This window comes from Rhea americana, unplaced genomic scaffold, assembly GCF_003343005.1.
Source record: "Rhea americana isolate MKP2758 unplaced genomic scaffold, rheAme1 scaffold_59, whole genome shotgun sequence".
Classification (NCBI taxonomy): domain Eukaryota; kingdom Metazoa; phylum Chordata; class Aves; order Rheiformes; family Rheidae; genus Rhea; species Rhea americana.
In genome coordinates this window covers 993,411-1,051,386 of record NW_028186745.1, presented here as the reverse complement: position 1 = coordinate 1,051,386, position 57,976 = coordinate 993,411, and the positions used below count along the sequence as shown (strand labels likewise).

The 57,976-nt window shown below is 41.3% G+C and overlaps 2 protein-coding genes across 2 annotated transcripts in view; both read left to right on the top strand.

Moving 5' to 3' along the window:
* Positions 1-14,657: 14,657 nt before the first annotated feature.
* On the top strand, positions 14,658-46,273 carry LANCL3 (LanC like family member 3). Its single transcript, XM_085319449.1, has 5 exons — positions 14,658-15,203; positions 40,802-40,925; positions 42,432-42,629; positions 44,608-44,815; positions 45,941-46,273. Exons 1-5 carry the CDS (start codon positions 14,658-14,660, stop codon positions 46,098-46,100), a joined length of 1,236 nt encoding a protein of 411 aa, XP_085175575.1. The 3' UTR covers positions 46,101-46,273.
* Positions 46,274-55,112: 8,839 nt separating this feature from the next.
* XK (X-linked Kx blood group antigen, Kell and VPS13A binding protein) overlaps positions 55,113-57,976 on the top strand; it is an 18,548-nt gene continuing 15,684 nt past the window's right edge. Inside the window, exon 1 of the mRNA XM_085319432.1 lies at positions 55,113-55,407. Within this exon, the coding sequence (XP_085175558.1) occupies positions 55,133-55,407 (275 nt within the window). The 5' untranslated portion in view covers positions 55,113-55,132. The remainder of the gene's footprint in view (positions 55,408-57,976) is intronic.

Genomic DNA, 57,976 nt, shown 5'->3' with positions numbered 1-57,976 from the left:
TGCTGGGAGTACCTTCCCATCCCATGTGTGCCACCTTACTCTTTGGGACAAGCAAAACCCGAACTTTCTCAGCCTGCAATGCAACCACCGAAGAGTACAAACACATTTATTAAAGTAAAGCAGATCTAGTTTTGAGTGGCGGAAGAAACTGCAGCCTAACAAAGTGCATTCCACAGAACTTGTCCCCTCTTCTCTCTGCCACATGCCAAAGAGGGAGCTGGCTCTGCAGCTCTACAGGAATCTTCATTTTCAGCAAAAGGTTAGAGTGGGACCTAGAACCAATTAAATAATAATTTTGCTGCCAATACACATAAATGTCTATTCCTAACCTCACATATTTAACAATCAYACCCGTGGGCTGTGAGGTTAGGAACACACTTCCAAGGACACGATGTGTTGGCAGCAAAATGCAGCCTGTGTGCCACAGAGCTCCTTTCACGCTCTGCTTGCTCCCTGCCAGTCAGCTGGGGATGTCCTCACTCCCCCAGACATGTGTCTAGGGATAAGTGGATGGCAGAGTAGGAGGCTCTTACCTTGTTCCAAAAGCTAATGGCCTTTAGATGGTATTTTAGGAAGAGGTCATCACTGGGGCATAAAAATGCTTGGAACATGTCCTCCCTCCTCAGAAACTCCTTCTGTGGCAACGGTGAGGAGGCCGCCAGTGGAAAATTCCTGTGCACAGCAAGAACGCCTGTGGGTCACATATACTGTTTTTAGATCTTTCTTAACTGTCCAGGCAGTGAAAAGCAACTAGAGTGACAGCCCAGATTGATCCAGACTATGCTCCAGGAAACAGTCTAGAAGAACAGGACCTTAACACAAATGGGAGTGAAGCCCACTGAAAAAATCAGTCTGATTTCTTGCTGGGATAGGGATGATCTAATCAGAGGAGATATTTTAAACTTAAATCCATTTCTTGAARAAAAGAACAGCTAAATCCAAAGGGAGCTATGGAAAATGTCACTAAGTACCCCAGTGTGTGCCTCTGAGTCCTCCTACTTTGGAAGGTGAAATGATGTTAAAAAGAGGGAACAGTCTGTACACTGGCTAACATACAGAAGTCTAATTTCTCTACAGGAGGTAACAAGCACCGACATCTGTGAAAGTCAGTCTTATACTGAAGAACAAGAATCCAAATGCAGGTCATCCAGAAAGACAGCAGTCTAGTCCAGCCCAGTCAGCAGCAGTAGCTACACTTACAGACACAAAGGCAAACAGTTTGTACTGCAGTAATTTCTTACAGCTGAGCCCAGCACCCTTTTCAAAGAGGAGGTACCTCAATAAGCCTCTGTTAATGCCCRATTTCAGGCAGCCCATAGCGTTGTTCTGTAATTTGAACCTGCCTGGGGAGGGGGGCAAAGAAGGAGAGGAGACAGAAAGGAAAGTCAGGCAAAATACAGGCAGGCAGATTCYTTTAAATCAGTTGTGATTTTTAAAAAGGAGTATCAAGATTGTTCTTCTTTGCACAAGCGCTGAAAGTAATGAAGTAAAACAGGGAAGACTGACTTCAACAACAGTGTGAAAAACAGTAAACAAACCAAGGAGGAAATAGTTAGTTTTTATTTTGTTTTGATAAGGTGTAAAAATCAAGGTAATAATCAGAGGAAGGAATTGATTCCATTTTTAAATGCAGTACATTTTTAAGTGCAGACTCACTAGAACAGGTTTTATTTTCAAACTTGAAACATGAGCTCTCTGTAAATAGTTTATATGTATTATATATATCATTTCTTTTTTCTACATTGCATTTTTTATTTAAGAACTTAAATTACCTGGCTTACAGAGAGAACTAATAACAACATTGTTTGTGTGGAAATGAGTGAGTTACTTTCTGTCACTCACCAGTGTCACTTTGTGAAGTGTAAATAGTTTAAAGTGCCATTTAAACAGCCTTAATTCTGCCCACTTTAGAAAATTCTCATTTTGCAGAAAGCTGGAAGTGGCTATACCCTGTACCAGCCATTCCCCCCATCCACAGTGTTAGAAGAACGTCATAGGTAGGGTAGGAGGAGATATGATATCAAAAATACTACTGTTTGATCTGTGCTTGATCCTATGCTGACACAGGGGCAAGTTATCCAGCTACCATTAGCCACACGGCCCTGTAAGCCACCAGAAGCAGGCTGCTGAGGATAAAGGCACAGCAGCCAGCTCCCTTGATTTCCCGCTACATTGGAGCTATCTGGGGAATTTGTATTTTATTATTTGTTCAATCTAAATGCTGTTTTGGTGAAAGGGATTTTGGTTTCATCATATCATTTTCCAGAGACTTTAAAAGTCAACAGAATTACTCTCCTGTGACTAACTAACATAAGTTGGGTATCTACGATTTTCTTAGGTGCCTGGAATAGTAACACCAAGTGATGTATTAGCAGTCTGAACAAAATGTAAACAAAATGCCAGAGCAGTATAGGTCTGATCCACAACATTGTTGAGCATGTGCTTTACATTAAGTACATGAACCATACTTCTAACCCAAATAGTTTACTGAATTAGAGCCTAATTTTTTAATAGCCCATCCAAATTTATATCTCAGTACCTGAATATTTTGCCTTATCAGCAGGGAACTAGAATGTCTTCCTGCATAATTCATGATGCTGTGAATTATTTTTATAACTTCTGACTCCTTTTTTTTTTAGGAAAAAAAAAGAATAGCAAACTAAATAGCAGAAAAAACAAAAATGCTTAATAGCATTCTGGAATGATCTTATATCATGATCTTGCAAACAGTATTTATCAAGGACAATGAGGTACTATTCATATATATAAGGCAAGCTCCACATGTGAAATAGTTTGCTGGATCACAGTTTACACATTTGTGGGTAAAAAATAAAGCAAAACATATATGTTTAAAGTCCAATAGCAATACTTCCTATTATTTCAGTTTACAATTTCAAACCACTCACAGAGTTTGCTCCTACTAAAAAGACAGAGCATAAAGTTGCTCACATTTATGTTACCCCACTTAGATGCTGAACAAGCAGAATGGCACAAAATGCCAAATAAATCTTCATACAGTCTAGCACAGCTTCTATGCATCACATCAGACTAACATAGCAATGAAATGAAGACAGACAATGCACTAAGTGCAACAGCAGTAAATGAATGTGAACAGCAATTGATTTTGAAATGTTCTTGGCACTTTCCCAAGAAAATGTTATCACTGATTTAAGAGAAAAGTGGTCTGTGCATTGTTTCAGGATTCTTAAGAGCTGAAAACTCTGACCTCCTTAGTTGATGAAGCATTATTTTTTCTTATGAGACCAATTTTCAGTTCAGCTGTGAAATCTAAATAAAAAAGACTTTTCTGGTAGATTAAAGTTTAGTGGTCAAGAACACATCAAGAATTGTGCTTTAAAATGTGTCAAATTTTCTGTAGTTCTCTTGAATAAGAAATTCATTTACTTTCAAGGTCATAAATTAAGCCATCTGTTTCATTTTTTTGAGTGGACAGTAACTATACATGCTAAGCCAGGTCATTTTATGTTTTCCTAGGTCTGCATTCATAAGGGATAATTTGTCACGATCCTGTGGAGAGATGTCAGCATTCTGCTGGCTCATGAGAGCATCTAGACCAGGCTGCACTCATTTGCACAAACCCAGGCAATTTTGTTTGACTCCGTATTTCCTAATCGAGGCTACTTTATTTTGTAAGTTCTGCTAGAAATACCTGGGATAAAAAGTTCTCAGAAACAATCTCATATGAAGATTTTCATTTTGGAAAACCCAGGGTTGCCTTATGGTTTTCTTAGTTTGAAAAGAGAACTCACTCAGAGGAGGTTTTGTTTCTTGACAATGTGTGTGAATGTGCACGTGCATGTATCTCATAATAGACATCATATCTCCTGGTATGATGAACCTCTCATTTTTGTCAAGCTAAGAGATGTTAGACCTGGTCAGTATGAATGGCCAAGATGGAGGTTTTTTCTTTTTTAGAAAAGGAAAAGGTCAATACCACACTAGTTTTGATGATTCAGGACTTGAAAATATTCCATTCACATTAGCATGTATTCAACTTCCTGGCATATCATTAAAGGGTAGTTTATTTCTGGAGGTGCTATCTGTGCTCTAGGACATAAAACCAACTTCATCATTTATGGTATTTAAGATCCCAGAGCATTTTTTTTAATCAGACTTAATCTCATCACCTGAAATGCCACCACATATATTACTATCCAGGAGCTTCTTAAGCTGTTGCTTTTTACTGTGAAATCTTACTTTGAGATAGCGTCAGTTCAGTGGTTGACCAAATATGTAAGTATCAACTTGTATCTGAGGCATATCTATACAAAACTGGATTTTTATTTGTTCTTCCATTTTTACTTTATCCTTTTTGTCTCGGTAACCTCATATATTGCTTAAACATCTGTGACTGACATCTCTAGTTCCTAAACTCACAAGAARCTGCAGTGAGCAAGTAAGAGGTGGAGCTTTATGTGTGGAACAGAAGGGTCTGTAAGGTTGTGGGAAGTATCTGAGAGTAAGTCATTCACAACAGAAAATGGAAAAATAGGATGCAAATCAATAAGGTAAGCAAAAATTAGGGAAAAATAATCAACCTGCAGGGTGGGAAATGACCAGATAGAAGTCTTGGAGGAAAGATTTGGGTTTATGACAGATCACAAAATGGCTATGATGTCTTGAGGGAAAAAAAAAAAAGGTAACCAGTACAGAGGCATATATCAATAGAAAGATACCTTAAGGCTATGTACTGTATGAGCTATGAAGTTATCTTTCAGCTTTGCTTAGCACCAGCAATGTTTTGGCTGGGGTATTGTCCATTTTGGACACTGCTCTTCAAAAAGGATGGGATAAACTGCAAGGAGGCCAGAAGGGAAATAACTAAAGGAAATGAAGCTCTTCAGGCTAGAGGAGACTGAGATGTCAGAAGTATATTGTCACAAGGGATAACAAAAGACTAGATCCATGGTGAAAAGGAAAAAAAGAAGCAGGGAGGAGAGTTCATTATAGCAAAGATGACTGAAGTTAAACTTTAGAAAGCTTTGTAACAGTAAGCACAAGGCGCAGCTTGTCTAGGTAAATTGTGAAATCTACGTCATCAGAAGGTTTTAAGGACGGCTTACAGAAATACCTGCCAGGAATGGCACAGTTATGGATGATCCTGCCTTTGGGCCTAGGGAACAGGCTAGACAAACTCTTCAGACACCTTTCTACCATTCTCTCCCACAAGTCTYCTATCACTTACAGACAGGGGAAGGTGCCAGCCCTGGGGCACTCCAGGGCTCCACGACCCCTCTGGGGCCAGCTCTGATATGGCGCCATGGGGGCCGTGCCCAGCCTCAGGAGCAGGAGCCATGGGAACCTCATCAACAGCCTCCACTCATGCCAGTTTGCACMCTGCTGCCTCCTCACCCACTGGAGTCCCCAGTTTGGCCTCAGCACCGCCCCTGCCCCATGGTGGGCCCGGTCATCACTCCTTGCCTGACTCTGCTCCCTGCCTCCAGGTGCTGTGGGTGGACCTGGGGTGGGGGAGGCCCTGACCAAGGTGATCCCACTGTGCCCCACTCCTATCCTGGCCTCTCAGCTGACTCACCCTTGCCATTCCCTGAGGGCTAGCAGGAAGGGGCAGAGAACAGAGTTCTTCTGTAAAATTCTTGGCCCTTACAACAGTCTTGATGACTACCAGAGCTTTCAGTAACATTTATTCTTAAGACCCACTTTTTAATCTAGGTGTTTTTTCCTTGGGATGACATCTTGGTAGTAGGAGTTTCTGTATGGCGTTCAGTGAGCTCCAGCATTTTGGCAATCTTTCCAACATTCCTCAGGAATAAAGAGCTCAGCTACCTGAGCTTGACCCTCTGAAGGAAAGGGCACCTGCATATTAACCCCTGATGTCAGGCCACTCCAACTGTATCTACAGGCAAGAAGCATCCAAACACCTTGTATTAGAGGATGTTTAGAGAGAAACAATCAGGATTAATGCATCTGAATAGTGGTACATTAATATCAGACCCATTAGCAGGCCAGAATCTACCCAGTGATGTGTCGTAAGTGCTAGTTTATCTCAGCAATTGCTGTGATGGAAATGTCAGACTTTTGTTAACAAATTATACTTTCAAAAATAGTATATATATAGCCATATACAACTTAAATATATGGCAGCCTATAATGACATATCACTGGGTAAAGCTAGCACAAGATAGCAACAAAACACACAGACAAGAAAACTGAAATAAAACATCACACAAAAAAATTTGCTGTCTTCAAGTAAAAACATTAGTTGATTTCAGATATTGATTTTTGTTCTTGTACTTTGAAATGGTTCCAAATTCCAACTCCAAAGAAAATTTACAATTAAAATCTTGGATCTCACACTGACATCAATTGTAAAATACATGCACTTAAGCAAATTTAGAATTGACAAGGTATGTTGTACTGACAAACTAATTAGTAAGACAAAAGTAACTACTTTGCTATAATATCAACAATGGAGTACACAGCAAGATTTTTATTTTCCTTAATCTGTTAACCAATGTTCGAACCACACACAAAACTGCAAATTAACTACTGCTCTCTGATCATATAAGAGTACTTGTGGTTCATTAGAAATCACCTTCAACATAAAAAAATGGACATAACCTGCTGGATAAAGAAGCTACAGACTGTGACAGACATTTCTGCAGGGAAAAAACTCCGTCATCCTGCTGGTTTGAGGAGTAGGTTCAAGCTGAAAGAAGAAATGCTAAGAATAACCCTATCTATGGAAAAAGCTAAGGATAGGGTTCAGGTAACACTGCCTGGAGTTACTGTTTTGCCATTTAAGCCAAAGGCAGAACGTCAAACTTCCTGCTCTGCAGAGAGCCTTGGCATTTGTCAATAGTCAAGTGGGAATTTACCAGTTTATAATAAACAGGCAAACAAGTCTACATAGACCTACTGCAAAAATTTAATACTTTTCTCTCAATGAAAAGTCCTCAGGCACTAAAGGCTACTTAGCTTTTATCTACATAGAAACGCTTACTAAAATTATTCTGTCTTTTCAAATAGAAAATGTGAAAATCTGTAAGCAGAAGTAATTCTGAAAGCACTGAATACTTCTGTCCACATTTTCAGTATCTTGTTACAGGTTTTTTAAGTTGTTCACTGTATAACCTAACACACACAGAGAGAGAGAGAGAGAGAGAGAGAGAGAACACATACATCCACCTTTCTAGCCTTGTTTCCCAAGGAGGCAAGGCAGAGGTGACCATGCATGACTGTTCATCTGCCAATCAGTCATCTCCCACCATCCTCATTATTTTGTATCCATTGGCCAATTTCAACAAAATGTAGGAAGAAAGAGCCTCAAGGTAAGGGAGGGAAACCTATTAGAATTTGAATTATATAGGATAATTKAAATATTTGACAAAATATTTAACCTAATCTCTATGAAATAACATTCTTTATCTTCTGATATGTAATTTTCCTTGTGATGAAATAGTGCTACATGCACTGAAGCTTGTATCACTTCTGTCACATAGAGAAATAGGTGATCAAGGGTCTGGGAGCCCAGGTGATCTCAATCCTACCAATGAGGGGGAAGGATAGGAGAAGGGACAGACAGATTTTCCAAGTTAATAGCTGGCTGCACCAGTGGTGTTGGGAAGAGGGTTTTGGTTTCTATGAGCATGGGACTCTGAAGACCAGCAACTGATGGGGAGAGACGGGATCCACMTCACTAAGCAAGGCATGCATGTCTTTGCTGACAGGTTGGCCAGCCTGGTAAAGAGGGCTTTAAACTAGGAAAGATGGGGAAAGGGGAGAGTTATAAAGACAGAGCAGTCAACAAAACACAGCTCAAGTTGAGAGGCCATGCAGGCCTATGCAGCTGGGGATGAGCATATGAGACCCAGCTATGGGAGATCCCCTTGCACCCCTCCTGGGAAATCTGCATGCATAACTACCTCTATGAAATGCCTGTACACCAATGCATGCAGCATGGGGAATGAACAGGAGGAGCTGGAGATCTGTGAGCAGTGGCAGGGCCATGATCTCATTGCARTCACGGACACATGGTGGGATAGCTCCCATGACTGGAATGTCATCATGGACAGCTATGTGTTTTTTAGGAAAGACAGGCCAGGAAGGTGAGGTGGTGGAGTTGCTCTTTACAYGAGAGAACAACTGGAATGTATTGAGCTCTGCCTTGGAGTAGATGAAGAGTGAGTCAAGAGCTTAYGGGTAAGGATCAAAAGGCAGGCTAACATGGGTGACACTGTTGTGGGTGTTTACTATAGGCCACCTGATCATGAGGAGGAAGTAGCTGAGGCCTTCTATAGACAGCTGGAAGTAGCCTCAGGATTACAGGCCCTGGTTTTTATGAGGGACTTCAACCACCCTGGTATCTGCTGGAAGGACAAGACAGCAAGGCACAAACAGAAGGTTCCTATAGTGCATCAATGATAATTTCTTGACACAGGTGGTTGATGAACCAATGAGAAGGGGTGTCCCGCTGGACCTTCTACTAACAAACAAAGACTGGTTGGAGACATGACGGTTGGGGGCAGCCTCGGCTGCAGTGACCATGGGATGGTGAGTTCAGGATCCTGGGTGGAGGAAGCAAGCCAATAAGGAGGATCACAACCCTGGAATTCAGGAAAGCAAACTCTGGCCTCTTCAGGGACTTACTTGGAGGAATCCCATGGCTTAGGGCCTTAGAAGGAAGGGGGGGGGGGTCCAAGAGACATGGCTAGTATTCAAGCATCACTTCCTCCAAGCTCAAGAGCAGTGCATCCTTATGAGTAAGAAGTCAAGCAAAGGGGGCAGGAGACCTGCACAGATGAGCAAGGAGCTCCAGGCAAAACTCAGACAGAAGAAGAAAATACAGAGAATGTGGAAAGGGGGATAGGCCACTTGGGAGGAATATAAGAATGTGGTCAGAGTATGCAGAGATGCAACAAGGAAGGCTAAGACCCATTTGGAATTAAATCTGTCAAGGGATGTCAAGGACCACAAGAAGAGCTTCTTCAAATACACTGTTAGCAAGAAGAACACTAGGGAAAATGCAGGCCCCTGCTGAATGGGGTGAGTGCCTTGGTAACGAAGGATACAGAGAAGGCAGAGTTACCGAATGCCTTCTTTGCTTCAGTCTTTSCTGCTAAGGGCAGCCCTCAGGAATCCCAGAGCCTGGAGATGAGAGAGAAAGACTGAAGAAGGGAAGACTTTCCTTTGCTCAAGAAGGATCAGATTAAGAGATCTTCTAGGCAAACCTGACATTCACAAATCCATGGGCCCTGATGGGATGCACCCACCAGTACTGGTGGCAGATGTTGTTGCTAGGCCGCTCTCCATCATCTTTGAAAGGTCATGGAAAACAGGGGAGGTGCCTGAGGTCTGGAAGAAAGCTAATGTCACTCCAGTCTTCAGGAAGGGCAAGGAGGAGGACCCAGGAAACTATGGTTGATCAGTAGTAGTCAGCATGGATTCACCAAGGAGAAATCATGCTTAACCAACCCGATAGCCTTCTATGATGGAATGACTGGCTGGGTAGATGAGGGGAGAGCAGTGGATGTTGTGTACCTTGACTTCAGCAAGGCTTTTGATATTGTCTTCCATAACATCCTCCAAGACAAGCTCAGGAAGTGTGGGCTAGATGAGCGGACAGTGAGGTGGATTGAAAACTAGCTGAAAGGCAGAGCTCAGAGGGTTGTGATCRGTGGTGTAGAGTCTAATTGCAGGCCTGTAGCTAGCAGCATCCCCCAGCAGTCAGTACTGGGGCCAGTCTTGTTCAACTTATTTATCAATGACCTGCATGAAGGGACAGAGTGCCTCCTCAGCAAGTTTGCTGACAATACCAAACTGGGAGGAGTGGCTGATACACCAGACGGCTGTGCTGCCATTCAAAGAGATCTGGACAGGCTGCAGAATTGGGCAGAGAGGAACCTCATGAAGTTCAGCAAGGACAAGTGCAGGGTCCTGCACCTAGGGAGGAATAATCCCATGCACCAGTACAGGCTTGGGGTCTGACCTTCTGGAGAGCAGCTCTGCRAGAAAGGACCTGGGAGTTTTGGTGGACGACAAGTTGACCATGAGCCAGCAATGTGCCCTTGTGGCCAAGAATGCCAATGGTATCCTGGGGYGCATTAAGAAAAGTGTTGCCAGCAGGTCAAGGCAGGTGATCCTGCCCCTCTACGCAGCCCTGGTGAAGCCACATCTGGAGTACTGTGTCCAGTGCTGGGCTCCCATGGAGCTCCTGGAGAGAGTCCAGCGTAGGGCTACRAAGATGATCAGAGGACTGGAGCAGGAATGGCTGCGAGAGCTGGGCCTGTTTAGCYTGGAGAAGACTGAGAGGGGATCTTATCAATGTCTAAGGGAGGATGTCAACAAGATGGGGCCAGACTCTTTTCGGTGGTGTCAAGTGACAGGACACGAGGCAATGGACACAAACTGAAACACAGGAATTTCCACTTGAATATGAGGAAGAACTTCTTTACTGTGAGAGTGACAGAGCACTGGAAGAGATTTCCTAGAGAGGTTGTGGAGTCTCCTTCTGTGGAGATATTTAAAACTTGCCTGGAAGTGATCCTGTCTAACATGCTCTAGGTGACTCTGCTTGAGCAGGGCAGGTGAAGTAGATGATCTCCAGAGGTCCCTTACAACCTCAATTATTCAGTGATTCTGTCAGTAAAAAGTGTATAAAACAAATGATATACTAATATATACAGCATTCATTAGGAGATGCCTTCAGTCCCAAATCTACAGCTGAGTACAGATTACTCTGCTTTTTTGGAAATATCTGATGATACTGATTCCCTACAGGAATATGTAAATAAACAAGTGAACAGGCATACATGAACAAATATACCAATTAGTTAGTCCTACTTTGATCAGGATTTGGACTAGATGACCTCCTAAAGTCCCTTCCAACATACACCAGTCTATGTTTATATACTTTATCAACATGAAAAAAACATACCATCAGTGTACATGTTGTACCAAGTTGGATTTCCTAGAATGGATGCAGGAGTTCGGTGGCTTTTGCTGCCTCCTTCATTATCTCTATTAAATACACTGGTACCATACCTATTGTGTGAGCAAACCCTTGTATGATCTGTAACTTGTCTCTAGCTCCTTGGTTCCCTTCATGAGATCTGTAGAGCCAAAGAGAAGGTGCATCATGCTCAGGGAGCACAAAACAGTACAGAGTTGTGACAGAGGAGTGGAAATTCACATTTTTCTCAAGCTGAAGCTATGCACTGTAGGCCCACACTCACCTCGGGACCAAGGGAAAGGCAAACCTCAAATTGTGATCTGATGAGAAACACACGTGACCTACATCTGAGGATCACCCCTCCTTCTTTCCCTTTCATATCACAACTGCATTCACGCTTGGTTAAAGTAAAAAAGAATACATACTATATAAAAGCAGTAAACTTTTAAACACAAAAACATGAGCAGCTTAAGACTTTATCTTTTTTTGTTAATTATATACCTATAAAAAATGTTTCTGGAGTTTTTTCTGATTTTSTTTTTGGCTTTGGTGGTTCAATACCCTTACACAAAGGAGGTACAGCAGAAACAGTCATTCTCATTTCTTACTTGATTGCTATATCTCAGCTGCAAATCCTAGAGTGGCAAAGCACTCTTTATTTTGTCAAAAGACTCTGAAGAGCACTGAAGACGTTCCTTTTCTGCATGTGATTACTGACTCATTTTCAAAAAATATTGTAGCATTCTTATTCAGCACTTGTGAAGGACAGTGTTGCTAACCCAGCTGGTTTTCATAGAATCACAGAATCAGTAAGGTTGGAAGGGACCTCTGGAGATCATCTAGTCCAACCTCCCTGCTCAGCAGGGTCACCTACAGCATGGTAGACAGGGTTGCATCCAGGCGGGCCTTGAAGATCTCCAGAGAAGGAGACTCCACAAMCTCYCTGGGCAACCTGTGCCAGTGCTCTGTCACTCTCACAGTGAAGAAATTCMCCCTCACGGTCAGGCAGAACTTCCTGTGCTTCAATTTCTGCCCATTGCCTCTTGTCCTGTCACATGGGACAACTGAAAAGMGTTTGTCCTCGTGCCCTTGACACCMTCCCTTCAGGTACTTGTACACATTGATAAGATCCCCCCTTAGGCTTCTCTTCCGCAGGCTGAAGAGGCCCAGCTCTCACAGCTGTTCCTCCTAGGGCAGGTGCTCCAGCCTTGTGATCATCTTTGTAGCCCTAAGCTGGACTCTCTCCAGTAGCTCCATGTCTCTCTCAAAATTTCTTTTTGATTTGCTGAAAACTCAGATATTTATCTTTTTGAGAAATATTTGGCACTTTATCAATAAACTTGCATGAGAGAAAAAACAGACAAAGAAAAGGAAAACAATCCTATTGTGCCTATTCTTATTTTTGCCAGCAAAAAATGTCAAGCATAACCTGTTGAAGTCAAAGGCATCCAATGTCAAGAGACTGGTGCTTGAAGTGTTTGCTAATAAGTGGCTTGATTCAAAGCCTACTGCAGACAATAGGATTCTTTGATCTAAAACATATTATTTGTCCTACTATTGTGTACCAGGAACTGAAAGAAGAAAGGTAGTATGTGCAAAGGAACTGTGCAAGGGAAAAAAGGAAAAACTATTTGTATGTAACTGTTACATTCCTAGGTTGCTAAATTCTGACTTAGTATGAACTGACTACCAATGGGAAACAGACAGAACATTGCATAAGGTCTGGAGAGCACTTAAGGAAGGTATTTCTCTTCAACCAACAGAAATTATGCTGGAAAAAAACTGTGTTCATACTTTGAATAGTAATAGCTTAACTACACACTCTAAACTCAGAACTCAGGATCTCACTTTCATGGCTCTGGACTCAGAGATGCTGGAATAAAGAGAAATCCCAGCTGTGTCCAGAGTTATTCTCAAGCCTCTTTGCCACCTTAGATGCATAAGAAAACTGCTCTTATTAATACTGATGGACAGATAGGTACGGTGGCACTTTGACTCCCAACTCTCACCATGTTCAGCGATCAGRGAGGGCCAGGACCCATTCCTGCTTCCTTTTCATCCCATGTTTTTGATGTTATGCTTCTTGCACTTACTACTCCAGGCATTTTGTTCCACCTTCTTTGCTGCCATCAGCTTTGTCTGGAAACATTTTCCTCCTGCGCTGCACACATAGCTACTTTGACAGTTTCTCCTTGCATCTTCTAGTGTGGAGACTGAACCTTCATTTACCACCAGTCCCACCTCCAGAACTGGTACCAGAGGTGGTAGCTGGTGACATGTCATGGATCTTTGATGGCAAATTCATTTATGTTGTGCTAGTTCACATAATCAGAGGTAGGTAGGGCCATAGTATACTTGTATCTTGTAAGAGTTGGTCTTAAAAATCTGCTTCAGGCTTTCTCTTCATTTTTTTAAATAGAAATGAAGGCAGTGGCCTAAATGATCAGTTCCTCCCAACCTCTGCTTGGCTCGCAAATGGAGGAAAGGGGCCAAAGATGGCCTTGTGCCATTGTCGGTCTGTGGAGGACCTGCTCAGCTTTCCATGCAAATCAGCCTCAGCCTACTCTTGTACAGATTTGGCTACATCATTCAGATTTGGCTGCAGCACCTCCTCAGGGGCTGTCCCACAGCCAACARTAACTCAGCAACCCTCTGGCCACCTTTCCCTTCCCTACATGTCTCCTGCAGGCCTGCCACATATCCCTGAACAAAATCTTCCAGCCCCACGGAGGTGAGGGAGGATGAAAAACCCAATAACCCCTTTTCCTCAGGGATCTGCCTGGCAGCAGAGCCTGCTGACAGTGAGCTTTTCTCAGCTGCTGGACAGCTCGGAAGAAAGTAGAGCTGAGCAGCCTGTCCTGTAGGGGGCTACAGCAAACGCAGCAAGGAGAGGCTGCCTCTGCCTTTGGCGTGCAAAAGGCAGCAAAGTGAGGCAGGACGAGCCAAAAGCCATGCGCTGCGAGTGGGAAATCACAAATGAGGCAGCATTCTCCTGGCCGCATGGGGCTTTTGGCTTGGAAATCCCGGTTGGTCGCGCCTATGCTTCCACCTCTATGCTTAATTCAGCAAAACTACCGTTTAGGAACCGCCGACTGAGAGCAGCTGGAAAGGCGCCTCCGGGGGGAGAGGCGGGGGTGAGGGGGAAGAAAGGCGGGGAGGGGGGAGCCGACAGGGGCTGGGCCGAGGGGCGGCTGCTGTGCGGTAGACCCGTCCCCCACAGACCCGTCCTCCCGCGGCCGCGGGAGCAGCGCGGCTGGGGGCGGAGGCGGCGGCGAGCCGGTCTCCCCCCACCCTCCCCCGTCGCTGGTTTCGGTGATTCAGCAGCCGCCGCTTCACAAGGCCACGGCTGTCCTCGCCAACGGCCGCTGGCCCCAACGGCCGCCCTCGCCAACGGCTGCCTCCGCCAACGGCTACTGGCCCCAACGGCTGCTCGCGCCAACGGCTACTGGCCGCAACGGCTGCCCCCGCCAACGGCTACTGGCCGCAACGGCTGCCGCTGCCAACAGCTACTGCCCCGACGGCTGCCCGCGCCAACGGCTGCCGGAGGCGGCGCGAGGCGCCCCCTTGCCGCCGCCCGCGCGCTCCCTCCCTCCCTCCCTGCTTCTCTCCTTCCCTCCCTCCCTGCTTCTCTCCCTCCTCCTCCTCCCGCTCCCTCCCTCCGCAGACCCCGCTGCCTCCGTGCCGCCGCCGCCCGCTGCGCAGAGCGCCGCGCCGCGCCGGCGGGGGCATGGCGAGCCAGCGCTGCTTCGCCAACCGCTTCGATGACTACCAGGGCAGCCTGGCGGCTGCGCCGGGCAAGGAGGCGGCGGTGCCGCTGGTGACGGCCACCATCGAGCGGATCCTGCGGGAGCTGCCGCCGCTCGGCGGCGCCCGCGGCTGCCAGGGCGGGCTGTACGGCGGCGTGGCCGGCGTGGCCTACATGCTGTACCACGTCTCGCAGTGCCCGCTCTTCGCGTCGTCGCGGGAGGCCTACCTGCGGGCGGCCCGCCGCGTCGTGGACGCCTGCGTGCGCTACCAGGAGGGCGGCGGCGAGGCGGACGCCGACACCCGCGCCGCCTTCCTGCTGGGCGGCGCCGGGGTGTACGCGGTGGCGGCGCTGGTCTACCGCGCCCTGGGGCTGCCCGACTTCGCGCGGCCGCTGGGCAAGTTCCGGGAGCTGTGCGAGGTCTGCGCCCCGCTCTCCTTCCTCGAGTGCGGCTCCGACGAGCTCTTCGTGGGCCGCGCCGGCTACCTGTGCGCCGCGCTGGTGCTCAAGCAGCGCCTGGGCATGGAGGTGAGGGCGGCCGCGGAGCGAGGGGCGGAGGGAGGGAGCMCCGCGGCCGCCTGTCACCGCGGCGTCGCGCCGGCCTCTGTGGGAGGGAAGCGCCCTTGCCCGCGCTCGGTGTCAGCAGGGCAGTCACTGGTGCTTAGGCTCTCGGAAGAAGAAAAGAAGAAAAAAAAATCCTTTTCAGGTTGCAGTCTTGGGGCATTTTTAGGGAGCACGGTCCCAGGGCGCCTTTCTCTTGCGGCTCTGGCTCCATGGCATGCTTCTCCTAAATAAAGATGCCTCTTTTGGCAAGAACAGGGAGGCACAAAGCATGCAGGACGAGCTTCTTCTGCTAGGCAGGATCTTGCAAATAGGGCACACTGGGGGAGGAGGGGGAGGCATGCTGGGAGCATCAGTAGTTAGTTGCCTGGTACTGAGTTATTGGCAGGAATTACCTTGGGCTTTTCAAGGATATTTCCATAAAATGAAGTTGGTAAGAAAATGAAYAGTATTCGTTGAAATAGAATAAGGTGCTTTATAGTAATAAGTGGTACTGTGTTATATTTTGCATGCAAGCAACCAGATTTTCAGAGGCACTCAGACTTACTGATCCCACTGTACAGAGGCAAGTAGTCTTTTGGAAATCTGTGTTGTATATTTTGGTGCTTTGAAGCTGGGTTCTTTTGCAAGTGTAAGATGTGATTATGGTTCAGTGTGCTGTTGATTTTGGTAGTCAGGATTTTACCYGGTCACTGCTGAAAATTCAGGGCTTCCACTGATTATAGGATAATAATTAATGCTGCTGATTCCGCTTGCTGTGATTTTTTTGTTACCAAGTGGTCAGTGCTGTATCTGAGCAAGCATTTCTTATATTGCGTTCTGTTCTCTTGTCACATCCGATCTCTGTTTCCTCTCTTAATCATTGTTTTCCAAGTTCAAGAGCTTCTGGCTTCTTTTTCTCCTGGGAAAGGGAACAACTGCTACAAGTAAATAAATGCTGTAAAAACAAGGAGTTCTGCCTGATCCAATACTGGTCATTGCAGTCAGAGCCCAAGGAAATCCATTTAATGGAGGACGTGGGTCCAGAAAATCCAGAAAAGGCAAGAAGAATGTTAAATCTGTTGATTTTTTTGACTGCCTTAAACAAAAATTCTTACAGTACTAAACATTAGTGCTAAATGTTTCTTTGGACAGGATTCTGTCCGAAGAAACATAACCGTAAAATGGTTGTGTTATGAATAACATAACCATAACTTTTCTTTCTGGCAGCATTTTCTGCATGAGGAAAGYGCACAAGTACTCAGGGCCAGTCTGCTTTTGGTAGATGCACCCCAGTCCTACACACAGGTGCAGCAGCACCWGTCTGCGAGGTTCTGCACAAAGGTGCAAGTTGTCCTTGTAGTTCAAGTTGTTCTGGTGCTCATGTCTGTGCTTAGGATGGTATTGTGACATGCCAGCTATATGAGATAGCACCCTGGACTCTGCARCTCCATTTATGTTCCCCTTCTGTTTGTCTTACATCCTTTAAAGCAATCAATGAAACAGTCCTTGCAGTTCCAAGGGCAGGTGCAATCTCCCGATGCCTTCTGATAGGCAATGCAAAGAAGGGAAAAGCCCTCTTCTCCATTTGCTTCTTTGCTGAAGAGTTGTACTTTACGCGGAAATAAAGAGTTAAACTTCCCCATGGCTGAGCACAGGTCTGCATGTATTGCGGAATCCCTTTAGTGGGTGGTTTGAGAACAATTTTTGGGGGGTTATTTTGACACAGCCACAATAGGACACAGTCACCCAGAAYATCCCGAATCCAAATTCTATGCCCTCCTGCTGATGTTTTCAGCAGTAAGCTAGACATCCTTTCATAGTATTTGTTTATTGTTATCACATTGTAATTTTAAGTGCATAGTGAAAGAAATGGAGAAGCAAAGCAATTATGACTGTTTAGTGTTAATAAAAATAATTTTAGTCTTTAATTTTAATAAAAATTTTAGAAATTTTAATTAAAATATTTTTCTCTTTTGCTCTTTGTAATATAATAATGATCTGTGGCCATGTGTAGTCATGCCTGTGAAAAATTTGCATCTACTGATGAGAGTTCCCATTCTAATACAGGATTACTTTAGTTAACACATCACCAGGCCGGATCCTGCATCTTTTTACATTGGAAAAATGGATGCCCAGAGCAGGTACACATCATTTATTACTCAAGGTCAAACAGAAGTGAGGTATGCCCTAGAATAGAAACAATGTCTTGTGACTCCAACTAGTAGAAAATGCTATCTTCTGTGATTTGATTGTGCATAATCTCACCTGGATCATTGCAGTATGTTTTATTTCTTTCCATGTTCTTTTTTGAGGCTGCTGTGCAAACATTTCCAGCACAAACTGAAGTCTATCCCTTATTTTGAAGTATGGCCACTGCTGTTTCTATGGTTGTTTTTTCCTCTGAAGAAGTTAATTATGCAAGAAATGTATTGCCCTTGAAAACTGATTTCTTGAACAAATTTTACAGTTTATGTTGTGGGTTTGGTGTCTTTTCTGGGCAAGGGAGGGAGGAGACTGCTTTATTTCAGTAAGTGTCAGTTTAGCTCAGTTCTCATTCCCTCATACTGCAGCTACTGGCTTAACAATCTCTAAATATTTCAAAGCTTAACACGTTCTCCAGAAAGTTAACTGACTGCCCTAAAGGATCCAGTCTGTTGAGTAATACTGACCACATGTGAAGATGGGATTCCCATTCTGCTCATTTTCAGAGTTTCAGGCTAATACAACATTTTTCCCCAATGAATCAATTGGAAGGTTTTGCATGAGTCAGGGTTACTTCAGCTGGTGAGACTTCACAGGATCTGTCGTTCGTCATGCATAGTGATGCTATGCATTAGGAAAGATGTTTGTTTTCATCCTGTCTTTAATTTCTGTTACAGTGTAATCAGTGCTTCCTGGACAGAAATAGATAAAATATTGTTTTGGCAGAAACAATGTATCATTTTTATTTGCYACAAAAGATAAGATGCATATACTTTATACTTTTCTTAACCTCCCTGTTCTCACTGTGTTCAGGAATGTTTTATTCTGCATTCTGTCTTCTTTAGGTGCATCTTTTTTCTGATACTTCTAGTGTTGCTTCATTGTGCATCCTTGGAGAAATCTGTCACTCCTGCTTTTAATTCTGTTCACTCACTTTGTGCAAACAGTCGTGAGAGCCCATTGGAATGGTGGTCCCATCCTCCTGTTTGGATAGCATTGTCTCTTCTCATTTTATCTCAGTGAAGTTTCTATCCCATTTCTTGGTTGTCTGTGTCTTCATAGCTGCACTTCCTTCTGGCAATGTCATTGTCAGATGAATGAGGAAGAGATGTGGAAGTTCAAATGGCTTCTTGCATCACCATTTGCAAAGACATTACAGCTTTTTAGCACAGCTTAGGTTTTCTTTTAATAACTGGCTTGTCCTACGGGCTTGACTGACTAGCTTTGAGMTGCAGCAAAAAAGATGTAGCGCCCAACAACAGTACACCACATGGGAGGCAAAACAGCATTTTGGATGTCAATCCTATGCTGTAGTTTCAGTAAAGGGACAATAATTTTAAATTACATTTCAGACATCCTMAGAGACCCTTTCTTGCCTGTAACTGCAGTAGTGGTCTGCTGAATGAGTACACAGGGAAGCCACGTGGTCAGAGTGGTTCCCTGGACTGAGCCACTGGAACAGTGACTGAGAGTTTGCAGAGGTGTTACAGTCTTTCATGCCATTATCTGAGCTTTCTGCCTCCGTGGCCGAGAGGCATCTTGGTTTCCTTTTCAGACCAACAAGATGCCACGATGTGGTGTGTGTTTCTGAGCTGATTGTCCTATTACAGTGARTGCATGAGCCTGATGTTTTTCTACCAATATATTGGGACACACAGTGCACAGAGATGCTGCAGAAGGACAATACTCTTTCTGAGGCTTCTTTTCTGCTCTGACTGTAGGGCCCGGACAGAAAGCGTATCTGCCCTGGCTGCTGTTTATTACCACAGCCTCCTTCCTCTGGGACCTCACAAGATTGCACATCAGGCTGACCAGCTTGGTCTGGGACATGAGAAGAGGCATAGCACTGCTGTGCAATTTCATGAGACCTGAGTGCAAGGAAATCTGAGAGCAAGGGAAGTGTGCAGCAGGACTGATTTTAAAAGGCAGAGGAACACATTGCATATGGAGTGCGTGGGACTGCAATGGTGCAGGCAGTGTATTGTGGGAGAGAAGATGTAAGTGAATGACAGTGCTTCTCTTTCAACTGTTCAGACATCTCTAGATGATCTGACTTGTTCCTCAGGCTCTTTTCTATGCCTAGTATGTAACACTTAGTAGGTTACTCCTCTCTACAATATTTGGCCCACTTTTTTCAATCTCTTTTTCTGAAAGAGAAGAAGGAGCTTCTTGAAACCTGCCCAGAACATGTTCATTTGGGACTTTTAAAAATTAAATGTAAAGGTATTCATGCTGAATGTAGTGTTTGTGACARACAGTTAATGGGTTGGTCTGAATGACATCTACAAAGTGCCCACTGAGGAGATACACCTCTTACTGCTGTAGTGCAAGTTCTGTCCCCACATCAGGCTTTTAATCTCACTGAACTCTGAAATGGAAGGGCTTTCCTTGGAGGTCAGATCTCATTTTATATCTATGCCCATTAAAGTACTTTGTCTCTGCGGAATTTGGCAGTTTATGTGAAATGTTGCAGTATTTGAAATGTCAAATATTGTGGTGCTAGCTGGAACTCTACTGATYTCATTATTTCATTTTATATAGGCCACTACACAGAGTGGATGTGAGGTTTTGGTCATKGAGAATTTAAATGTAAAGATAAAAGGCTATTGATCTTAACCTGCTTCATTTAAATGTGTATTCTTTTATCCATGGTTTTCCAAAGCACACACTTATGATAGATTTTGAATTATTTTGTTAAAATTGGCGAAATTAAATCAGGAGTTAAAARTGGAAGGACTTACTCTACTTCTCATCAGTTGGGTAACATCAGCCTTCTTTTTTTTTTTTTCAATTAGCGTTCAGATTCTGAGCATGGGTCACCTAGCGAATGGCCACATGGATTCAGTTCTACACAGTGAAAGCTGAATATCCAATTGTAGAAATAGAGAATTTAGTTTTGAAAATGTTGAGTTCGAAGTGTATTGTTTAACTGCCAGTGGAAAGCATTGTAATACAGACATTTCTGAGTGGATCCTGCCAGGATTGGGAGTTTGATTGACAAAAGTTTAACTGTACGCATATATTCTGTTGCAGGAATAAGGATTTTGACAGTTTATAGCTGACAAGTGGTAATAATCTGCCATTCTTGTCTTCTAAAAGGACAGTTTTGTACAAAAACAGTGTCAAGTTTCTCTGTACTTCTTTGTGCTGTTGTGAAAAATATTTGCCTATGCAGCATCATCTTTTTGCTGAAAAAGCAACCTAAGCTATGCAGAACCGAAGTTACAATATCGGTATTTAACAAAAGCAGTAGATATTTATCCAGGGGAATCTCTTATATCCAAAATGGATTTCTCTGTTTCCCATCCTCCTAMATCCTTTAAATTTCGCATTCTGGAAGTTAACTCTTAACCCTGGCCAATTCAGTCATCTTCCTTATCATCACTCTAGAGAACTTTTAGGTCACCCTATCAGCACCACTCCTTAGCCTGCTAGAAGCCCATCAAAGCATCCTTCTGCCCTGCATAGCAGAGCCTACTGCCTCTGCAGCATTCCTGGGCTCAAGAATGAGATCTGAGTCGCAAAAAACAGCAGTCAGAATGAGGGTGTTTTTGTGGACACTGTGCTACTCAGTATCTGGACCTGTTGAGTATATCTGGTGTCTGATCTCTTGAAGCAGCCAGAGCTGTCAAGCACTTGAAGAATCAGTGGAGATGTTCGGCAGAGGTGTAAGCTTTGGGATGGCAGCTAGTGTTATTCACAGCATTAGTTGCTTATGGTCAGTTTAGTAGAATACAAGAAGTTTTTCAAATTCATCACCTTAATGATTTTTATATTTTTATATTTTATGTTTTGTACATATGTCAATGATCCCTTTGATATCATTCTGTGTATCTTCAGATATGTGTGTCTGGTATTTATATATGCATCCATGACAAAGCCTAATAGTGATTCAGGGCATGGTGCTTTTGATGTGGTTCTCACAAAGGACTAAGAGCTTAACCCTTGGAGTTAACACCAAGAGTAATGTATCATGCAACACTGAATGGCGTAACAGAAAGAGAGTGTGAGCAGAGCATGTGCCTATGTTGGAGTGCTGAAAGGCAGAGAGACAGTGAAGGCATGGAAAGAAATGRAGTTTGACAGAGGCTGAAGTGAGAGGAGAAGATAAGAGGCAAGAACCGAGTGAGAAAAAGGTAGAAGACTAAAAGACAGGCAAAAACTATAAGAATAGACATGTAGAAAGGAGTAATAGAATTCACAGGTAAATAGAAGAACGGCAAGAAATCRTATAGACCCTAGAGCACGAGAGATTAAGAAAATAAAATTAATATCAGGTCTTCTAGCAAACTGGTGTGTATATGGTGACCAATGCACTTGATTTAAAAGAAGTATGTTSTACAGAAGAGTAGGGGCAGGGAGAAAGCAGCCTAAGGAGGGGGAAGAGGAGTAAACACTGCACTAGGCTGAGGAAGAATATTTTTTTGTCTGCTTTTTTTTGTTTGTGACACTTGTGTTACCGTATTCTCTTTGTTTAGGTTCATACATGTACTCACATTAACTGTCATTATATTCAGTGCTTGCCAATAGCAAACACAAAATTGTGTCTGATACTTCATAATGTATTTCTCTAAGGCATAGCTGAGATTACTGCTTGCTGTCTGGAAGCAAATGTGGATATTTTCATGAACATTTCTGTACTTATGTTACTAACATTTTTCTATTATTACATGCATTTTATAATATAAATTAGTATATAACCYGAACTCTAATGCTGTTAGGAAACCTTACTTACCAGGCTAAAGAAGTTAAAATGTAAAAAATTGAACTGCTCTAAAAAGAAGAAAAKAACACAGGAGGTCAACAGAAATTACCAGTGAAAATCTAACATATTCAGCACTTTACAGCATTAAAATGGAGGGATAAAATTAAGCCTTAAGTATCTCGGTAGTCGTTTAATACTCATCATTAGGGCATTAGAATTGTATGTAAAGCAGGGCACAGCTATGCACCAAAGTAGCAGAGCTCAAATATAGAAATGATCTGCTTCTCTCCTTCTCCCTTCGTTAAAGCAGTAAGTCCTCCTTGCTCTCTGTTAATTCAGCTGGGCAGTCTTAAAATCAACCCTCCATTCTATTGACAGGCTGTGTAAAAAATGCAGAGCAGGTATTGTACGGCTGTGGCTACTGAGCCCAGTGAGCAGAGATGCTGCTGCCGTCAACTCTGCTTTCAAGCAGCAGAGGAGCTTTGCAGAAAGGCAGTTAAAATGGCTAAGTCCCATGGGCCTGCTCTGCTGCCATGAGTGCATCATAGCAAGACATTGTGTAAGACATTTGCTGTAAATTGGGATCTTGTTTGTCAGCTAAGTTCATAATCCCCCCACCCCCTTCTTTTTTTAATCAGAGTTCAATATATGCAATCAGGTCACCATTTTTGATGAGGCAGTATGTCAAAATGCTTCTTTGCCCGTGTCCGTCATGCAGTTCTTCAACTATTGACAAGCATGAGATTAAGCACTGTGTGACGCTGCGTAACCATTCTGTCCACCCCCTCACAATAGAGCTCAAGGAAAATACTCTGTCAAAAACGATTACTTCTTATCTATATTGTAGGATTTTTTTCAGGTGATAGTAACTGAATTGATCAATTTTTGTTTAAGAGAAACATGATCAAGAAGTATCTTAATAGCAATCCAAGCTGTTGCTGAGTCATTTGGTGCTTCTCAGTTCAGAATATTATGTCCRAAAGCAGAACCATAAATCTGTTTTTGCAGCAGATCAGCATCCCTGAATCCCTCATTTTAATGGCTTAGTATCTCTTGTTGAAGAACAAAGCATCATCAGTGAGACTGAATGGATGTCAGATAGTAAGGAAAAAAATCTTTAATCATGGAAGGTAAATACACCTTCTAGATGTCTAAGGCATTTAGCTATTTTGTCTGGCTAATATGTTCTTCACAGAAAACTTTGATTCCCTCACTGGCACAGTGGTTTATGATGGTGAAGGATTAATTGTGAGTAGCATAATGGAGGGTGGTGAGTTTGGGATGTACTGGTCAAATACAGGTTTTGATATCAAGGAAATGGAAGATGTTCTTAAACATACTTGGGCCAGGGGCTAGAAGATGCATCAGACAATTTTTTAAGCTGCCCTCTGCTGGTGAGTCAGTGTGGGAAGATGGTGGGCATTGCATATTCTGTATTGGCGGTTTTCTGCAGTTTATCTACTCAATCTTGGCAGTCAAAATGGTAACACAGAATCAAAAGACTGGTAGATTAGATGACCTTAAGATTTAAGAGCTCTTAAGGTAGACCTTAAGAGGTCCTCTAATATGTCATCTAGGCAGGATCATTCCTAACAGTATCTCTCTAACCTGTTCTTAATACCTTCTGATGAGGGAGGTTCTATGGTCTGCCTGGGCTGTCTAAGGCASTATTTTGTTAGCCTTACTATTAGAAAGCCTTGCCTATTCTGAATGTATCTTGTTGTAATTTAAGCCTGTTATTCTTTGTCATGTGCATTGCACTGAGAAGAAATTGTTCTCTTCCTCTTTGCAGCAAATCTTCATATATTTGAAGACTGTTATAATTTCCACCCCTAACCTTGTCTTTAAACAAACAACTCTTATCCTTCTAGTCTTCCTACATGGGTCGTGTTGTYTACACCTCTGGTCACTCTTGTTGCACTCCTTTAGATTCCCTCCAGCCTTTCCAGACGACTGCCAGACATTAGGTGCACAGTCTTGGCACAGGTCTTTTTAGTTGAGCAGAGGGATAACTTCATGTTTCCTCCAGTTCTTCTATWTATACAGCTCAGTAAGATGTTTGCATTTAACATCAGCATGATACTGACTCACATCCAGCTCGTGACCTGCTATAATCCAGATCTTTTAATAGGCTGCTGCTACATAGCCAGGTATTTTAGGAAAGGCCAATGAATAAGTGGAGTAGGTAGAGGTGATGTAATGCTAGGGAATCACTGAACCACRGAGATTGTACTGGGAAATGCAAAATGAGAAGCTCCTGCAACTGAAGGAGCTTTCTTTCATAAATGCCAAATAGTTTCCTTTGCTTTGCTTACTGAACAAAACTGAGGGTATGGCTTTCTACTTTGTAACACTGTATGTGCCATGGTATATTTAAGGGCATCGATGCAGTAACAGAGTTCCATTACTGAAGTACAGTTGGAACAATGTGTTTGAGAGGACCACATTAAGTCATTATTTTGTCCATATTAGAAAAAACGAAATCTAAAGGAGTGAATGTAAGTTAAACCTACTCTCTTCTTGTGATTTGCCTCTGTTACTAATGTAAAGAAAAAGGTCAATATCAGGATTTTCCTGACTAATGATTATGTCCTGCAGCCCTCTTTGTTTGTCTTGGGAGTTCTCTGTGCTTCACTGAGGGGTGTTTTCTATATTCTTAGACCCACCACCAGCATGAGTCAATGGAAGTCTATCCTTTTATCTTTATAAATAAAGTTTCTTACAGCTTCATTCAACATCACCAAAGGTGGTTTTTGGCTTTCTAGAACAGTGTTGTAACTGAAGCAAAAACTGTCTTGTAGTAAAATAATACTGTATGCAAAGATTGGAAGCATCCTCCTTGCCATAGATGTTTTTGAGCATGTCATTTTCAATAAGGTTTTTATCTCTGCTGTCTTCTCTTTGCAAAGCTAACTCCTAATCTGTCAACATTTCTACTTGCCATTTGTAAAATTTTGAGTGTTACACTTCGTTGTTTTAGTTTTTAAGGCTAAACCAATGGTTGAAAATARTCAAAATTACAGTTATAATAGCAATGGGTCCCAAAATACATATTCCCAAATGTAACTGTTCAAATCTAATGAGACAAAATCATAGAACTGGTAAGGTTGGAAGGGACCTCTGGAGAYCACCTAGTCCAACCCTCAAACAAGTGGCCCATATGGGGATCGAACCCGTGACTGTGGCATTATTAGTACCACGCTATAGCCAACTGAACTATAAGAGAGTCAAATATGAAGTTGGGAAATATTCTTTATGGCAGAGCTGTTCAAGCTCTTTAAATAAATACTGATTTGTTTGTTCTTAATCTTGTAGAGTGGAATCAGTTACAAGCTTTCTCATGCCAGGCTGCCATTTTTGTACATATGCCTTTTGATGATGCCGGTAAAAGTATCTGGGAATAATGCTTACGTAATTCCTACAAAACCAGAAGGCAAAACATAGAGTTATAATAGGAGTGCATGCAGCTTATTCTGGTTTTGCTCTCTAAGCATTACAGAAYTGTTGGTTTATTTAGGTGAACAAATATTGTGGGGTAAATTTTAGAAAAAGGTAAGTTGAGTCAAAATCAGAGTTGAATCTAAAGATATTTAGAGGAGTAAAGTCCACACCATCTGGCTGATCTATGTATTGACATGTACCCACTTATCTCTGGATTTGGTTTGGAGTCATAGAATCACAGAATAGCTGAGGTTGGAAGGTACCTCTGGAGATTGTCTAGTCCAACCCTGCTGCTCAGAGCAGGGTCACCTAGAGCAGGTTGCTCAAGGCTGTGTCCAGTTAAGCTTTGATTATCTCCAAAGTTGGAGGCTCTGTAACTTCTCTGGGGAACCTGGTCCAATATTTGACCACCCTCACAAAGTAAGTTATTTCTCATATTTACATGGAATTTCCTGYACTTATTTGTGCCCATTGCCTCTTGTCTTGTCACTAGGCAGAGTGACTGGACTAGAAGAGTCTGGCTGCATCTTCTTTACACCTTCTTGTCAGGTATTTATACACAAAGATAACATCAGCCCCAAACTGCTCAAGGCTAAACAGTCCCTGAATGCACCCAGGGAATATCAGAAGAATTAAATGATACTCCCATAAATTGCAGTTATTCCTGTCCTCTTTATCTGTTTTCCCCGAACTAGGTTCACAGTGCTTTTCCATCTCCTTTGACTTCCCCTAGTACTTTGGAGGGGCAAAGGATTGTAGTTTTTCGGTCATGTCCAGCTCACTGCAGTTGCAAGCAGCAGAAAGCATGAAGTCCAGAAGGGTCCAAAGGCACCACTCAGCACCACGCATTTACACAGAGCCTCAAACAGCAAATGCATCCCTCCTTGTTGTCAATCTTTGCTGTATCAGGGAAAGGCAAAAAATTCCCCCGATGGTTAAGTATTAAGATTGACAAAATTACTTCTGGCTTTTTGCAGGCAAATCTCCTGATTCTGAAGAGCTTTAGTATAAAAGATTTTTTTAAAAACAAAACAAAACTTAGAGTGCGCTATGGTTGAAGGGCACCTTCAGTGCCTTGCGTCCCTGCAATGCTGTGTGTCTGTTAGTAAAAATGCCTGGATGATCCTATGATATGGACCATACCCCATAATTAAGAGAGGACAAGAAATGCCCTATCACCACTAGAGAAAAATTATTTCCTAACTCTAGGTATTAATCAAGCACCTTAGATTTCTCTTTGCTAGTGAAGGAAGAGAGTTCCTTGTCCCACATTATGTGTGACTAGTCTTGGATGTATCAGGGGAAGGAGGCAAAATCTTTCTCCAGAAGCTGAGTTATATGCCAGAGATGATAAAACACTCTTCCTGGATCCTGGGAATAGCCAGGACACCCCTCAAGCGTAGGGGTGGGAGGAGAGGTTCTTTTGTCATGTTTCTTTTTTTTAATGGCTTCTTTTTTAAAATTTTGCAAGACAGACCCTAAAGCAGACAGTCAGCTGAAGAGACTTCTGTATCCTCCTGGGGCCTTAAAATGAAGTTACTTTACTCCAAGGGCATCAGAACATCAAGCACACAGAAAAAGTAGAAGAGGCATCTGGCAGTTTTAAATATATGTAGTTTGACCTGATAAGCTTGACCTGGAAAACACATATTTTGTCATTCATAGGTCCAGATACAGTTTGCCACATCTTCCTGTCTTTCACCTTGCACAATTCCCTCTGTACGGCTGYAGAGAATAATCATGTGAAAAAGCAAATCCACTGAAAGTGGAGCACAGTATTGAGTACTCCCAGGGCAGCAATAACATACTGTAATAGGTAGCAGGTGAGAGTGATTCCTGTCAGTTAATTATACAGCACTTTGAGATCTTCAGATGTGAGGTAACAGCCAAGTGCACTCACTGAATGATTGTTCATTATTATTAGTGGTGGTGTGACTTGTCTTATGACTGCTACTCCTCTTCCTTCTTTCCCTGCAAAGCTTGGACTCTTAGAGTAATCAAAATCAAATCTGACACAGCAGTCTCTTTTTCCTGAGGTGTACTTGGTTTATACACRGTAACAACTGAGAATGAGTTGTACAAAGGGAAGATTGATAACCCCTTTTTTATTCTGGGATCAAATGGTAAACTTTTAACAAAGCGAAGAGTACAGTTTTGGCTTCATTACTTACTGACTAATTTGTGTTTTAAAGAGCGTGGTGTCCCTCACTTCCTCAAATTAATCCYGTGACCCTTATTCTGCCCTTGAAAAATGGCAATATTGAATTATAAGTGGTTGTCTGTATTTGAAGTGTGACTTGAATTATAGCTGGATTTGCAGGGATATCTAGAGATAATGATAATGGTGCTGTATGCCACTGGAAACTCTTGTTACTGTCTTTTGCTTCAGAATTGTCTTTGTCAATGTGCCTGGGAAGATCTAGGCACTAGCATAGAGATCATTAGACTTACTACTACATGAGACTGCTGCTACAGTTGGGGAGTAGGGTAAAATTCACATGACTCAAAAGACTCAATCACCTTCATCTTGTTTTCCTCCACTACATTGTCAGCATTCTTCTTGTAGCTYAAGTTGATATTTCTACTCAGTGGCTTATTGGCATGGCACAAGCTGCAGATCATCAGACTGAGTAAAACTGTCATGATGCCAATATGGAGTTCTCTGGAATTATCTTTGCTTGAAAGCAATGCTGATACCACTTTAAAATGACTAATTTGGGCTTCTGTTATCCTGTGAATGATACTATTGTGTGGTTTACCTCATTTAACTGACTTTGCAGGTAGCCACATTGTTCCTTAGTAGCAAATAATTAGACATACTTCTAGATATCAGRTGCCTTATAAATACCTACATAATAGAACTATGCATATAAAGCAGCATGACTTGAAGAATAAAGAAATCTTGCAAGACAAACAAGATCACTTGTTGTAAATAACAGAATTATAGAATTACTGACTGATGGAAGAGCAGTAGCCAATACCTTGTTTATATTTGAATAAAGCTTTTGATGCAGTGTCAAATATAATCTTCCTTGAAAACCTAATTTGCACTGACTTGGATGAGGATGTTGTTTGTGGATTTGGAATTGGCTGAAAGACCACAGTCATAAATGCTAATAAAGGATGAGAACTTGAACTACAGAGTCTGATGTAGGAATCAGCCTAATATATTATCTTCATTAGTGATCCAAAAGAGGCAGTTTAATGGATAAGAGTGTCTTTGGCTTTCAGACTGAGACAAGTGCCAAATACACTACACAGGCAGAGGGGAAGTAAGAAGACAGTTCAAGAGATTAAAAAAATGAGCTAAAATAAGAGCTATTTTTAGCAATGTGAGCACATGTGTCTGGGAAGAATTACCTACAATACTATCTTCTATGCTAGGAAGAATCTGAGATTCAAGCAATGCTGAACATGACAAGGCTTGAGTTACTCACATATATTCAATTCATGCGAGTGTTAGAGTATTGTCTGCATATCTGTTGCATCATTGCTTGCACACCTGRATATAAGCTGATAGCACATCAGAGTACTAGACATTAATGTAAAATATTACAAGTTTTCTTGCATTTATTCTGCATGGGAATGAACAGCTAGTAGAAATTAAGTGAAGCCAGTTCTGATAGTGGTTTATGCAATATAGCATCAAGAAGGCCAGTGGAGTTTGAACTGCTAAATAGGTGTACCATCCCATAGAAACATTGTGTTTTTGCTCTGTACAATTCTTCAGGTCTTCGCATTACCTAAAACCTATTCTAGATGCCCAAGTCCAAAAGTTTTGTCATCATTTTTTTTCTCCTGCTGCTGACTGACATTGGAGATGCAAATGTCCAAGTCACCTAGTTTATGCCCTTGAAATTTCCTGGCCTTTGGTATGCATGGAAATCCTGACAGTGCTGCCTTGTGGGGTGCATGAGTCCCACCAGGATTCATAGACTGCATCACTTACAATCAATCCACAGGGCTCTAGTACAGATTTATAGTGATATCTTTTCTTCGTGGTGCTTATGCTAATGCTTGCAGTTGCCTTCCCACAGCAGTGACAGTCTGCACACAATCTCGCCTGTTGTAACCACTCTGTCGCTCCTTCAAAGGTGGTTGCAAAGCTGCATCCCTGAACAACAGCTGGAAATATGTCCCACCTAGCTCCTTTCTCTCTGTTACAATCTCTCCTGGTCTGATGGAGCTACTCTTCTCACAGCAGCTAAGGCAAGGTGTCCCACCTGGTGTGGAGTAAGAGGGAACTAAGCTTCCTATCTTTTTCCACTCACAAGAACAGGATGTGTTGACCTCTGGGCCCATTCTTAAAGATTTTAAGGCCAAACTGGGCTTTGTGCAAATTACAGCCAAAGTAGGACCCATAATCCCTTCCTCCTTACCCTAATAACCTTGAGATTTCATCGCTAACAAGGATGAGGATTCAAATTTGCATCCCTTCKTCTTCTGATACCATGCAAGAGTTTAAATCTAAGTCTTCAGGCTGAATGTGCTGATTGCTAGCACAAGTCTCTCTTTTGCCAGTTTAACTGAAATTACTTGTATAAAATATGTGAATGTTCTGTTTTCAGGGCCTGAAGTGAAGTGTCCAAAACTCCAGGTTCTAAAGTCATTCTGCTTCTTTTTCACCAAACTGCATTACCGACAGCACAGCCAGGAACATTGTCCATGAAGAGGAATGCTTCTGCTTGTTTGCAATGAGGAGCTGGTATCCTCACAGCAGTACAAAAGCAAAATCTTAGGRAGTCTAATGAATGGGATACATCTTCAAATAGCAGAAACTTATGGACTAACTGTAACTCAAATCTGACCAGAGATGTGAACTTGTATTCCCCACATCTACCTGAATGCTCYACTCTTTGGACATATGTGAGGAACATACTGCTAGTATGAGAGGGGTTTACCTGACCTGCACTTTCAGAAGAGATACCACACTGAGCACCAAAGCAGAGAGAGCCCAAAGAGGGGGCTTTCCTGAATGTTTCTGTTGGTGTCTCCATGCTCCATCCTCTGCCCATTCTGAAATTTCTAAGCTCTCCTTCCGCATCGTCAGGGGACCCTCAATGCCTTGTGTGGGCTAAAGACTCTSTGAAATAACGAGGGTGTCTGAAACTTAGATGTCGTGGGACTGAGTTCCTCTTCTGATTCATTATCTTGTACCAGTACTAGACGAGTCAGAGGAGATGAAGGAATCTCTGTGGAGRGTGATTTTGAAATGCAGTGTCTGGAGCATCCCTAACCTGCATGTTTAAGGGCTAGCTTTATGTTCTGAAGCATAATGGTTTACATTTCTTACGGAGCTGTTGGTTTGAGCTGTAAGATGGTATGACATAGCCATGTCAAATCTGTCAAAACTAAATGATCTTTCCATTTAAAGCGTTCAGACTGTAAAGAACTGTAATTCAGTTGGAGTGATGGGCACTACCTGCAGTTAGCCCTAAAATCATTTTTAAAAATTTCTTGCCACTAATTGCAGTGTAAATTGAACCTGTAGGAAGGTTCAGTTGGTTTGTTAAAATTCCACGGTGCTAGTGGACTCACCTAAATGCTGCAGAAAAAAGTTCCCTAGCTTGCTCGAGTGCTGGGTGTGCATAAGAAATACTTTGCCATTGTTTTTGCTGCCTTTCATAAGCTAGCATTTTGTTCTTATATTGCAAGATAAAATATCTCTTTGTGTGCTTTATCACATTAATTACCTTCTGTCCATAAAATAAATGTTGCAGTCTTTTCAGCTTTATTTCTTAGGAGACTCTTGTATTTGTCTCCAAAAATTTTGTTTCTGCTGGATTCTTTTTTGAGAATCAGAGAACAGAACTGGAAAAATATCAGAAGAGAGAACAGAGCAATGCGTGATCAAGTAGCTTTTTAATAATCATTTCAGTATTATTCTCATGCATCCTAAAACTTTTTGTTTGCTTTTTAAAGTGCTACAACGCACTAAACAAAAGATTTTCATGGAGCTGTTCACAGTACTGTGTAAATCATCACAACTAATTTAGGTTCTACTCGTGCATGAGTGGAAGACTTGAGAAGGTTGAGGACTCCTCTATGGTATTGAACTACTATAACTGTGCAGACACTACCATGGCATTCCAGGCATCTCTGTGTAGTATAATATGTACATTAATATGTAAAGTCAAACTTTTACTAGTTGTAAATGGGAAAAAATATTTTGAAAGCATTAATTGGGTGCCTTCAGCAGTGGCAGCAACCCTGTCTTAACTTTCTTGTGTTTGAAAATTTAGTTTGGAATAGAAGAAGGTGAAGATTGTTTTGCTCTTCTGTGCTTCATTTTGAAGTTTAGCATAGTAACAAGGTACAAATTCTTGCATTAAGTTGTTTCCCAATTGCTACTTTCTGTAGCAGAATTCATTAGCAATCTATACAATTGTTTTTGAGCAAAAGGGTCAGTGTTTTAGTTTGGATAGAAGGGTACAAAATGGAATGAATGCTTTGCCTGGAACTGTTCTCTTAGCTACTCTCTCTCCCATGCCTTTTTGTTCTGGACACTTCTGCCATGAGGCTTAGAGAAGGCATATTTATTTTTTATTCAGTTTACTAAGCTTGTGAATGAAGTGTGCTTGCTTGCATAGAGTGGATCTGAATATTTGAAAAGCAAGCCTAAAAGCATTGGAGTTAGACTAGAAATTGCTGCATGGGGAAGATAAGAGAACTGGATGTTGATGAAAGATGAGCAATTCAGTACCTTTAACATAAAAAGAAGAAAACCATAAGACTGCCTAGCAGCATATAGGATAAAGTCTCTATCTTCTGCTTTGAATGTAGCTGGCATATTTTGTGAGTTGCAACCATATAAACAATGCTAAGCATAGCACTGAGGAAGCCAAAAAAAGGAAGAACAAATAAGTGTTCAAACAAATAAGCAAAACACTTCATATTCATAAATAAATGGATGTGCCATTGCTTACACTGTTATATTTGATCAGTTGAAAAGTTGTAATGTATTTTTGACAAGTATACTCCAGCCCTAATCCTGTAGAATTTAATTAATCCTGTGTAACTTAAAATGTTATAGTGAAGTCGTGTGTTCCACACTCACTGAAGAGTTAGGTGTTTGCTCTGATGTATCTGTTAGGTTTCTCTAATCAGCTTCTGAAAGCAAGGTCAGCATTTTACTCTGTCAAATAAACTGTATTCCTGTAGTCTCAATCTCAAAGGCTAACCTCAGGGCAAAAATTCTCATTGAGCTCAATGGACTACAGCATTAGTGGCAAGACATGGGACTACAATAATTTGGAAAAACAATTACACAGCATAGCAACTCTAGTTTATTGGCCTAATTACTGAGTGAATTATTGAAATCGATTCCTGGGAATCATGAAATTGCTCCATTTTTATATCTGTGTTAGAACTGGTACTAGGTGAACCAGTAAAACTTCCAGCGCTTCTGTAATACTTGCAAGGAATAACACTCCCCAAATCAAGACCCATTCAGATCAATGAGGACTTTGATATTAAAAGCAGGATGAGTGATCTAATAAGTGAAATGACTTTGACAAAATGAAAAAAATGAATGCTGGAAGGGACTGAACGGCTCTTTTCCATCACACCAAGTGATTAGGATGACAGAATTACTTATGATGAATTGGACTATGAATGTTTTTAAAGATACTGTCAGAGAACTAGCAATCAATTTTTCTCAGTCCCTATCCTGTACTTTTTATTTATTGTATCACATAGTTTATTTAATTGTAATCTTTTTATTTTCCTTTTCCTTGATCTCACTTGAGCAATTTAATTAGTGTTGTTGAAACAAGTGCAGCTTTAATGACGTATACGATTGCTGCATGAAAATGGTGTGTATGACACCCTGGACATAGATACAGGAATCTGAGTGACCGTACAAGCTTCATGCAGTAATTCAGTCACAGACATACTACTGTGAAGAGTGCAGTAGAAAAGCATGTAACCATACAAATATGCTTTGTGTAAGCTGCGTACTGTTTTTTCCAGGCCAGTACCAGACTAAATTTGTGTGTAGACTGTTCTCCTCAGTCACAGATAATTAGCACAGACCACGGCGCTCTTTTATTCTTCATCTTCTTTCTCCTATCTCTCCTTTTCTTCTCTCCCAGGACCAGTTATACCAACCAGTCTCTGTTCCGTGGCACCTTTTCCAGTGTAATTCTGATTGCTATCTTTCAAATGAGCACTCAGTTGGCTCTTCCCGGTCAAGGAAAGAAACACTAGAGCTAGCTAACCGCAGAGCACAGAGCCTCTGAAATATCACTACAATTGTGAAGTTTTGTAAAGTCAGATGCCAGAAATGATGCACTATGTTGTTGTCCCATGTTCTTCCTTACCAAATTGATGTTTTCCAAGGAGAAAACATCTGAAAACAACTGTCTAAGTTGCCATAGCAATGATAGTGTCCAATTAATCTGGACTTGAATCAATTTTGAGTTAAGAGTAAGGGCATTGCCATGGCTTCTGCAAAGTCTGGGAATGTTCTGCCATCAATGTTACAAAATTTTAAGCTGTTGAACGAGGATCATATCTCATGAATCTTCTCTCCTTCAATGGTAGTGCTGGAAGAAGGGGTAATGGTGCTTATGCATAGGTTACAACCACTCCACACACCAGACCAGCTCTGCTACAACAAGAAATGTCTGTGGAGCAGATGAAGGTATGGATTCACTTCAAATGAGCCAGCAGACCTGCTGCTAAGGGGAAGTAAGCTAATCCAAAATACACGGGTAGAGCATATGTTGCTTGCTTGCCAGTGTAAGAGATGGGATGGGATCCTGGGGCAGCACAGCTACAACACACTGGGCTGTCAGTTACTGAAAGCAGAGTACATCATGCCCAGCCTGGAAGATGTATAGACTTGTAATGAAAAATTGTCAGCAACACCTCCAGAATGCAGACGGATAGATCTCCCATCAGGATATGACTGCTCTGTGGCTGCGGTTTTGGCATAAGTTCACTACAGGGCTTGTTTACTGATACACCTTCTGCATGAGGCTAAACTCAGTTGAAGGATTTCCCACTGATGAACAGGCTTTTACATGACTAATCTTCCTYCTGTCTGTGCACGGAGCATAGACAGAAGGAAAGCAGTTTCTATGCAGCACCAGTCTCTGCTCGTTTGTAGCTGTCATAAACTGCGGCGATGTCCAGAGGAGGCCTGCTTGACACACAGCAGTTCCAGAGAAGGGTTTGGATAGCAGACAGGTGACCACTGATATATGTGTTTTGGCCAGATCCCAGGATATGTTTCGCAGAAATGGCTCAGCCATGCTTTATGAGGATGACCAGTAATAAAAAAGAAGGAAAACAATTTTATTTGTTTGTTGAAAAAAAGTCTGGGTAGAATTCTGTAAGGTAGAAATAGTCCTCTCTAAGCAAGACTAGCTTTGTATCTTAGTTACTTGTAAATGTTATATTTGTACCATTTAAAATTATGCTAATTAATTCATCATCAGTAATTGCATTTGTCCTCCAAAATTAAATTCTTAGCTCTCTGCTCTGTGGTAACTTTAACCCTCTACTAGGTAGGACAGGACATGCGGGTGGGAGGCAGGCAGGTGATGGAGAATATGAAAGAGGTTTCATTTGAAAGCAATGCACCCCAGAGGTGGTAGCTCACTTCTGCCATGCTAGAACTTGTGCTCCTGATCTAGTCCACATTGCCCTTGCTGTTGACCAGCCCATCCAGCTGAATGGTGCTGAAGCTCTCAACAGACAGATCAATACCTGCTCAACAGTGTCAGTTGTCTGAGCTGTTCCAGTCTTAAATATGTTTCTTGATGTGCTTCCTGCTTCACTTCTCCAGCGATGAAGAACTGTGGCTTGTGCTTCCCTACTCCCTTCAAGCAAAGAGGGAAGTAGTGATGAGACAGGGACCTTCTCTTTCCATCTCAAGATCTGGAAAGCCACGATATTAGAGCTAACCAGCTGCATCCAGTAAGCCACTGGTGCAGCTGAATGAGATGCTGGGATCTGTCATTAGCTGTCAGGGGAGGGATAGGAAAGAGTAACAGGGCATAGCCAGAGAGACTAATGATTTCCCTGTCTCTTCATTGACCCAAGATAGTGGTAGCCAGGAGAAAGGTTGGTTACTCTTTTTCCTTGAATCACTGCAATATTTAACCTGAGACACAGTGAATAAAGATGCTTATCCCACTTGGCCAACTCTGTAAAAGCAGCAGCTGCTCTCAGAGAGCCACAGTAACAGTTGTGCTCCATCCATTTTTCCAAGACTTCATTTGAAGCTATGTCAAAAATTTTCGGCTTGTAAAGGACAATTTTAACAGCAGAAATTGATAATTTTAGTGCTATACAGTCTTGACAAGTGAGAYCTGTGGAAATTTTGAACTGTATTAGCAATGATATGAGTGCTGTATTGTCGAAGATTGTAGTTAAGCAGCAATGATTGGGAATGAGCTGACATAATTAGATTTGTAGTTTTACTGTGTCTGCACACCCATGTAGTTGTGTTAACATATAATTTGGGAAAGTATGCTCTCTAAAAAGTACTTGGCATGGTGGTGTTACAGCACGAAGCATATCATATTAGAAATGGTGTCATCACTAATTCAGGGACTAATTTTATTCCTTGAACAAAGTTTTCAGGAGAGTTAAAAAAAATTCCTCTAAGGGTGGACTTGACCCTGCCTGTAAGGAATGCAGCCTGCTGTACAATTGGAGCTGGGTTTCCTACTGAGCTGCAGCAGCATTACATCAATCAAACTGGAGTAATACTGTGGAGAAATAGGTCCCTGTGTCTTTGTACCTGCTGGTCTTCTGTGGTTTCAGGTTTTGAGATCCCATCAAACAAAAAAATGGCCATGGCATTGCCTAGAAAGGTGTCTGAATAATCCTAAACCCTGTTTTTTGGAGAAAAGGATCAAGCTTGAGAAACGAACTTAAATATCACGCAGTGCAGTAGGTTATCATTAAACTACCAAGCTGGCTTCAGCATCTTTCTGCTTGAGTCTACTGTCCTGCTGAACACAAAGATGTCTTTTAAAGCATTTTTTGAATATTATACCTGATTCACAAGCTCCCTCTGCTGGACATCTCGAATATGAGACTAGTGACACAACTTCCCTTAGGTTCTTCTAGGCTGACCCAATTTTTTCAGCTTATATTTGACACTCTATACAGCACTGCAAAAAGCCTCTGATCAGATTCATGTAAACGACTTTTTAGAAGTGCGTCAGGGAGAAGGTTGTTGTGTTAAATGTATATTCAGAAGATTTAATGTGCATAGAAGGCTTTCTCCATAATAATATAAGTGTTGCCTCCTAAAACTACTGATGCATCTATATGCAGAAAATGTATACAATATGCAGCTATAAGCAGATACTTAACATTCTGTAATGCCTTCTATTACATATGTAAAGGAAAGATTTGTTAGAAACAAATCTAAATCCCTAAACTAAAAGTTTATAGTCTACAGATCCAACCAATATAATATGCAGCTTTATGTAGCCATGTTTTCCAAAAGGTAAATCATGACCCAAGGGATTAGTACCAAGCGTTCAGAGGAGTGATRAAATATGGAAAATTTTACTGTAATAAGAAGCCAATAAGTGTGAGCTCTTCTGCTTCCTTTGCCTAATCCTCAAAGGCAAGCTAGTTGTCTGCAACTTTTGAAACATGTATACATGGCTTAACATTGTTATAATCAATATATTATGAACTCTCTCTTGGCAGATGAAAAGGAGCTGTAAAATTACTTACTTCCAGATAAACAGTGTCAGGCTGCAGAAGAATGCTGTCTAACAGCAAAAAAGCACAATGTTCTGTGATTATTATAGGCATAGAACTTCCTAGCTGATTTTTAACAGGGATTTGCTGACTAAGGTACCTGGCTTAAATAATTCCCAAATATGTGGAATGCCTTAATGGAAGAAGGCACATAGTCTGAAGTGACACAAAAGGAAAATGGAAAAACTATAGAAAAAATCATAATGATGTCCTTGACTGTAGGTAGGGCTCCTAGAGATCGACATAATGCAAATACCAASTATCGCCAACTCCTTAAGTGTTGTACTTAAAGTAGAAGATATATGGGAATGCAGCTGTYGCCAGAGTGAATGGGATGGCTTTCTAACAGCACACAACATCACTAGACAGTGATTTAAAACAGGAAATAATTCCACCAACCAACTGAAATGGAAATTGCAGGGGAAATATAAAATAAATGTCTTCTGAACTTGGATTTAGTGAGCACACTAAAGTGAACACTTCAATTACCATATGATAGGTATGTGGTATCTTTAAAAGTACAAAAAGAGTTGACTGAAAGAAAACTACCAACAATATGAGATCTCTTGAAGTCACTAGTCTTTTGAATTAGTACTAACATAATAAAGAATAATTTTACCTACTGTGTAGCCAGTTCAAACAATATTAAACAAGTTTCTCAAATATACAGATATATCTCAAGCGTGACATTTTTTTCTGACTAGAATATTTTATTAATGGCTTTATTCTCCATTAGAGCATCTCATAGGTTGCACCAGAGGATGCAGTATCAGTATGCAATTTATCCTTTAAAAGCCTTTGGGTTGATCAGTGTCTTTCTTTGCTCTCTCTATTTAAACATAATGCTGCAGTAATTCCCAGGGGCAAGGAGGAATTGTGACTACAATGAAGTAAAAATGAGTGTTAGGCACTCAAGCAACTCWAGGTCTACTTTGTACTACCACAGTGAAACCGTTCTGTGGTTATAATAAATGTATTCTATGTTTTTAGCTGTTTTTAAAGACACTGTGATGGAGCATACAGAGACTACGTGTACTTCATATTTCTTGGCAAAATGAAAGAAAACTTAGGCAGTTTCAACAGAGATTTTGTTGAAATGAAATGTAGCCAGTCAGTGGGGATCTGAAATGTGATATCTAATAATTAACCCTTTGGAAAGCCACTAATAACCATGGTAAATGAAAGTCTCTATTCTCAGTGAACCAATTTCTAGAATAAGGAATAAATACAAATCTTTCATATTGAAGTGTTTTGGAAAACAGAGGCAGCAGCCCTACACTGGCTGTGGAGCAAGGTACTTGGTAAGAAATGTTTGGAGGCAGCGCAGATGTCTGGAGTCAGAGCACGGTCTCAGCAGCCAGAGAGAGAAGGATGTTTTAAGAGATAGAGATAATTTTCATTTCCATTTTCTCTTTACTAATCTGGAAATGCTTCAAGATGGGTTGATTTTAGTCATACATTTTAACTGTGATTTAAATTATCAAGCTAGAAACCTTGATTTAAATAATCAATTTTCAGTTAGCTTCGCATGTAGGCTTTTTTTGCATTTTAGAAAAGAAGTGATATTTTTTCGCTGACATAATTTCTTTATGCCAACTGCAAGGATACACCATGTACACACTTAAGTAATCACAGAGCTTAAGTGTTCTACTTTCTATACTTATATTAAAAAGTGGTGAACGATGCATTTCTTTCTGGGTGACACTTCTTTACTCAGCAGTGTGCCAGGGTGGATTTTGGTAGAAATTGGAACCCATTTAAAATACACAAATACATTTTAAAGTGATCRTGAATTCAATTAAAAATTAAATATACTGAACATAAGAATAAGTTTATCAAAACATGGTTTGTATTGAAAGATAGTTGATTTATAAAATAGAGGAACCATAAAGTACAGAAAATGAACTGATAAAATTTTTTCTAATCAGCATGGCTTTGCTTTTCAGAATTACAACTAGSAGATCTTACCCTTTGCATTTACTTTTAAAGGGTTACCTTACTAATCCTTTTACAAAGTATACAGTTTGGAGGATTAGATCCAAAACTGCAAGACTGCAAAATCAGAACTTTAAAGAGAATGCATTATCTCCCACTATGTCTGTGATTTGCTCATTTGCTTCAAATTTAAACCATTCTTGTAAATTCAGTGATGCTAAAACAATTCATTTAAAATTACTGTAAAATGAGTGAAGTCTGCATCTTAACAACTTACTTACCTCTGTTTTAGGAAAATTACAGAACGTTAATCAAGATCAGAACTAGGTTATTCTCCAAATCGTGCAAGTATCATAGTCATTTGGAACAGCTATAATGAAACATTGTTATCAGGAAGCAAGATAAGACAGGCAAAGAAGATTTTTCATTCATTATTTCTTGGTCAAGTTCTAAGTGATATTAACTATTCGTAGCATCTTTTATCTGCCAAATGAGTATATGGCTTATAATAAAGATTCCCTCCATATTTGATGCTAAAGGTATTTTTTAGTCATGAAGAAGTAATTGAAAGTCCACCGAAAATATTAAGTTATAGCAAAAGGAATTATACTCAGAAATGTATTAAAGACATACTCTTGATGTTCCAGTTAGTTTTAGGACAATTATTTGTCTTATCAAGGCTATTTATTCAGCCTTTTCCTTTTTTCTGCCTTATTTTGCCTTTTTTCTTTCTCAAGGCTCTTTTCATAATTTGAAATCTATGGGTTTTTTTTCAAAATACTGCTGTCATACTGGCTTTCCCCTAAAGCCAAAGAAGCTGCTACAACTGACTGATTTTAATGACCGAGGTATTGGTGGGCTCATTTAGATGGCTCGTTTATGACTCCGTTAAAACTAAGGCAGTTGATCTTTTCATGATGAAGAAGCTCAACAGATGTAACTGGCCTCTGTTCGTACAAGTCCGTCTTCTGCTTCATTTTTGTTAGCATTTGCTCAAAGTAAGAATGCCTGATTTTTATATTAAGATGTTTCTGAACCCAAATATGTGGTGTTTATTTAGAATAAAACTCTACCCCTTCTTCCTTGCTTCGTCTTTCTTTCTTGTTTGGAAAAAAATCTGTGCCGTTCGGTATGTCCTGGTAAAGGCTGTAATATTTGCTTTTTTCCTAGGTCTGTCTCGTTTGTCTTTTCATAGGCTCTCTCCCTGCAGTCTCGAGGCTGCTGTTTTGCAGCTTGTCTGGTGCTCGTTGTCAGCTTCCATCAGGCTGAAATATCTCTGAGAAAGGAGGCAGTAGCTCGTAGTGGGCCTCCTTTCACCTCATCTGTGCAGCTGGAGATTTGACACTGGCTTTCCTGAGATGGGATGAAACTCAGTTTTTGAGAAACATTATATAAATTTTCTGTGTTACGTAAGGGAATTTTAATAACAATGTACGGTATAGCATGCTCCTAATACTAAAGGCAGTACTTTGTCTTGTGCACCAGGGAAAAAACAGAGGTCTGAAAAATGTCGGAAAAAGAAAACCGTTATAACAGACTTGGTGTTTGTTTTGGTGTTTCTGTTTAGGTGTTGACTGCAGCACAGATAAAATCGATTTGCCTGGCCATATTAGAATCCGGAAAGCAATATGCAGTGAAGAAGAGGAAACCATTCCCGCTCATGTACTCCTACTATGGAACGGAGTATCTGGGTGAGTAGAAAACACCGACTGCTGTGTAAGTGATGCAGTGCTCAGATGCTGAGGCAATGAACACTTCAGAGATAAAATATATAAAACATGCAGTGTGGGATTTCTTCCCACTGAGTTGGGACCTTTTCCTTTCCTCAGAGTAGTGTTTCTAGCTATGAATTTATCATTCCTGAGTCTGTGTGTGGGGGGAGGGCAGGAGGGAAATGTTTTATTTTCATTATTTTAAAATAAGGTAACTGAACCTTTAAACTTCTCAGTCAGTCTCCAGTTTGGGTCTCGCCATGATTGACATTATTTCTCTGCAGCTATGTCAACTGGTTTAATGGGACGCAATCGGCTCCAGCTGAAACAAATCTAGCAGCAAATGTAAAATGTGCCTGCAGCTTTCTTCAAGCCAGGGGAAGGCTTTAGCATCCCTTGTCTTCCAGCAAGCGCTCCTAGTTTGCAATTGCAACTTCAGCCTGGTATCATAGCTTGCCTCCTGAATCTGGAAAGAGGGCTGGGGAGCAGGTGGGAAGGGGTGGTTCTGAAATGCCCTGGGGGAGACAAGAGGTGCTGGCCCTGCACCAGGGCCACAGGGGCAGCTTCAGACTCTCTTCTCCTTTCTGTCTTGGTAATCTGCCCTTGCTAGGTGGAGGCAGTGAGAAGTGCTGGTGCCCGTGCCTTTCCAGAGAAGGTCACCAGAGAGACTTGTTAAGGGAAGTACTTTACAAGCTGATGTTGCCATGCTGGAACTTGCAGAGCATTTCTGGCTGTAGCAATGCATCTTTCTTCTTCTTCTTCTTCTTTTTTTTTTTTTTTTCCTCTTTCTTTTCCTGAGTCCTGTTTGAAAACAGGGCTCAAACTGGTCAGCCCCCACCTGCCAGGAGCTCGTTTGAGGCAGCAGTGACAAGTCATTGAGCAGGTCCCTAGTGGGATCCTCGAGGTGCAGTATCACAGTGCAGGAGGTGTGAGATGGGTTTGCAGACATTAGTGAGGTCTTTGGCAGGAAAACGCACAGAGAAATCATAGTGTGATACTGCTCCACAGATACTGGCAGGTACAGACTATTCTTGCATTGAACTTCAGATTTCAGCTAACTGTTAACTCTGAATCAGTAAGTGGAAATATCTTTTATGGTCCAGTTTCAATTTAGCTTCAACAAAGACCTCAGAATAATGGTTCAGTTTCAATTCTGTGCCTAGAAAATGACATACTGAAACATCTTCCAGTTTAGGTTCAGTTCAACTTCACACATCAAGTTTCAAGTTTTAGTTGTACCATAGTGAGAGGAGACAAAAATCATATGAATTTTTGCCTAAGTTGGGGATTGGAAAAGACAGAAGTGGTAACAAATCATAGTGGCATGCACCTAAAATACTTCTATTTGAAGCACCATTGTAATTTGCCTAAAAAAGAAAAAGAGCCATGCATTGACAAGGAAATCATTCCCGAGAGCAGGATGCGATGAGATGGACAGAGGACCTAATCCTACCCTCTCTTTCTGACTGTTGCTATTCTTCACAGGTGCAGCGCATGGGCTTTCATCAATCCTTCAGATGTTACTCTCCTATTATGAGTACCTCCAGCCAGCAGACCAAGAGCTTGTATGGCAGAGCATTGACTTTCTTATGGACCAAGAACAAAACAGCAACTGGCCTCCTGAGCTGGGAGAGACAATTGAGCGGGAGAATGAGCTTGTTCACTGGTGTCACGGAGCTCCAGGTTCTTTTTCAAACTGATGCTATGAAATAGGCAGATGCTGATCATGTTGTTTTTCCACATTAGGTGATCCCATGTAGAAGATATGTCAGGTTAAATTTGACTGATTTTGACATTTTATGGGGAGCAGGCAAATAATTTTTTTTCTTGTAATTAGGAATGGTTTATTTCCATAATAAAAACAGCTGGAAGGGCAGACATATCTTTTACTTTAAAAGCATATGTGATCATAGCTGAAGGAATTCTGTCTGGTGATCTGGTTGTAATGCTCAGCACTGTCATACAGAAAAGGCATGATCCATCTGTTCTACGCTCTTGCTCCCTTCAGTGAGCCTCTGAAGAATGGTACAAATGAGCTGGAAGACAGCATGTGGTTGGAGAAGCAGTTGTATACAAAACAACACAGATGCAGATACAGCTGTGAGTTTTGGGAAGGTCTTCAGAAGAGTTTTTTCCCCCCTTACCAAAATCCAAGTGTAAGCCTGCAGTTATTACATAGATAATGCACAAATCAGACTCTGAAGAAGGGGCTGCACTAGCATGAGTCTTTTTTCTGGAACTCGCCCATATACAACTGCTTTTAAGACAGGAGGAGAGTTCTTAGTTTGGGTTCATGAATCAAGGATGATGTTTGTCAGCTCAAAATCTAATCCTATAGACTTGTGATTTTGGCAAGTAGTGCTGTATATTGAAATCGCTGTTTTGCCACTGGGCAGAATTTTGTAGCTAACAAGTCATTGATTCTGTAATGTGAACCTAATAGGTTACAGGAAAGCTGGTTCCTGCATTACTTTTAAAGATGCTCTATTTAAATTACAAAAAATAAATCATAATTAACATCCCCTAATTATGCATTTTGCTGATGCCTTATCTTTTTGTTGGTATGATTAAGGAACAAACTTCTTCCTGTTACGCTCTGACAAAGTGAATTGAAAACAGCTTTTGTTTATCAACCTTTTTTTTATTTTTAAGAGAAGGAAACTTAACTTCTGTGTGAGGGCTCGCCTAGTGATGAAATCTGTGGGGAGGATGCGCTGCTTGTCCTAGTATCTTAAGTAGCCTTTGACTTGGGTTTAASTATTATTGGAGACTTGGCAATGAGACTGAACCAAGGTGATAAAATCCCAGAGGCCATAAAGAAGTTATTTTAGGAGWCATTTTAGAGGCATCTAAATTTTTTAGTTGTTATTGTTCTCTCCCAGAAAGTTTACTCTGTTCTACAACTGTTCATGGGTAATAAAACTCATGTAGTTTACAAAAACATTTTCCAGCTACTTCAGTGTGTGTTCAGACTGCAAGCAAGCTATTCTAAACATTTCCTAAGGGGCTCGATTGGGTTGTATGTCATATGATTATTTTAATGTTACCATGAATACAGCTGTGCACTTTTGTTTTGAAGATTATGATTAATATATTTGAATCCTTTCTAAAAATAAGAAGTCTTCATACAGAAGTCAGCACTTATAACTGTTCATAAATAGAATAAAGTGTCATTTGCCCCACTGAAAAGAGGACAAATTTCTTTTTTTCACTCCATGAGAAATTGTGTCTGTTGCTAATGTAAGAAATGACATTACCCATCTTTGTGGCTCTGTTAGTGTAAATAAGTGAGGGAACAGGAATTCAAAACCAATAGAAGACAGTGTTAAGAGCTTACTGTTTTAAAGGCAAAAATGCAACTCCTGTTTTAAATTGCTGAAAGACTGGGAATGTTATAGTAAACCCTGAAATTAAGTAAGTAATCATTGAGAAGATTGAAAGTGGTGTTGTCAAAGGTAGTGGCTAAGTATATCTTACTGTATGCTTTTAGTGTTCCAGATAGCATCCCCCCATATCTAGCATATAGACATGTAATGCAGAAATGTGTATAGATCATGAGACTGCTCTTTTTTTATATATATTAATCTTGCATTTTCTTATGCATTCTTCTAAGGCTTTGGCTGTACTTACTATAAAAGAGAATTTCTCTGCTATTTTCTAGGCATTGCATATCTGTTTGCCAAAGCTTACCTGGTTTCCAAGAAGCCTCAATATCTGGACACTTGCATCCGCTGTGGAGAGCTAACTTGGCAGAAAGGCCTGTTGAAGAAGGGACCAGGAATCTGCCATGGCGTGGCTGGTAGTGCCTATGTGTTCCTGCTTCTATATAGGCTCACTGGGAACTCCAAATACATTTACAGGGCACAAAGGTTAGCATTCCTGTTCTGCTGGATGTAGGGCAGTAATACAAAGTTTCAAGGATATTTGGGAGGCTGCTTAGAGTCTGTGATCACAACCCTCTGATGTAACTTGTGTGTTTAAACCTCCAATACGATTCTGTTTCTTGAAGGTTGTGTCCATGTCCTGGGGCAAATGCACTTTGTAGAGTGCCCTGAAGTTGTGGTTCAAGGTTGCCCAAAGTTTAATTTGAGTTCACCTTGGCTCTGCTCCTGCCTACAAGCCTGGGATTCTTTCTAAAGGAAATCTGGGTGGGTGGGAAGGAGTACCTCTAGGTCTCATCATGACATGAGGTCAAAAACCAGCCAAGTTGCATAGCAAAGTCCAGCAGCAGGATAAAATGAGATATTGTTTWTTATATTGATTTGTTCTGATTTTTCAGAGCATTTGACACTATACCTACAAAAGCAGAAAAAAAGTTTAAGACCATCTTTGCTCTGTATAAACACAGATCTCACTCCCAGCTTTAACTAGTTTGACATTGCGCTGCTCAGCTTACTTCAGTGGAGTTAATTCCATTTTGTCCTGATGCAAGAAAGTACAGCCAGCTGATAATTTTGTCACATTGCTTTAATTGTCACATATCTTTAATTTATATTTTTGTGATTTCCTTCACATCTTCAGAATGATGGTATTCATTGTTTATCACTGTTTTCCTTATAGCATAGAATAATGAGAGGAAATGGTATGGTAATTAGGGAGACTTATTTTCAGCCAATTGTTTTGTAGTAAGAGCATTTCATTTGTTTAGTTATTTCAGCATTACAGAATTTGTTGCATCAATACAAAACACTGCCTGAAGCACACTAAAATATTAATCAGCCTGAAAGTTATTAAAAAGTATTTGTTTAATGAGATATAGAGAAAGAGCAAAMATGTATAGCTCTTAAAGAAGCAAAGGTTCTGCTCTTCTTGATCTAATGGATGTCAGTTTAGTATGGAAAACAGCATAAAATTTACAGATGAAGTTAAATAACAAACATCCTATTTTTTTTAGTTGTTGAATAGTATTAAAATGATGCTTTCAAACAACAAGTAAGCAGATATACTGGAACACCAAATAATAAAAAGCTTTCTTTTGTTTTTCTGTTTCTTAGGTTTGCAGAGTTCTTATTTACAGAAGAATTTAAGGCTGGTTCCCGGGCATTAGAAAGTGTGTATAGTCTGTTTGAAGGCTTCTCGGGGACTGTGTGTTTCCTGACTGACTTGCTGCAACCCAACCAAGCCGAGTTCCCCCTCTTCAGTGTCTTTGTCTAGAGAACAACATGCTGCAAGGCCACGGCCTCATGGCTATGGGAGAGGGCATGTGCAGTTTCACTTATCTGTCAAGAGAGGTTCTTTACAAAACAAGCCAGTGGTACCACTAATGCTAGCCTTAATGTWGCTGGGAGTCTGGTGAAACAGTAAATATACTGGGGCTTTGGGAGGGAAGTGTGAGATTTGCGGGGGGAGGTTCACTGGAAAAAAAAGGGGGGGAATAACTGATGGGGGTAGATATTTAGCTGTAATAAGAAGCAAAATCTAATTATTCAAGTGAGAGAGAAAGAGGCATTATCAAACTCATAATGTGGTGATTACACTAGAAAAAAAGGCAAGCTAGAATTACAGGGACATGCAAAATAAAAACAAAAGTGACCTATACAGTACRTTTTAAAGAGAGACCTGAAGAAACAAGTCTTTACACAGCAATGCACTTATAGAGGAGGGTGGCCTCGATATGTCACTACACTGCACAAAGGCAAAACCTGGGAAGTTTTACATAAACTACATTTACTAGCACTAGAAACCTATTAAAAATACTTATATCTTGGAGCTCTTTCATCTTCATATGCATATAATGGTAGTTGTATAGCTATATGTTCAGTCTGCAGTTTCACAGGTTCATTTCAGCTAGTGGGGTTTCCTGCRTGTAAATGAGAACTGAATTTGACCTTTCCTTTCAGAGCTCAGTTTGTGGTGAGGAGCTGGTCTCCTTATTGATTTACTGTGGAAGTATCCCTTCTTACCAATACCTTCTCTTTCAGAGGGAAGATGAATAGAGCCATGTAGAAGACTTAGATCGGAAAGTTTTGTAGCAAAGATACAGCAGGCAGATGCTTTCTTCCCAGTACAGCATTGCTAGATAAAGATCATTTTGTAATACAAAAACTTCCTTTAAATATTAAATTCCTGTAGCAGGATTACTGAATAGTAATATACAGATTTCAGAGAATGGAAAAAAATCTTCCTGATGAATTGCACACTACAAACCCTGCAAATTGAATGAAAACTTTTGATGGCGTACAGAGCTTAAGAAAATCCTGATAAAACTCAAAATTGCTTCTTTTCSTGGTTAACAAAATAATGTATATGCCCAAATGATTTGTAGCTGTAGAAATACATGGTTTGCTCAACACTAGTTGCACTAGCACTTAAGGTTGCAATTATATCCTATTTTTATATATATTATATATACATATAATATGATAATTGAAAGCTAAAGAACATGCTAACATAGATCTGCACTCAGAAAGCTATAAAAGCAAATATCTGTATTTAAAATATATTTGACTATTTATTTACTTTTATTTATACTGGAATACAATTACCTTTAAAGACATATTGCAAAGACTAGCAGGTCAAAAATTGCAGTTAGAGTGAATAAATTTGACATACATGCACTGCCAAGCATTGCAATCGCTCTCCCTATATTCTCAGCTGGAGGAGATTCCAGCTTGCTTTATTTYAATTTTATTTTATTTTTAATGCCCAATCCATTAGAGATCCCACTTCATTTCAGTGGGCCTTGATCAGGCTGCAGAATGGAATCAGGTCTTGCAATTCTTCTACATTTTAATATGGTAATCCCATCCCTACCTGTGCCACTGTTATTTTAATAGGATGACTTGCCTTATTATGAGCTACAGATTAAGATTTTTGCTATTTAGTCTTGCATTCTGTAACTCCAGTTAGTCAYTTCAGCCCAGAAGTAACAACATTTCATTGGTGAATGAAGCAGCACCGTTCTGTACCAGCCTGTCAAATACTTGGGAAATTTTTGACAAACCAAAATGTTAAAATTCAATATAAAGTTGTTACATGTTGTTTATTCTGTGGGATAAAAGATCTTTTAAGAAAGCCATTAATGTCACTTACTTCGTTATGGTGAGCAGGGAGATGTGAACACATAGGAGTACGTATTTCATGGGGAGCTATACATGCGAGGCTAAATCAGAAGTCAGTGGGAATGCTCATATGCTTTGCACAGCGATATTTTAAGGCTCCTGTTAGATCGCAGCAAAATCCATTTTCAGTAGCGCACATTATAAGTCTATTTGGATTCTGATAGAGTTACTTGCTGTAATTTGGATGGCCAATATAGTTCCTAACTGGAACCTTTTTGAACAGATGACTAAGGAAGGTAAAACTTTTGGCCTATCCACTTTGTCCCTGTGGTCTGTAGCTTTTYGCTCTAAACTGGAGGGTAACAATATTCAGCTAAAATGTACAAGTAATGTACTTGAGCCACAGCATTTAGGTAGCTATTCTAATTGTATTTTATTTTAAGACAGAGAAATGAGTTCTGCTGTGATTTGGATGCAAGGCTGTTGTAATCCTACATGCATTACAAATCATTTTATCTACAGAAGCATACTTAAAAAAGTAGTGTTTTGATAACTAAACAATCAGAAAAACTACCAAACTTAAGCCTTAAAAGAATCTGTGCATATCAGCACAGTAATCATCACCTTTTGATTTTGTCTCCAGTGCTTACACTACAATTTTCTCTGAGCCACAACATTTAATTGTATCCAGTTAGTTATTTCTCAGGAGATGCTTGAAGAAGATCTTTGCCAAAACCTCAATAAATCTAGAGCACAATAGATAAATACAATAATTTAGATCCTGACCAAATCATGAGTGCTGATATTGTAACATACAAACCACTTGTATGTTAAAATGTACCATAATAGTTGTTGATAAGATCACTCTGCTTTGTTATGCTTAACTTTTAACAGTCATGTTTGTATTTGTCTTTTAATGTAATTCTTCATAAATGGCAGGAAACATGTTAAGAATTCAGCATCGGTCTTCTGGTGGTTTTCCCACTGTCTCTCTGTTGAATGAATTCCTTCTGATTTCCATTCAGAGAAGACTGATTTGCTCTGTGTTGTACTCTAAAGCACCAGCAAAATGATCTTCTCTTCTTCGTGTACGTAATCCTTGACTTCATTTGATAAAAATTCTGTGAGGAAGAAAACACTTCATGTGAGTAAGAGTTAGTGTATTCTTATCCATTCAATAATGAGAAMAGTGATGCAACTTCAAAACCCAGGTCTCATACATCGCTCTGCAAGTCTATGCAAGTTTGGCACTGACTTCAGCAAGAGCAGCATGCAAACCTTGTTTACTGACACTTAAGATATAAATAACTAACATAAAAATCTAGTCTCTTAGAATACATCTGATAAAATCTTGGAGTGTAACTATTCATCAGTTTTATCAGACAGCACATTTGGCACTTCAAGCTCATTCTTACTACTTCATTGCTTTTCTTACCTGACCTGGCTGCATTAAGGTGGTTATGTCTAGATGTGCTGTAGTCAGAGCTTCTGAATGCAGTGAAAATATACCCYTGGGCTCTTCTGAAAATGCTAACAATTACATGAATGTGGGGCTTTTTTTATTATTATTATCTTTTTCCTCCTCTTAATCTTGTATCTGCTTTTTTTTTCCACTTGTACAATTTTAAGCATATGCTGTTCCAACCTTTATTTATTGCTTTTAAGACAGTCAGGAAAGCAACCTGAGTAGAGCACTTTCCAGTATGATAAAAAAATAAATATAATAAAATAAGGTCCATTATGTTCCCTACTGCTCCAAGAAATCACTCATGCAACCTTTGCTAGCCATCCCCAGCTGGATGTTATTTCCTCCTGCTCCAGAATCAAGCCCTAATAGACTGAAAAATTGTATGCCCAAACACGTTCTGCCATGGTGGTGTGACAAAAGACTATGTTACCAGAACATTGAGAAGCCTCTTTCAAAGTGTAAAACATAAGTGTAAAACATAATCTTGTTTGCACATTAGTCTCTTTACTGTGTTTGGTTTCTAAAGTGTAGGCAATAGGATTTTAGGTGATATAATAGTGATTATGCTTTTAAAGCAAAGAGAATGCATTTGGTATTGGTGCTTTTTTGTGATATACTTGTGTTTGTGAGATGCTCTTTGTGAGTAAAGCTGTAGATTTACAAATCAGTTTAAGGAGCTATATACTATTTATAACTGCTAGTAGGTTTTCCACAGATTACTGTCATGGAGACTTTTGAAGGAAACTAGATCTGTAATGTCACGATTTAATTCAGGATTCAGGATTTCAGGATTTCATAGAGCCGATGCAACACATGTTTCAGCAACAGTACAGTTCTAACAAATATCTTATTTTTTTCTACCACTCACAACTCCTTAGGATCAGAATATATTTGTTTTGTGCTGCTTATTTAAATACCTGCTTTGTTCACATCATGTTTCCTTCAGTTTCCCTCCTTTTCTTTCCCAATACTTCAGAAGGCTGAAGAGGTAGGCCAGGTCTTCTGCTATTGAAAATAAGATGCATCAATTTCATTTAAGAAGGGTTGTCTGCTTATTTACATGAGATTTTTACACTCCCAGCTGGTCTCTTTTTCCCTGATAATGCCATTCCCACCTGCTTAGCAAAAATCAATATACAGTGTAAGAACTGTCACTGATGTTTTGCATCATTAGATGAAACACAAGAATGACTTTCCATGGATTATGTTCACTTCTCTAGTATCTCAATTCTAGTATGACAATCAAAAGTAATTGAGTAAAATCACTAAAAATCTCAAAGTATATATTTAAATAATTCTGGAAAATATGCACAAATGAATGCAAGTAAAATGATCATGCTTTTCACTACTCTGTGTAATTAAATAATGCCACTTTGCTGTTCTAATATTCATTATATGGACATGCAAAGAATATGATAAAAATACAGATTCGTTTTTAAAATCCTATAGAAAAACTAAATGTGGGTAAATGATTTGTTCAGCAACATACACGTGAAATGTACAAATGGAAACTTTCCTAACCAGTCAGATTTTTGTAGGTAAATCATTATTTGCATATACAGTTACATTGCATTTTTTCTGTAAACAATGCCCTATTTTAGCATATGCAGGCATTTTGAGAAAATATCCTTGTCACTTGTTTTAAAAAACTGACCTGTAACATCCATGGACAGAATGTATCTCTGAGGTATGCTATATAAATCTCAACTCTGGTAATCTTTTTCTACTACCTTGAACATCTACTGGCACGTGTACATTTTCTAATCTGTAGGAAAATTAGCATATCAGGACAAAGAACTGTTCTGTAGATGAGAAAGAGTATACTTCCTGTAAAGAACTACACAGTTAAGCAATTGTTGGCTAATATAATTGTTCAGAGTCTTCTGAGAAGACATTTGCATTTATACTTAAATGTCCTGGATTAGGTAGTAAGCAGCATTAATGCTAAATTGAAAATTTATAAGATAATGACCAAAAATCTCATTATTAAAGGAAGACCATACTGCAAAGCCATAAGCCAGAAATGCTCAGGGCCCACAAAACAAAATAATTTAGAGATGTGAGTAGGCATTTTCCAAGAGACTAGCACGGAGTTTGCTTCGTTGCATAGATACTGGTACAGTATGCACTGTACTTAACAGGTTTCAGCTGCCTTGAACATTTCTTTGCCATTACAGTGAAGCCATCATAAGCACACTTGCTGATAAAAATCTGCCTATGGAAGACTTGCATGTGGTTGAACCTACTGCAATCTCTTAATGGAATAAAAGTGATAAACACTATGAATGCTTACACAGTTGGAAAAAAAATCCAAAAAGCCAACATGCACAAACTTTTTGACCATACTTTGATCTATTAAAATTCCTGACTAACCTGTACTTTTGCTGATGTCACTGCTGCTCCTGTATGCTGTATATTTAAAATTTCACATCATGCTCTGAAAAAAAGCCAATTAATAAGAAAAACAAACTGCTTTAAAATATGTAAAGCTGTATTTATCTTTAATATATACAAAGGAGTTCTTTGACTTTGTTCATGCCATGACTCAAATGGAAGGTGGAGGCAGTTAGGTCAATACAGCAATACCAATTAAATGGCAGAAAATCAATTAAAAACTTTTTTTGCATAGTAGTATAATGATACTTGAATAAAATATGTTGTAAAATGCAGTGATACTCATCAATAGCACTGCATGACTGTATCCCTCCCAAAAATTTCATATAGAAGTCCTGAAGTCAATTACATCCTGTACTGAGTGTAAAGTGAATCCTATTCAAGCATTTATTTCCACTTCATACAGAAGAGTAATACCATGTAACCTGCAAATGAACTCAGCTTCTGTCTACATTATAAGGAACACAAATGAGAGAAGAAAGACTTCCTCTAACAATGGTCCATTTTTTCCACTGATTTGGTCTTGAACACTCATTTGAAGGGCCTGATCTACCACCCACCCCAAACGGTGAATCTCCATTAGACTTCAGGGGTTCAAGGTCAGCCCCTCCAACCTGTGTGAAATAGGGGCAAAACTGCATCACTCTGAGCCTCAAACATGCAAACATTTGTGCACACGTGCTTGACTAAACTCATGAGATGCATTTTTGATCCTGACACCCATGGGAGTAGTAGGACTTGTTCATATAGTAGCAGGAAAGCATGGGTGTTTGCATATGCAGGGCCCTATCTGATAGCAGTTTTATACCCACTTTGGCTCAAAATATCTGCAATATACATAAATACCAATACCAATAAAAAGTACAGGGAATTTAAATGGCATTACTAACAAAGGGTATTATTTCATATCTAGTTTGTGTTAGTGACACTTGGTTATTCAATATATTCTAGCATATGATGTCCATTTCTTGAGTACCTGCTGCATCCTAGATTCGTTTCTCGGTGTAATAGCGATTCACAGCCATAGTAAGATATGATATAGTCCCTTTAGAATCAAGATTGATTTGATTCTTTAGAACTGCACCTTATTATTTAAAAGCAGGACCCCTGCTGTCCTAATGTTTTAAACACTGTGATCTCTCAAAATGTGTTTATTGTACTAGTTTTGTATTGTAGATTATGATAGAAACTGGATTTTATAGCTTTTTAAAAGCAGTGTTAATATTAGGCTACATAGTGACAGAACAAACTCTGTGTATACTCATATTATTAATATAAAAGCTGTGATTATCTTTTGCCTTAAATAAACATTAAATATTATGATTTGGCATTGGATTGGTTAATTCCTTACTTATTTTTCATAGCACCTGCAACTTTTCTTTCTGGAGCAGTGATGACTCATTGCCCCAAAAGCTTTTCAGTGGTAATGTGTTATCAAAGGTAAAACTTCATCTGAGAGTTAGATAAAACATCCAGGCKGCACACAGTAACTATCCCATGGTAGTTTTCCAGGGGATAAGAGAAGAAAAGAGAAGCTTTTGGCCTATGGGTTTGTTTCCCACTTATGCATTTATTTTTAGCCTACTTAAATTCCCACTACATATGGCCTCTTCCTTCTCCAGAAAGGACCTTCCATTCCCAGTGAAGAGCATTAGATGGTGAATTCACCTGAGCCTTTCCTTAGCAAGGCTTCCATCTTTGCCATCACCAGCTGAGCGCAGAGGCAAGTGATAGGACTCCAGATTTGTCAAAACTGCATTGAAGAATGGTAGCTGATAAACAGGAATAGCTATTAATGTTATCCCATTAATAGGCCAATAACATTTCATATCCCATATCTTCCCTTTCCTGTTACATTCCTGTTAGGTCTCAGGTCTCCAGCTAATCTCCACATGCAGAGCTACAATTACCTGGGAACAGGCAAGGACAAACAAAGTCTATCAGAGAAGGCATGACAGCCAGCTGAGCATGAACCAAGTATCTGCACCAAGAGAGGAGTGACAGGGATTGGGGACCTCCCTGTGCAGGATGGAGACACCATCTGCCAACGTGATTTGATGTGTCAGAAGCTCTGTTTCTCACCAGGCACTCAGATTCAGGATGTTGTGGAGAGACTGCCAAGGCTTGTCTGGCCCCTGGGCTGTAATCCTTCACTGCTCATCCAAGTGGGCATCAACGATACTGTCAGGGTGACCTTGATCATATCCAGCACAACTGCAGAGCTCTGGTGGAGAGGAGGAAGGGCATGAGAGGCATGTGGCCTCCCAGATCCTGCTGGTGAAGGGGAAAGGCTCAGGGAGGAGCAGACAAATTCTGCTAGCAACACCAGGCTGCACAATAGGTGTGGCAGGCAGCATTTCGTATTTTGTGAACATAGGAACCTTTGAGGCAAAAGGCTTGATGAGCAAGGATGAGATCCATATGACAAAGTGGGACAAAAATGACTTTGCCAGCAGGYTTGCTAATCTGATGAGGAACTCTTTAAACTAGATACACCCGGGGATGGTTACCAGGACTTGCAGGTCCTTTTCTGCAAAGGTGTTTTCTAGTCAGCGAGCACCTCTGCCTTTACTGTTCCACAGGGTTATTTCATCCCAGGTGCAGGACTTCGTACTTGCCCATTCCTTTCAGGCACTTTCTCCAGCCTGTCCAGGCCCCTCTGAAGAGCAGCCCTACCTTCTGCCTGTCAAGCTCTCTCCCTAGTTTAGTATGTCTTACAATACAAAGGAGCTCAGCACTGTTTCTTACACCTCTGTGGGAATGAAAATTATTTGAGGAGCAGGTACTTCTCATTTGGCTGTCTGGCTCCAACGCTACAGCAGACAAATATTATTGCCTGTCTATTCCAGCTGCGTCACCGCCTGCAGCAAGCCATAGCAATGCTCGTGGATCCGTACTGGGGATGGCTAGATGAGCAGTGCTGCTCAGGCCTTCCCGACCGCTCCTTCGGCATGAAGCAAGGCGGAGGCTCACCGAGCCCCTGTGCACAGAACCGTTCAGCAGAGCCGCTGCCAGAGGCGCAGGCATTTCCCAGCACTGTTTCTCCCCCCACCAAGAGGCAAGGCACAGGACCTCCTGCCCAGCTCGGGAGCCAGCCTTCCCTCCACCAGGGCTGAAGAAGGAGCTGGGCTCGCAAGTGGCTTTGTGGCGCCGCCGAGAGCCACCTCCCCCCGGGCGGAGACGGGCGCCGCCCTCCGCGCCGCCGGCTCCCGCTAGCGGGCGCCGCGCGCGCCGCGGCCGTTGGGCGGCCGTTGGGCGGGCCGGGGCGCGGCGGCGGGGGCTGGGGGGGGGGGGAGGGGCGGCCGCGGCGGAAAGGCGCCCGCATGCGAGCCGCTGGCTCGGGGCGGGCGGCGATGAAATTCCCGGGCTCGGTCCTCATCTCCGTCGTCCTCTTCGTGGCCGAGACGGCGGCAGCACTGTGCCTGAGCGGCACGTACGGCTCGGCGGGGGACCGCATGTGGCAGTGGCTGACGCTGCTGTTCGCCCTGCTGCCCTGCGTGCTGGTGCAGCTCAGCCTGGTCTTCGTCCACCGCGACGTGAGCCGCGACAGGCCGCTGGTGCTGCTGCTGCACATCCTCCAGCTGGGGCCCCTCGTCAGGTCGGTGAGGCCGGGGGAAGCCGCGGGGCCGCCGCCCGTGGCCGGGGGCGGTGGCGGCGGCGGAGCTGCGCGCACCTGCGCGGCCTGGGTGCGGCAGAGTTGCCCTTGTGCGCGGTAAACACTGTTTTTGAAAGCCTAGGGGAGGGATAATACATATTTTTTCCATTTTATTTTCTTTTTTTTTTTTTGCATGCCCCCTAGGCAGAAACATAATGCGGGGCGTGGTGTTTTCTGGCCTTCAGTAAAGACTTACCGATGGGTAAAATGGATTAGGTTCTCCTGAGAGGCTGCAGGTAACAGCCAGGCAGGCGGTAGAGAGGCGATCCTTACAGAGGCTGGTCCTTCTGTGTGTGCATTTGCCGTATCTATTTTCTGTTCGTTTAAGTTGTTTGACTCTTTGCAAATGAGATCAACCACTTGACGGCTGTGTTTATTCACTGCCGTTTTGTCCTTAATACTACRCGTAGTGCAATACCACTTACAATAGAGAGAAGAAGACTTTGCGACTGTTAGTTTAGCAAGATGATGGCAACGCTCCCATCTCTACATGCTGGAAATACTAGTARTGCTCTAGTCTGTCTCTTCCTTCAGAAAGTGAGCTTCTTGCTGTAAATTCCCTGCCAAACAATTAGAGGCATCAGTGCAATTCCAATTGCAAATGTGCTTAGAAAAAAGATGGCTAGTTAGTACAAACCCAGGMCAAACATTTGCCGGGGACTTCATTTTAAAATTATGTTCAGATCACATCCTTAAAAAGAAAGGGAAGTAAGTGCAGCAATTTTGCAGTACAGGTTAGGAGAGGCATCTCCAACTTCTTGAAATTCCCGGGGGGAGGAGGGGTGGAAACAGAAGATCTGAGATGCTCAAATGAAAGGATGAATAGATTAGTGGATTTTCTTTTTAATTCTCAGGAACAGATCTTGACTTTTTTTTTTTTCTTTGACGTGAACTAAGTAACTAAGTAGGATTTCACTTTTTTTTTTCAAGTGTTACGTAGTTACAATGCTAGACGCGCCCCCCCCCCGCCCCAATTACATAGAAAACATTTTCTTCTGTGTTGGTCAACTCCCAGATACAGTAGTTACTGTAAAATTATGCATGGGCTTATGGGAGCCATCTCATTTCCATGAATCCTGGTGTGTAACTTGCACTGCATTTCTCCATTTCTCAAAGATTTACTGAACTTAGAATTTCCTGAAAGTTTGAAGATGTTCCAGAAAATTTACAGCATATTTGTAGCACAATGTCCATGGCAGCATTTAAACAGTACTAAGTGATGCCTGGTAACCTCTATTTAGACCCAGGATAACTTTAATTATTAATTAAGAATGCAGTACTGTCRTGCTGCCTGAAAAACCTACTTCCTACTAAAGGCTGCAAGGACTGTACTAATTAAGAGGAAGAATTTTAAAGAAACAAACTTCTCTTTAGATGCAGAGAAATGTATCAGTTCTTAGGATAGTAGTACAAAACTGAGAAAGTGAAGTAATTGGTCTGAGACAGACATCGAAGGTAGTTACAAGCTCTTTCTTCTTTTATTCCTCTGCATCACCTTCCTATCCACTGCTGCTAAATATTTTGTGTCCATCAGAAGAGGGAACAGATCACTTTTATCAAGTGTAGATCTAGACTGTAGAAGTCCAGGTGCTATCTGCATATGAAATTCTTCATCTTTCCCTCTTTTACACAGTGAACTTTCTATCCTCAAGTACCATAAGCAGMGGTCTGAGAGCAGTTTTGCCTAGAAGGCAGAATATTATTGGGTTGTATTACTACTTCAATATGGCTTTAGCCATTGCAACYTGGAGTCCAGTTAGAGGCATGTGTCTAGTGGCGTCCCCCAGGGCTCAGTACTGGGTCCCRTYCTGYTCAACTTYYTCATCARTGACCTGGATGAGGGGACAGAGTGCCTCCTCAGCAAGTTTGYTGATGATACCAAGCTGGGAGGAGTGGCTGAYACASCTGAGGGCTGTGCTGCCATYCAGAGAGACCTRGACAGGCTGGAGAGTTGGGCGGAGGGGAACCTCATGAGATTCAGCAAGGGCAAATGCAGGGTCCTGCACMTAGGGAGGAATAACCCTAGGCATCAGTACCAGCTGGTGGCTGACCTTCTGGAGAGCAGATCTGCAGAGAAGGACCTGGGAGTGCTGGTGGATGACAAGTTGACCATGAGCCAGCAATGTACCCTTGTGGCCAGAAAGGCCAATGATCTCCTGGGGTGCATTAGGCAGACTGTTGCCAGCAGGTTGAGGGAGGTGATCCTGCCCCTCTACTCAGCCCTGGGGAGGCCTCATCTCGAGTACTGTGTCCAGTCCTGGGCTCCCCAGGACAGGAGAGACTTGGAGCTCCTGGAGAGAGTCCAGCTTAGGGCTACAAAGATGATCAGAGGGCTGGAGCATCTGGCCTAGGAGGAATGGCTGTGAGAGCTGGGCCTCTTCAGCCTGSGGAAGAGAAGACTGAGGGGGGATCTTATCAATGTGTACAAGTACCTGAAGGGAGGGTGTCAGGGGCACGAGGACAAACTCTTTTCAGTTGTCCCATGTGACAAGACAAGAGGCAATGGGCAGAA

Excerpts from the sequence above, each read along its gene's own strand:
- LANCL3 (XM_085319449.1), top strand. The coding sequence starts at position 14,658 with ATGGCGAGCCAGCGCTGCTTCGCCAACCGCTTCGATGACTACCAGGGC. Across the intron at positions 40,926-42,431 it reads CTATGGAACGGAGTATCTGG|GTGCAGCGCATGGGCTTTCA; the intron begins GTGAGTAGAAAA and ends TATTCTTCACAG. Across the intron at positions 42,630-44,607 it reads CTGGTGTCACGGAGCTCCAG|GCATTGCATATCTGTTTGCC; the intron begins GTTCTTTTTCAA and ends GCTATTTTCTAG.